This window comes from Diabrotica virgifera, chromosome 10 (assembly GCF_917563875.1).
Source record: "Diabrotica virgifera virgifera chromosome 10, PGI_DIABVI_V3a".
In the NCBI taxonomy this organism is placed as follows: domain Eukaryota; kingdom Metazoa; phylum Arthropoda; class Insecta; order Coleoptera; family Chrysomelidae; genus Diabrotica; species Diabrotica virgifera.
This window is the reverse complement of record NC_065452.1, coordinates 73,444,812-73,516,900: the sequence shown is the minus strand read 5'-3', so window position 1 is coordinate 73,516,900 and position 72,089 is coordinate 73,444,812. Positions and strand designations below refer to the sequence as shown.

Sequence of the window (72,089 nt, the reverse complement as noted above, 5' to 3'; positions counted from 1 at the left end):
TGGTTCGTATGGTTGGGAGGATGATTTTGATTCTGAAGTGAAAGAAAATCCTGATAATTTTCTGTGTCGAGTGTGTTATTGGTTTCGTAAAAGTTATCTGTTTGTGGATTATTTTCTGTATAATAATCTGTTTCATAGTTTTCGTAGTTATCGGTATTATAATAATTATTATCTGTATAGTAATCGTCTGTATAATAGTTAGTCGTCATTTCATCAGGGTATTCATTTAGAACATGTGCCCTTTGAAAATTTGGGTTTCTTTGAATAACGGATGGACGATTTTGATTTTGATTTTGAGATGAAAAGGAAGGTCTCTGTTGGTTGAAATTTGGATTGTTGGAGGAATATTGATTCCTATTAGGGTTTTGATTGTTTTGATAGTTGTTAGGTCCATTATTATATTGGTTTTGATAACCGTTAGGCCTAGAAAAAGATTGATTTGGTTGTACGAAACGGGAAGAACGGCATTCAAAATTTTGATGACCTATTCGGCCACAATTTGTGCATTTTGTAAATTGAGACGAGGGTCTTCTCATTGGCTGAGAGGGTTTAGGAATAGTTGTCTTAGAATTGGATTTTTGTTCTTCAAAATATGACAATTGAAGTTCGCGTCGGATACGATTGCTTGCTTCAATGAGATCTTTAGGGTTACTAGCCCTAATAATTTGTCCTAGACGAGGTTCTAAACCGGTTAAAAGTGTGTTTAGGGCCATGGTATCGATTAAGTCACATTGGGCGGTTTTTTGTTCTGCGGATAAATCTGAAATTTGGATCGAGGCGTACATTTTTGCATTCAAAACTTGTAAGCGATTAAAGAAAGTTAGAGGAGATTCATTAGATAGTTGTCTTAGTCTTTGTAAGTCTTGTATTAAGGAGGTCAGGTCTCTACTGTCTCCGAAATGTAGATTTAGTAATTGTTTTATTTCTTTATAAGAAAGTGGTTTTCTAGAATTAATAAGCTGTGCAGCTTTACCTTTGAGTTTATTTTTTATGTGAATCGTTAAAAGAACGCGCTGATCACCTGTGGCCATCTTAATAGCACAGTCGCACGCATCTAAAAATGTTGAAAGAGAAATCGGATCGCCTTCAAATTCTGGGATAATGGAAAAAATTTCCGAAAGCTTATATGGTTCAATATCTTGTTGAGTTTGGGAACATGTCTCGGGCATTTTGCGGGATATTTTTAAACGAATATGAAAAAAGAAGTATGGAGAAATATAAAATGTCTGTATGTAAGGGAGATAAAAAAAATGTGGTGGTATATAAAGGGCAAAAATGTATCAATAAAAATAAAAATGTTATATAGAGACAAAAAATGTATCAATAAAAATATCAAATAATATATCAATAAAAATGTATCAAATATATCAATAAAAATATCAAGAGAAAATATACCAAAAATATAGCAAGTAAAAATATGGCAATAAAATATCAGTATAAAATAGTATAAAGAAAAATGTCAATATTAATACTTTCAAATATTAGATAATCAAATTGTATTTTATTATTTTTTTTTATGTATCTTGATTAATAATTGACTTGCAGTATAGTCAATTTCGTAAATTATTAAAACAAAATTATTAACGAGATGATTCAAAATCCACTTACATAAAGAAGAACATCGGGACGCCTTGTTCTCTCTGCTCAGCTACCAGGGGCTTCACTAGGTGTTCCTTCCGTAGATCACAGGAGTGAGGTTGTTCGGAGATGCTTTCTTCTTTAAGGGTCGTCTTGTTCTCTCTGATCGGCTACCAGGGGCTTCACTGGGTGTTCCTTCCGTAGTTCACAGGAGTGAGGACTTCCGTAGATTCTTTGATCCGTTAAGGGATAAGAATCCGCCGCTGCCAGTGAGTATACACGTGTTCTAGCAACGTTAAACGGATCCTACTGACTGCGCCAATTGTTAGATCACTGATCACGTATTTGACTTTTTAAAAAAAGATTTTATTTGTTACACAATAAGTTTACATAATAGTACAAAGTTAAATTAATTTAAAATGACTACAATAACTGGACTGGTCGAAGTTGCAGCTAAGAGTGGTCCCGGCATCTGAAAATGGTAATTTATAGGTTTGGTATAAAGTGCTGAATCGCTGTTCCCATGAATGTTGGCCAACGGTTCGTACAAAGTTCCTCTGCTGCTTGCTCAGCGGTTTCTGTGGGAATGGTATGATGAAATATGAAGTCGGCGAACTTAGGCTAGTTCAAGGTTAATATTTTCTCATATAACATATATATATATATATATATATATATATATATATATATATATATATATATATATATATATATATATATATATATATATATATATATATTGTTGTGATCTGCTTTTTATTTATTTTATATTAATTATTATTTATTTGATTAATTATTTAATTGTCGCAAATCATACATCAAAATTGAATAAAAAATCTCAGGGCGCTTTTTTATACTATTAAAAAAAAATCCAAATTATCTCACGTTACACTTATCTTCTCTCGTGGGTTCAGTATCTCTGAGTTGATCCTAATCGGGATAAAATAAGGAACAGAAATAAAGCAAAATATTAAAATAAAAATACAGAATTGTCTTTTATTTATCAAATTAATACTCTGAAATCTATCGAATCTAAAAACCTGTGGACACAGATGTCCGAATGAAATTTATACCACTTCAATTTATTATCTTTACAAAAAAAAAACAATTTATCGGTTTGTTCCCGATGATTTTGGTAAAACAAACTAAACCAAACAAATTTATGTCTTCGCAAGATTACCTATATTTACTATTTATATTTTGAAATATTGGAATTTTAGTTCATATGCTTTTTACTCAAAAATTTATTTCCCGAACATAAAAATCTCTTTCACATAGATTGACTGACTTTCACATTCCAAGAATCAGAACATTGACTTTTCCATTTGACAAACAACAGTCACCCTCAAATTTGTTCCGACAATCCTAATTACTTTCGGAGAAACTCTCCCACATATACTCGTATTGAAATGAAGATATTAAAATTCCAACTTTCTTTTCAATTATCAATTTCAAGAAATTGATAATCACCTATACAGTAAACAATTCTTTTTCATTTTAAATCTAAATACATAGTTCTTTTCACTTTAATTATTCACAAAAGTCTTTAATGGTTCCTCGGAAAGCTCGTTAAAAGATAAATCTATTTACATTCACTAAATTCTAATAAATCTTAAAACAGCTCAATATACAGGGTGTATCAAATTTATGTGCCCGCGTTATTTAAAAAAATTTAATTTAATTTTCATTTTGCTTTTGATTGATAAATTGAAAACACAATAATATATATATATATATATATATATATATATATATATATATAAAACAAATGAAATAGAGAATGTGGAAAAATCCCCTTACGAATAATTCACAGATCCACCATTTCGGGCTGGGAAAAATTTTTTGAATAGAATCAAAGATCCAAACACCAGTTCTTAGAAATGTGTTTCGTCCTCTTAAACCTCTCTGGGCTCATCGGTAAAGATGAGAAGTTGAATATCTTTAGACACATTCCAATCAAAAAACAACATTCGAGTCCTAGACATAGCAGGAGCGTAAATCTACGCCCAACCTGAAAATGACAGTCTCAAGTTTTAATTCCCTAATTACTTTAGAGTAAGTAAGATAATGTTTATGAAAAAACAAAAGATGTAGATCTTTGAAACACACTCAGTGATCAAAAGATCCACAGGTACTGGTTTAACGACCACTCGTACGAAATCAAACAAATGAAATAGAGAATGTGGAAAAATCCCTATATATATATATATATATATATATATATATATATATATATATATACAGGGTGATCAACTTCTGTGACAAAGTCCAATATATCTGTTATTATACAATATACGAAAAAAAGTTGTTAATAAAAGTTATAGACACCTTTAATATACATATTTTAAAATTAGTGAGAAATATACAGGGTCCTCTATAACACGGTGCCAAACCAAAGTTATGTTTTTTTTTAAATGGAACACCCTAAATTTTATTCAAGATCTGGTTTCTCTACATTTTTCTGATTAAAAAGGTATAACACTTGCCTTGGGTTATACTGAGTGTTTCAAAGTTATGAGTACTTTTATCAAAAAATTATACTGATTTTAACAGTATAATATAAACTTATTTTTTTACTGCTGTTGACTGTCAATATTAAAGTAGTTTTGCAACAAAAATGCAAATAAAATATTTTCTTCATATTTTTAAACGGAACACCCTGTATTTTATATTACCATCGAAAAGTTATTTCATTATACTTGCATATCTTTTAAATATTCCCTATACTTAGAGTTATTATTTTTCGAGATATTTTAGTTTTATTGTTGATAACTCATAGATACGTTTATTACTGTAAATTAATTACCCTTAATATTAGAAACCTCCAATGAGTTTGTTAATGATAATTAAAATTAGACTGCAAAAGGAAAAAACAAAAATCATTATTACGGATGAAAATGAATTAAATGTTTTACTGGCTGTTACAGAAAATCCTCATAAAATTATTCAAAATATTACAAGAGAGCAAGATAATATAAGTTATAGATCTATACAAAACATAATCAAGACAAACAACATGCACCCATATCATATACAATTACATCAGGAACTTGTTGGGGATGATTTCGAACGAACAGTACAATTTTGTCAATGGTCACAACAACAAATAGTTATACAGAGAGATTTTTTTGAGTTTGTTCTTTTTTTTTGAGACGAGGCAACATTCCACAAAAATGGTAGTGTAAACAGACACAATTTTCATTAATATTCCACAACCAATCCGTACTGTGCTCAGACACATAGTCAAACGAGATGGTCCTTAAATTTTTGGGGTAGAATCATAGGCAATTACGTTATAGGTCCTTTTTTTCTTTGAGGAATCGGTAAATGGTGAGGTTTATTTAAATTTTCTAGTGAATAATTTACCTATTCTACTTAAAAATGTACCATTAAACATCCGCAAATATATGTGGTATCTTCACGACGGAGCTTCTGCTCACCACAACGCACTTGTCAACGGTGAACTCGATGAACTATTTCCTGAAAGATGGATTGGAAGATGGCCAGTTCACTGGCCACACAGATCACCAGAATTAAACTAAGTTGACTTTTTTTGGGGTTATTTAAAGACGTAGTGTATAGGACACCTCCAACAATAGTTGACTATATGAAAATAAGGATTCAAAACGCCTTTCAAAGTGTCACACAACAAATGCTCATCAGTGTCACACAACATCAGTAGGTCTTTCGAAACTCGTCTCCAAGCTTGTGTAGACGTTATGGGAGGCCATTTTGAACACCTTTTATAACATAAGAAGTATGTTGAATATGTTTTTATTTAATTTAGTTTTTTTAATAAATTTTAATAAGTTAAAGTATTGTTATTAATAACCAAGTAATACATGTTGTTATCAACAATAAAACTAAAATATCTCGAAAACTAATAACTTTAGGTATAGGGAATATTTAAAAAATTTGTAAGTATAGTGATAGAACTTTTCGATAATAATATAAAATACAGGGTGTTCCATTGAAAAGTATGAAGAAAATCTTGTATTTACATTTTGACTTACCCTGTATACAATTTGTGTAGTTATAAAAAAATTGTACATTGTTGCAAAACTACTCTAATATTAACAGTCAAAAGCATTAAAAAAATAAGTTTATATTACACCGTTCGAAACATACAGGGCGATCAAATCAGTATGATTTTTTATTAAAAGTGCTCGTAACTTTGAAACACTCAGTATAACCTTAGACAAGTGTTTACCCTTCTAATCAGAAAAAGGTAGAGAAACCAGATTTTGAATAAAATATAGGGTGTTCCGTTAAAAAAAAACTTTGGTTTGGCACCGTGCTATGGAGGACCCTGTATATTTCTCACTAATTTTAAAATATGTACATTAAAGGTATCTATAACTTTTATTAACAACTTTTTTTCGTATATTGTATAATAACAGATATATTGGACTTTGTCACAGAAGTTGATCACCCTGTATATTATATATATATATATATATATAGTAGTGGATGTGTGAATTGTTCGTAAGGGGATTTTTCCGCATTCTCTATTTCATTTATTTATATATATATATATATATATATATATATATATATATATATATATATATATATATATATATATATATATATATATATATATACAGACCTGGATTCGAAATCCGATGTATTTATCGACCGTGCAAGTATATTCTATAACACTATAAAACAGTGTTGAAATTATCGGGAATTGCGGTCTGTGGCTTAGATTGAAACTACATTTAATTCTGTTGAACAAGTAGATTAACCGAAATTTACTGCAATGTTTTAAAATTCGAAAAATAGCAGAATATTAAACAGATGGCTCGATATTGGAACTTTTGACCCTTAACACATGTGAGAAAAGATACCTGACTCAGTGCCGCCCTCGACGTTCTCGTGAAACGACATGCATAGCTTTAAGTTAAATTGCTTTATATAACATACCTACAACAATTCGTAAGTTATATCATTGTAATATTATGCTTGTACCTAATTGTTAGTTAATTTTGTAGTTTGTTCCTGATGAAGATGAAAAATTAATAAATACTCATCGAAATATCGCATTCAACAGAATTAAATGTAGTTTCAATCTAAGCCACAGACCGCAATTCCCGATAATTTCAACACTGTTTTATAGTGTTATAGAATATATATATATATATATATATATATATATATATATATATATATATATATATGTTTAAAAACATAAGATGTAGATCTTTGAAACACACTCAGTGAACCAAAGATCCAAGGTTATTGGTTTAACGACCACTCGTACGAAATCAAATAGATGAAATAGAGAATGTGGAAAAATCCCCTTACGAACAATTCACACATCCACCATTTCGGGCTGGGAAAAATTTTTCGAATAGAATCAAAGATCCAAACACCAGTTCTTAGAAATGTGTTTCGCCCTCTTCAACCTCTCTGGGCTCGTCGGTAAAGAAAATTTATTTATTTATTATATATTTATAAATAATGAAAACTTCAAAATTAAAAATTTACCGACGAGCCCAGAGAGGTTGAAGAGGGCGAAACACATTTCTAAGAACTGGTGTTTGGATCTTTGATTCTATTCGAAAAATTTTTCCCAGCCCGAAATGGTGGATGTGTGAATTGTTCGTAAGGGGATTTTTCCACATTCTCTATTTCATCTATTTAATTTATATATATATATATATATATATATATATATATATATATATATATACACGAATTTCTCTAGTTTTGTGTATAGAAGTCAAACTGAGCCCTTAACTGGGGGGTTAACATTTAATGCCAAATTATAAAGTGTAGATTAGAAAAAAAAATTATGATTTGATATAACTATGATTTTTTTTTTCATCCTTTCTTTTGAAAAATAATCAAAGTTATATCAAATCATAATTTTTTTTTCTAATCTACCCTTTATAATTTGGCATTAAATGTTAACAAAATTAATTAATATCACCAATATTTAAAATTAATTTTTTTTGCTTTTAAACATTTCCTTATTTTTATTATCAAAAAATGTTTTCAATTCCTTGTAGATGTAGACAACGATATGCTATGACCATAGTTACATTTAGTCTTTGTCAGCCATGTATTTAGAATTTATAAATAAATTTTAAAAAGTCAATCAAAATTAGATCAAAACTTCAAAATTAATCAATTTTTTAATCTTTTCTAAAATGTTTTCTGAAGAATTTTTATTGTTTCTATGTTTTTTGAAATGTTAAACAGCCGTTTTAGTAATAGTATTTTTAATTATGTATTGTAATCAACATTCTTTTATAATCTAAATTCTGGTAAGTTACTCATTAATATTTTTTATTCTTTCATACATATGTTCTAAATTTTATCTTATTGCATTGTAGAAATTCTTGAGAAAGGAAATAAACATTTCCGAAAGCTTGAATATAGGATAATAGTGTACTTTAAGGCCCCAGTTTGACTTCTATACCCAAAAATAGAGAAATTCGTATTTCCTAATAATAAGTCAATTAAGATACTATTTGTATATATATATATATATATATATATATATATATATATATATATATATATATATATATATATATATATATATATAACTGAAGGATGATCACAGCTGTCTAATTAATATCAATGTCAAAGGTAAAGTTCATTGGGTGTGCAGCTGGAAATGAAAGCCAAAGTGTACTCTTTTCAACGAGCTAGCAATATTTCGTTTAATTTCTTAAACATGATCAGGCCAGTTGCTACAAAGTTATTACAAACTGGTGAAATAGTGCAATTTACATAATAAGTTAAAACACTTACTTGGATGAGCTTGTTAGCCTCGATATAAAAAGTTCCATGAAGAACGCCAAGTGAAAAAACCAACATTGGATTTAGTGTACAGTGAAGGCATAATAACTCACACAACCAAGTGTATTATTTTCCGTGTGTGCCGGAGTAGTCAAAATTATTTAATTTTACGTAATTAAAGTAAATGGTTTTTTCACTTGGCGTTCTTCATGGAACTTTTTATATCGAGGCTAACAAGCTCATCCAAGTAAGTGTTTTAACTTATTATGTAAATTGCACTATTTCACCAGTTTGTAATAACTTTGTAGCAACTGGCCTGATGATGTTTAAGAAATTAAAACGAAATATTGCTAGCTCGTTGAAAAGAGTACACTTTGGCTTTCATTTCCAGCTGCACACCCAATGAACTTTACCTTTGACATTGATATATATATATATATATATATATATATATATATATATATAAAGAAAGTCAAAGACAGTAACGGGTTACAGGTAAAACAACAGACAGTTGAAGGTAACCGGGAACGACCCAATACTAAGGAAGCAATAAAAAACGGGTGCTTCTAAGTGAGTGTCTTTTATTAAAAGCTTTCGCCACATAATTTTGGGCTTCATCAGAACTTGCTGTAATGGAAAAACATTCTTTACAATCATCATAATTAAAGATGTTATTTTTAATCTTACCTAAATGTTGACACTATTTCTTAGTGCATAATAAAATTGATATGGAACCACACATTGTCACAAAAACAAACCAATCACATCTCCCAACTGGAGGAAAAATGGCAATCAAAGCCTTTATTAATTATTAAAATTTATTTTTAAATTAACCATGTGGCCGGCATTTTTGACAAGCAATTGCTAATTAAGTCATATGTCGTTTCGACTGTCAATTATCGAAACGCCACCTGTCTTAATCTCTTCTTCTTTTTGTCAGCATAGAACACTAACTTTATTAAGCCACATATTAGACACTTTTAAATTTCGCACAAAATAACATAGAAATAATAGGTCCCATTCTATATCAACATATCATGTTATAAATTATGTGGTTTGTATTTAGTGTTGGATATAGTAGTCAACACTCCGATGAGATGTATGTATTACATACCTTTTGTTAAAGAAACAAGTATATCAGTGATGTTGATAGATGAAAAGTTAAATCTTGTTTCCAAAAGGGAAATAACACATCCGTATAGGTGTTAGTAATGTAACAAGTAATTTCATTGTTGTCTTTTACATTTACATTCCTTTATGTTAGTGGTATAAACACAATATATCCAAGAAGGGTTTGATATTAACAGATTTTTTAAAAATTCAAAATTTGACAAAATTGTCTGGTTGAAAATATAAAAATATAAAAACATGGTCTGTACATGAAGTTAAGTTTTTTAAAATTGTTTTAACCCGGGAGTAGTCGCGCTCACTTCTGTAACGTCGATAGTCGCGTGTGAGATTCTATCTCAAAATACGAATTTAAAACAAATTTTTATTTTGTACTATTTTTATCTACTTTTTATATTGAAAATATATATTTCTAACAATTTTATTAAAAAACCTGTGTTAACGGCCACCTGTCCTAACGGCCAGTTGAAAAATTTCCCAAACCAATATGTAGACTAAAAAAACTGGCAATACTTCTTTCTATACATTTCTATATATATTTCCATTTTTCTATATCGGCCAATAGTTCTTTCATTTTTAGTGGCCGTTACTGACGAATTTTACTGTACAGTAAAACCTGTGTTAACGGCCACCTGCCAACATCGGCCACCTCTCCTAACGGCCAGTTTAAAAATTTCCCAAACCAATTATATGTAGACTACAGAAACTGGTAATAGCGGCCACCTTTCTATATCGGCCAATAGTTCTTTCATTTTAGTGGCCGTTACTGACAGGTTTTACTGTATTACGAAAAAGAATGAAATGTGAGATTCTATCTAACGGCGCGACTACTCGCGGGTTAAAGCTAATTGGCTCTCCCCAAAGACATAAATCCCACAAAAAGAAGAAGAAGAAGAAAAAAATTTTTTCAAAATTGCAAAATTTTTCATTAAGTTATCGCGAAAAAGATTAAAAATTGAGATTCTATCTCACCGCGCGACTACAGTCCATTCATTTTACATATTCCCAACTGTAAACAAACGCACATGGAAGCTAAACAGGGTCGTCCTGAAGTGTATCTTAAAAACCAACACGCTACCTACAATTTGAATTTGCAGACTGACCAGTTTGGACCTGTAAAATGAGAATACGCCTCGTTTAGGGCAATAAATTACATTTAACAGCCTCTTGACGAATGAGACGGCGAATAGTAACACGTGCGTTTGTTTATAGTTGGGAATTTGCTATGTGAATGTGGTGTACTCGCGGGTTAAATTATTAACAATTGACTTGTATATTGAATTACACATGTAGTGCAGGCAACAATCCGAGTCACAATAAGTAGAAAATAACAACAGTTCAATTCAGTGAAGCGTGGAGCACAGTATTATGTGGATCTAATATAAGAAGGTAGTAGTTTTTTATTTTTAGTAAATTTCTGTTGTAAAATGTAAGTATAGATGGAACTTAAGTTATCAACATCTTTTTTGTAGTTTAGTGAATTGGAACAATTATTAATGTAACACATCTCTAAGATTTTTCGGTGAGCATCTTTTTCAGCTCTATCTAGAATTATAGCCTCATCATATAAGACCCGATGGTCATTATCGTTGACATGAATACTTAAACTTGTTGCTAAGGGTTTGTGTTTGCAGTCACTTTTGTGAAGGGCTAGGCGCTTACTGAGTCGTTAACTTGTGTGGCCTATGTATATTTTGCCACATTCACAGGGTATACCGTAGATTACGTTACAGTTCTTATCTAGTGGAACTGGATCTTTTAGTTTAGAATAGAACAAATTGAGTTTTTTGTTGTTATAATTGGCTATTTTGATGTTAAATTTGCTGAAAAGTCTAGTGAAAGATTGTGTTAAACCTTCTATATACGGTAGTGATCCATACTTCACCTGCATGACGCTGTCAGATGCTGACCGATTATGACTAGATATATCGCCCCTTGTACTACGTTCTGTGTGTGAGTACAAAAGTTTATTGAGCAAATTTTTTGGATAATAATTACATAGTAATGTGTCAAACAACAGTTTCAAATTCTTTTCAGTAAAAGGATGTGAGATTTTTAATATTCTGTTTTTCATTGCTAGAACGGTGTTAACTTTCTGTTTCATGGGATGATATGAGTTAAAGGGTATATATCTACCTGAGTTAGTAGTTTTTCCATACAAATCTAAACAGATAGTGTTATCTGAGAGGTTAGCGCGAGTTGATAAATATCGGAATGGAAGCTACAGCTACCTGAGGAAAGTAATGTTAAACGTTTAAAACTTTTTCAAATCAAACAAGGAGAGGTTAACGCGAGTTGATAGATATCGGCATGGCTCGTAACAATGAAAATACAAAATATGCATAAGGTGGAATGCAACCACAGACACGTGTTTCTGACTTATTAGTCGTCATCAGTATGGTATAGCCAAATAGGAGCAACGCAACCAATTTGCAAGATAGGTTGAGTTGCTCCTGTTTGGCTATACCATACTGATGACGACTAATAAGTCGTCTCTGTTCTATAATAGAACTCTGTTCTATTATAATGTTCTATCATTAATGAATATCCTTGTTTTAGCGTTCAAGCCTCTGTTCCATATAAAATACAAAAAAATACGCACCTCAGTATTCATATTTCGAGTTACATACTCAGATCATAACTACAAAAATCTTGCTCCCATTATTGAAAGTTAAACATTAGTCAGATTTATTTCTTTCGTATATTATGTAACTTGATCTCCTGTATATTATCGTTTTGGTTTTACGACCACCATCCAAAACCGTTGTGAAGTGCTTTTACCATATGCCCAATGCCCACGCCTGGCATTCTCTCATAACATCTTAGAGAAACACGATGTGCATTTTTTTAAATTTTCAAAATATTACGTGTATTGTATATAAAACATGTTTGTTAACAGTGTAATGTTTAATAATTAAAAGTGCTTATTGAAAATGGCAAACAGCCGAAACGTCTAAGCAAAATCAAGTGTCTTATTAATAACAGACCGCAAACCCAGGAATTAAAAACCAACTATTTAAAAATTCACGGTCAGGAAATAAGCAATATATATATATATATATATATATATATATATATATATATATATATATAAACAAAAGATGTAGATCTTTGATATATATATATATATATATATATATATATATATATATATATATATATATATATATATATATATATATATAAAACAAATGAAATAGAGAATGTGGAAAAATCCCCTTACGAACAATTCACACATCCACCATTTCAGGTTGGGAAAAATTTCTTGAATAGAATCAAAGATCCAAACACCTGTTCTTAAAAATGTGTTTCGCCCTCTTCAACCTCTCTGGGCTTATCAATAAAGATGAGAGGTTGAATATCTTTAGACACATTCCATCAAAAAACAACATTCGAGACCCAGACATAGCAGGAGCGTATATCTACGCCGCATAATCTGACCATGACAGCCTCACGTTTTAATTCCCTAATTACTATAAGTAAAATATATGTTTGAAAAACAAAAAAAACAAAAGATGTAAATCTTTGAAACACACTCAGTGATCAAAAGATCTAAGTTATTGGTTTACCGACCAAACGTAACTAAATCAAACAAATGAAATAGAGAATGTGGAAAAATCCCCTTACGAACAATTCACACATCCACCATTTCAGGTTGGGAAAAATTTCTTGAATAGAATCAAAGATCCAAACACCTGTTCTTAAAAATGTGTTTCGACCTCTTCAACCTCTCTGGGCTTATCAATAAAGATGAGAGGTTGAATATCTTTAGACACATTCCATCAAAAAACAACATTCGAGACCCAGACATAGCAGGAGCGTATATCTACTATATATATATATATATATATATATATATATATATATATATTTCTTTGTAGTACCAATTGACTTCTGGACGAAAAGTATTCCCATTTGGCATCCGTGAATATTCACGGGCCACAATATACAGCGAATTCTGTTGCGGTACCAATTGGCATCAATCGCTGTTGCGGTTTCTTTGGCATCGATTGGCTTTGGACCTTTAGCATCCATTGGTTTATGACTCAAGTCGACAATAATACCTAAAGGTTTCGGTGGAATTCTACCTGAGTCAATTCATCTGTTCAGTCATTGTAATATTTTGTTGTCGAAACGGATGTTTAAAAATTTAACTTGTTAGAGTATATTACTCTTTATCTATAAATTGTAGGCAGGTAGTTATTGCTTTTTTCGAGATTGAATATTTTTCTTTTAAAATTATGACAGCTTCAAATTTGATTTAATTTGCTAAATACTTTTATTTTACATTTTTTAAGCTCAGTAATTTAAAAATGTTTTATCGTCTTTTAACAACTTCTAGTCTGATTATTCCCTGAGTAAAAGAGCTCTGTTGTAATGAATTATTTGGTATTACTAAAGAAATTCTGGTATAGTAGGATTAAATGTTAAAATTAAATGTTACAATGATTGTAACTTCATGTCTTGGGCTGTTACGTCGCATTATGGGCTATATGGGCTGTATTTTCTCGTTCTTGTTCGTATTTCTCTTCGATTTGCATTTTCGATGACACTTTCCAATATTTTAGCAAATTCAAAGTCCATGAAAAATACTTAGAAAGCAAACAAAAGTACTTATAAGAGTATACGACCATTTGATAACACTCACTGTGAAAATTTTTGCAAGTGAAGATGTTTAAGACAACAGGCACATTATTGCCGAACGCAAAGTGCACATAACTTTCTCCTTTATTTTTTGGTATCTGACTTCTTACAACTGTGTGTATTTTTCTTTCCTCTGCCCATACTTCTCGTACGTCACTGAATCTGGTTTGATGTGGTATTATATAATAATAGATGCACAATCAAAACGAACCAGATTCTTTTACATTAAAAAGAGATAAAATATTATGTCCATATACTATGAAAAGCAATAATTAAAAAAGAGTCGTATTTTAACACATATTTGTTTTTCTTTAACCGTTTGTTAATAAATAATATATCAAAATTTATTCGACATAATGTATGTTTTATTTTAAGGCTGTAACATAAAAATAAGAATTACCTGTTATGAAGGCACTACATAGGTAATTATTATCTGTACCTAACAAAAACCAATTTTATCAAAATCAACCTAGTTTGAAATATATGGAGTCTCGATTATATCTCATGGTTGTGTTTGCCCTACGTAGAAAAAAATAAAATAAAATTACTGAAATCTCTTGGGAATTGAAGTACTCAAGAATTGAAAAGATGTTGAAATTACTGTAACTTTGAAGAAGTTGAAAATCAAATGTTTAAAGGTAGACTTCTTTTAAACAAAATTCAGAATCAGTATTTTATCTCTTAACTTCATTAGAAGTGAATAATAAAGAAGTTATATACATACAAAAGGTTTTTGTAAGAAACACAGTTGCAAACATATAATTTACAAATTTTCTTGGTCTCTCTTTTTAAAATGGCGATACATAGCTTTCAACGTAAACAACGTTTTAGGAGTAGTGTCCACTTAATAGTTTCTAATGGTAATAGTGGGTTAGGGACAATTAAAACCTAGTTAATGTTTAAAATTTGCCAATGTTTTTACTTTATTTTAAGTCTTTATCAAGGCTATACATGGCACATACCTATAATGGTACATAAAATGATCCATTGTGATTTATATACAGTGAGGTCCTAAGGTAACGGATAAATTCAATATTTTTGTAACTAAAAATCTTTTGACGAAATCCTCATGTAGGTCGGTTTTTATTTTTTGTTGTGCATTTTTTTCAATAGAATCTTTTTATACAGGGCGTGTCGTGTAACAGTGGCCAATACCAACTTTCTTATTTTAGATACAACACCCTGTGTATTATTATATTTTTGAATTTCTTAGAATATTAGGTAAAATTTATATTTAATCTTCTATTCTTATCTTTAACCGTTTTTAAGTAATCGAGGTTGGAAAAGTGACATTTCGTGTATTTTTCCTCACAAAATCTAAACAGTTCGACCTAGAGTAAAATGGTTTTTACATTATTATCTTACTTTTTAATATGCTATCTAGTGGTATCAAACCCAGAGATGATAGGATTATATTCAAAATGACAAATTTTGAAATTTAGGGCCGACCACGACAATTTTCGTATTTTATTTTTATTTAATACCACTAGATAGCATATTAAAAACTAAGATAGTAATATAAAAACTAATTAAAATGGACCAAATCCAATAGTTGGCTGTATACCCTGAATCAATATAAAGACAAAAGCTTTTTGTAAATACAAAAAGCTTTTGTCTTAATATAAAAACCATTTTACTCTAGATCGAACTGTTTAGATTTTGTGAGCAATTGTCACTTTTCCAACCTCGATTACTCAAAAACAGTTAAAGATAGGAATAGAAGATTGAATATAAATTTTATCTAGAATATTCTTAGAAATCAAAAGATATAATAATATACAGGGTGTTGTATTTAAAATAAGAAAGTTGGTATTGGCCACTCTTACACGACACGCCCTGTATAAAAAGATTATATTGAAAAAATGCACAACAAAAAACAAAAATCGACCTGTACGAGGATTTCGTCAAAATATTTTTAGTTACAAAAATATTGAATTTATTCGTTACTTTAGGACTCACATGTCGTATGGAAATAATCAACATTGACCACACCGGGTTTATTTAAAAAAAAATAGCCTCGATAAAAACGTAAAATAGGTAAAGTCTATACGTTAGCAATTGTACAAAACCCACTATTACCATTAGAAACATAGACTAGTTAGAAACTTTATTTTAAAACTAGAACAGCTAAGAAAAAATGAATGTTTGTCCAACCTCAAATTCTATCTACAACATTTCATTGGATTTACAAAATCCAAGAGAAAATATTAATATGACGACGTTTTAAAACGTTAATAAAATTAGGTTTAATTCAATAAGAAAGTAATGAAGGATACATTAAAACTATAGGATTGTAATAGAATATTTTATTGAAAATCGTAATCACTTGAATGAATTATTGTGATTTATATTTATTTTGTACAAATACTTTTATTGTGTCCCATTTCCTGTTTTTAAAAACATTTGGATACTTTTCTACCAAATTTAAAACTTCCATTTTTTTTGGCGGAATTTTCTTCTTAATATGACGTGCAAAGAATTTTTGCGTAAGTTCTTTTTCCTCTTTTGTCCATGGAACTAAAATACGTTTACCTTTCTCCTTTATTCTATTTTGTGACGGGATGTTTACTTCATTTTGTTGAAGAATAGGTTGATTAGTATTTTCTTCGTCACTATCAGCTTCTTTTGCGTCTTCCAATATCTCGTTATCGACTTCAATCTCATTTAAATTTCGATTTTTATATTGGTCAATATTAGTGTTTTGAGCGAGCAATAATATTTTGGAAACTTTTGCGGTTTGGTAAATGTCTGACGGGAGACGATACCACTCATCATGAGTTTTTGAGGTATGCCCCATAAATTTTGCTAGTTGTTCTAGTTCACCCTTTTCCATTTTTAAAATTTGTATTATTGTTGCTAAGTGTTTTCTGAGGCGAGTTGACGTGAGGGTAGTGATTTTGTTTGCATCATTCAACACCTTAGAAGCATGCTTTCTGAGAACATGATATCCACTGATGCAGTTAATAGTATTCGGTATGCCAAATAGGTATTCGTTGTAAGAGGTAAAAAAATTATTCCTATATTTAATTAAAGTGTCAACTCCACTTTTGGTCAATTTGTCAAACAGAACAGGTACGCCTCTACCTCTCTTACCTCTTATTACTGTGCGTTTTAAAGAGTGAACTAAAATTTTCTCGGTTTCTGTTAGGACTTTCTCAAACTCTTTAGAAGATTGAGAATCATGATGTTTTAAATAAATATCTAAAGGTAATCTCTGCAGCTCCCCTACTCGTCTCTTATTAAAAAGTAGTAAGCTGCAATATGTACCCTCGAGCAGACATTTGTACGCTTGTGTGTTATTCACATTTTCATCCAGGTGAGTTATTGAAGATGTTATAAGCTCATCCAGATAAGTCTTCATTTTCTGAAAAAAATATGAAATGGATATTAGTATTAGTAATTTATATTCGTACATAAACTGTTATTAGTATTCTAGGTGCATTATCTACAGGGTGAGTTTTTAGTGTGAGATTGGTCGATAACTCCGTTAGAGTACAAGATATCCAAAAAAAGTTTTTAAGAAAAATTGTAGGCAATGATATGCTCCTTGCTTTGAAAATATGCCCAATTCTACAGGGTGGTTCATAACTGCGTGGTAAAGCAAAAATACATTTTTTTAAATGGGATACCCTGTATATATTCTCATATGTACATTTCTCTTATAATCCCTGTTCTTAAAATATAGGGTTCTATATTACTATACAGAGCATTTAACGAGTTATGACCATTTTAATTTCGAAATCTCTATGAACTAAAATGTCACAAATACACTAAAAAAAGATATGTAAAACGAAAGAAATATTTAGACATACTCACAATCGTTTATTTAACTATGGACGACCGGTTTCGACCACTAAAATTTACTGGTCATCATCAGGTCTCCGATATTGGAGAGTATATAACTGTATTATAGAACGATCAACTTAAGGGTAGGATCATGAGGAGTAGATATTTGGGAAATGTACTATCCCAAATATCTACTCCTCGAGATCTTACCCTAAAGTTGATCGTTCTATAATACAGTTATCACCCAATAGTTTGAACCAAGTAACACAAATGAAATTTTTACTACACGATAGTTTCCATAGCTTGTACCGGCATATAAGTATATTAGATAACCCTCAAACCATATTTAGGTTAGATTGGCATCTTACTTATTAGACCTCATAAAGCTTTTGTTGTCCTGATTTGTTGTTGATTTTTTAGCATTTTAATTAACTGTACCGGAGACCTGATGATGACCAGTAAAGTGTATTGGTCGAAACCGGTCGTCCATAGTTAAATAAACGATTGTGAGTAAGTCTAAACATTTCTTTCATTTTACGTACCTTTTGAAATGGACTCACAAGTGCAACCGATTCATAATTTGAATATACAATGAATTTATCAATTTTTAAATTAGTGTGCTAATGACAGTATTCTGACCAAAGAATTTTTCAGTAAAACATTCATAATGATATAGCAAAACAACAGGTAGGCTTTGAAAGAATGACAGTTGTTATACAGTCTACTTACAGCAATATCCTCAGCCATGGGAATCAGGGTCGATTTATTAAATCGATTGATTTGAATCCAGCTTCAGTCGATATTTCTAACGCCCATTGATCATCGATAAGTTTTTTCATGACGTCTAAGCTCTTAATATTAGCAGAATCGACATCCCTTTGAACCTCCATAGAATAAGCAGAACTGATTGCTTTTTTAATTAATGTACCCATCTGAAGAGCAAGTGATGGTGACTGGAAACATTTGCTCTCAGTATTATAATTCGCAATTGACCGAGTTGCGGACACAATTGTTTTAAACTTTGAGGGATGTAGGAGGAAAAATAACGTTAAATTGCTATTGTTTTCAATTTTCCTGGATTGTATTAGAAGACGTGCTAAACGCCGCATTTGTCGTTTGGCTACTTGAATCAGATGTCTGTCTTTATGACTTTTTACATATTTCCTTCCTACATCGCATATAAGTTTGTCTTTCTTTGCTACTACAGAGATGTCATCCGCAGCTAGTGAATTTAAAACACCCGCCCGAAGTCCTTAGTGGATCGGTTGATCCAAAATTAGTAGCCATTAGGTTTTGGGCTTCGGACTGATGTCGTACTTTTCCTGTTGCCTTTTTTTCATTAAAATAGCACCGTCTAATGTGGCGCCGAAGCGATTTTTTGGCATAATATCCTAAAAATAAACATTTAAAATAACAATTTATCTAAAAATTTGACAAATACCTTTACAGTGTATACATGGAAGCATGTTTGAATTAGTCGAAGATTCATCACTATTACTTAAAACATTTCTACGAAACACAGGTACGGATTTGCCAATGCAGAAGTCTCCCTCCTTTCGTATTTTATCAATGAAATATTTTCGTTTCGGATCCTTTTTGTCAAGAGATAAGTATTTTTGAACCTCAAGTTCATCACTATGAATTCTTTCAAGGTGTCTAGCAAAATTTAAAACAGGGATGTCGCAGTAAATACAATTGTGTTTTCTTCGTATCCTTCTTTTCTTCAAACATACACTGTCAATAAGTGAGGAATTAGTTTCATCCGCTGATTTTTCTATATTATCTGTAATGATAATAATAAGTATTATTATAAAATACTGAAAGCTGGTCTTTTCAATTACCGAGAGAAGATGATGCTATAAGTTCTTGATATATTGGATTAGGGGTAGAGTCATCTAAAATAGCATCATTTTCATACATCAAGTCACAATCTGTTTGTTGTTCTAAAATAATTATTAAAAATTAAGCCACCGATTAGTTCATAGACACATGTAAAATAAGGAAGATGGAGATAAGATAACTATTTTTTGTCAAGCGTGAGTACGTAATATGCTTATTAATTTGACCAAAATTTGTATTCAAAGAAACTTACTATTTGCCACACTGTCATCTGTTGTTTCAATAGAAATAGAGTGCATTTCATATGAGTCATCCAAATCATCTAAAATATATTACAGTTATAGTTAAAGTGTTTGAAATCAAAAATAAATATGTATTACCACTGAAACAGGTAGGAGTATATTCGCTACCGTTTGATGATCTTGATTGATCGAGAGGCTTAGAATGGCACTCTAAAAGAGAACATTAGTAGGTATAGAAAAATCTAAATAAAACTGACAAGGTTCAAAGTATATTGCCATTGTATAGCTTACGCAGATGGCCTAATCATAATAATATAACGCAAAATTAAGTATAAAATAAAATTATAATCAACGCTGCAAATAAAATTGTGTGAAAGATATATCGAAAACGACGGCTAATAAGGGTTTATTCTGAAACCAGTTTAAGATGGTTGCACATAGTGACAAAAATAAGTGACTATTAAAAAACAAAAATAGTAACTCAGGTTTTTAAGAATAGCAAAAATCAACAAGTTCTCCAGTGAGATATTATTAAGAAAATCGGTATCTAAACAACTAAGAGAAATAATAAAACAAAAATAGAGAATATATAGAAGAAATTAAAAAGCTATAAAAACCAAATCTGCCGATGAAAACAAATTTTAAAAAACCAAACAAAACTTTAAATATGTGGACTGATTGATACTGATTGGAATATCAAACATTGATACGAATGAGTAGTGAAAAATTAAAGAAGAGAGAACAATTTTATAACATTATACATATAAACGAGGTGGTAAACATAGAAAAGGAAACAAAATTATGCGTTAAAAAGTCTGGCTTTAACTTGTAAAAAAAGTAAAAAAATTAATGAGAAAAACAGACAACTGAGGAAAGATATTATACATAAATAATGTTAGGAATTCATGTAAAAATATAAAATAAATTGTAAACAGTGTACAGTGGATTTGGAAGAATGGGAATTGGAAAAGAAAGGAACATTTACAAGGACTGAAATACAAAAAAAAACGGAGAATAATGGTGAAAGAACAGTCGAATAGAAAACACGCGATAATTTGTGTAAGTTAATTAGGATAGATGCAAACAAAAAACAAGAAATGCCATATTAAAAGATTAGGACTTGGAATGCGACGATAATTAAGGAACAGTCAAGTTTTTATATTTAATTTACAGCTACAGAAAAATAAAATATTTTAGCAACCCTAGAAATAGAAAATAAAACAAGGGGAAGAAAAGGATGAATAGTATTCAAAGCTGGAAAACATTAATTGTTAATCTTCCAAAGATTGATGTAACAATTAGATAATGTTTTTTGGGAATAAAACCACATTTTTTCAGGTGTCCGGATTTTTTTGACCAGCAGTGCATTATTTTCACGAGTAAGTTTTAGATCTAGAAAATTTATTGAGAGTTTTGTTTAATTTATTGGAGTTATTTTATCAAAATGTCTGTTTAGTTACTACGGTATTTTTCGTTTTAGTTATTCCTTTTAAGATTTTTTAAATACACTACCTTTTTAACCAACCTATTAACTTAATTTTAAATAGTTTCCTTGGAATTAAGTTGTTTTGTGATTTATTCCTTGAAATTGATGCAGTAGCATTAAAACCCGTAGAAACCGTTTAATAGTTTTTTTAACTTCTTTTAAGTTTTTAACTTCTATTAAGTAACTTTAGTGAAATTTTAAAGAATATTTATTTACCGTTATAAGAGTCAGTGATTTATCCTATACTATAAAAAGAATATAGCACGAAATGTAATAATTACTATGGCACTACACCGAGAATTTTTTAGGGGATTACCAAACGGGTTTTATAAGAGAAAGATTAGTGATAGATGTAATACACAATAATGACAGACGTTCCAGAAGCAAGCAAACAACTTTTTGTAATTTTTATTTAATTTAGGAGAACATAAATATGATAAGACGAGGAGATGAATAAATGTGTAAGACATTGACCACATTTTTTATGAATTGGAAATTTGTAATGTTAATAAGGATGACAGTAAAAGGTACACAGTAAAAAGTAAAAATGGAAAATACCCAAATAGATAGCTTTGCAATAAGATATGGACTAAGATCTATTATAACTAACATGTAACTTACCTGTACTTAAGGCTTCATTCACTAATTTCACTGTACGTGAACGAAACTTATATTTATGTTTAATTTTGTTCATATTCATCGTACGTAGATCACTTCCACAAATATTAACAGGCCTCGAAATATTTCAGTACTACACTTAAAACTGATTTAAAATTTTAAGAGTAAGGTACCGTATTTATACTAAATTATCGGACAAAGATGTTTCATGATGTTATGAAAAATCCACTAAAAGAGGATTTACGATTTTACAAAAATTAAGGGCCTATCTTAGGATTACCAAAATACAATATAATATAATAATACACGTTCATGTCGTAAAACCTTTTGAAATCTTATTTAAATAATCTTTCCTAAAAGCAATGTTAAGAAAAGTGAGATAAAGAGTTGGCTGTTCTGCACATTTACATATTTTCCGAAAACTAAACAATGAATTAGGAAGATAATATAACTTAACAATGAAATGGGTAAATTATTGGGAGACAAGGAGATTAAACAGTAATATTGTTGTGTATTTTCAAAAGAAATAAACGTGACAAATCACAATATCCATAGTTACCTTTTTATAAAATGACGTATTATGTTATTCAGAAAGGGATTATATTTTTACAGGTAGGTACCTTGTAAGCTGTCGTTATCACTTTATTTTTCATCTGGAATATTTACTGTTTTAAATATATTTCATTACAGAATCTAATAAATCCTTAATCTGCATCCAATTCTATTTTTATTAACTAAAAAACATCATGTCGAAATTGGTGATCACGATTTTTATCTTCTCATGAAATAAATTATACCTAAGTATTAAATAAATATCATTTTTGCTCCATTTTTGTTCATATTTTTATACAGGGTGATCCGTAAGTAATTGTACAAAAAGAAACAGTAGACTCTAAACTTCAAAATATTCCCATTTAAGCCAGTTTGCTTAAAATGTAAATATGTATTAAGAAAGATACAGGGTGTTAAAGTTGAAATTTAAAATTTTATTTTTCGCTACAACTTTCATGTTTGTAGACATTTTTACGAATTAAAATTTATGACTGAGGGCTTTTGAGTACGAGGAATTATAATTTGATGCATACTTTGATGACTGATGTAGCTGATTGAGGACGCCACATACGCCACATAGGCGGCATACATTTGCGTTTAACTTTTTTGCTCTTTAAGTTAGCACTATTTGGGTAAAAAAATATTAGAGTTACATGATTTTAACAAAAAAAGGTATAATTGTTAATAACTTCAAAACTTAACAGTTTACGAAATAATCCCATTTTACAAATCAGCTGCACAACTCTGATTTAATGCAATTACTCATAGCCACGAAGGAGAAATAGGCTAAACCATGAATACTTCTTAATTTCGGTATGAAATACCTTTAACAAAAGTTAAGAATGTACTATAAAGTATGAATAATTAATAACATGCTACAGGTTTTGACATTGCATTATTTTATGTTTCATGAATTTGGCCAAATCTTATCATACGTTAATTCAATCCATAGTAATATTAAATTTACAAGAGAAATAAAACAAAACCAGTCAATAAATTTTCTAGACTTAAAAATTATAAGAATTGAAAACAAACACGAGTTCTCTGTATTTCATAAACCTATACATACTGACACAACCATACACAGTACTTCATCCCATCCTGCACAACATAAATTAGCAGCCTACTATAGTATGTTCCACAGATTGACAGAAATCCCAATGTCAAATAATAACTTCGAAGTAGAATTGAATATCATTAAACTTATAGCAATAAATATTGGATACAACGAACACATAATAAACAAAATGTTACAGCAAAAACTACTCAAGAAAGCCCTTAAATCAATCTTCCCACCACAAGAGAAAAAGCCCAATACAATATATTGCTCGATCACGTCATATACAGGTAATATATTAACTAAAATAGCCAGACAGATCAAAAGAAAAGAATAACACCAGCATTTAAATATATTAAGAACAACAAGAGCCAAACGAAAAACATGCACTTACACACTGGGGTTTATAAACTCACCTGTGGAGACTGTCCAAAAGCTTACATCGGTCAAACCGGTAGAGCCTTCAACAAACGTATAACAGAACATAAAAGGGCTTTCAATAATAGGAAAACAGAATCCACATATGCACTTCACCTTCTAGATCATAATCATTCTTTTAACGACCAATTTCAAATTCTTCACGTCCAAAATAAAAGCCTTAAGCTATCTTTATTAGAATCTATGAAAATTAAAAGACACCAATTCTGAATGACGAACTTGAGACTAACAACTCCCCCCTTCTCAACCTGTTCAGTGAAACTATATAACCTGAAAGCACAGTAGGTTAACCATCACTTAAGAAAGGCAAGTTGCCGAAACAGCTGTAGTGACAATTACTAAATAAATTTTGTGGAAGTACAGAAAACAAAAGTTTTCAGTTGTTTTATTTTAGAAATTTTACATTTCATCATAAATTGTTAAGTTTCACACTAGTTTTTCAAAATGAGAGATGACAGAATGATATACAAATAAGCAAGAAATCGTTCTTGTTGTTACTAATGAAAATGGTACCAGTATTCGACAGGTGGCAAGGAATTTTATCGTCAGTTCTTCCGTCATCCATCATGCTTGGAATCGATATGTAGAAACCGGTCGATATAAAAGACGCATTGGACAGGGTCGTAAAAGGAAATCAAACCCAAGAACTTCCTTCAGCAGCACGGGATTCAAACCATGGATTGGCCACCCCTGAGTCTCGATCTAAATCTAATTGAACATAGCTTAACTTTTTGGATCAATAGCAACAACTACTCCGATGGCTAATGCCTCTCCCGGTGTTGAATTACACTATTGATCCAAATGGTTGTAGAACAACACAACTCACCAAGTGTGAAACACTAGACAGCTGTTTCGGTCCACCCAGACTATCATTAGTGACGTTTGGGTTCACCATTGGAAAGTTGTCCGTTCTGCTTTGGGGACTGTGTCCTCTGACTATAAAATATAAGCGAAAAATTGCAATACACTCTTAACTGCTCAACATATCAAGGTGTTATAGCAGGTGTTCCGCGTGCAATGCTGCCATGTTCACATGTACAGCGTGGAAAACAAGAGTCATTTGCTGTCGGTTAAGGTTACCGAAAACCCAAGCAAAGCTTAACTTTTTGGATCAATAGCAACAACTACTCCAGTGACTTCAATAGTGAACATGGCAGCATTGCACGCGGAACACCTGCTATAACACCTTGATGTGTTGAGCAGTTAAGAGTGTATTGCATTTATTCGCTTATACTAATTGAACATCTTTGGGATATGTTAGATAGATGTGTCCCGAGGCGCCCACATCCACCTCAAATCCTTCAACAACTAAAAGAAACTCTAATCGAAGAATGGGAAAATATAGGTACCTCAACAAGATATCGACAGGCTTATACGCAGCATGCCACGTAGATTTCAAGCACTAATTCGCGCTGGTGAAAAATACACACGATATTAAGAATCAATTTTTCTTCATATCCGTACGTTAGAGATGTGGAACAACTGCTTATTCCATTTCATTTGTTGTAGTGTTTTCAAGTTGTTATGATTATCTTCAAAATGGTATGTAGAAATGGTTTTAATTTATTAAATTTATTTGAACAAAACATGATTCCTTTATTCAGGTAATAAGATTTCTATATTGTTAAAATTATTAAGACGCAAATATGTGTGAGGCAAAATTAATAACAAACTATGAACGAATAAATAAACGAAACACAAATATAGAGATATCAGCAGGAGTGGTGAGAAAAGCAAAGAATAGTAGAAGGCAGGAGAGTAATAATATCCCAGTTAAAGACAAAAAATGATCCAGAAATTGAAATTTCATAAGACACTTTAATAAAATATAGGTAGAAGAGCGAGCACTAAATCCTACATATCTGATCTACCCGAAAATGTATTACTTTGCTATAATATAAAATACTAGTTATGTTTGGATCAACAGAAACAACTACTCCGAGGGCTAATACCCCTACCGGCATTGAATTATACTATTGATCCAATGGTCGCAGCACAACACAACCCATCAAGTGTGAAACGCCAAACAGTTGTTGCGGTCCGCCAGACCTCATCAGTGACGCTTGGCTTCTCCATTGGAAAGTTGTCCGTTCTGCTTAAGGGGACAAGGTCCTCTGAATCTCAAATGTAAATGAGAATGCAATCCACTCTTAACTGATCAACATTTAATATGTCATCACAGGTGTTCCGTGTGCAATGCTGCTAGGTCACCTATGTGATCAGTTAAGAGTGGATTGCATTCTCATTTACATTTGAGATTCAGAGGACCTTGTCCCCTTAAGCAGAACGGACAACTTTCCAATGGAGAAGCCAAGCGTCACTGATGAGGTCTGGCGGACGGAAACTGCTGTTTGGCGTTTCACACTTGATGGGTTGTGTTGATCTGCGACCATTGGATCAATAGTATAATTCAATGCCAGTAGGTGTATTACCCCTCGGAGTAGTGGTTTTTGTTGATCCAAACATAATTGGTTGGGTTTCGGTGACCTAAACCGATCAGCAAAGGGCTCTTGTTGTTCCAAGTTGTACATGGGTGACCTGGCAGCATTGCACACGGAACACCGGTGATGACATATTAAATGTTGATCAGTTAAGAATGGATTGCATTCTCATTTACATTTGAGATGCAGAGGACCTTGTCCCCTTAAGCAGAACGGACAACTTTCCAATGGAGAAGCCAAGCGTCACTGATGAGGTCTGGCGGACCGCAACAACTGTTTGGCGTTTCACACTTGATGGGTTGTGTTGTGCTGCGACCATTGGATCAATAGTATAATTCAATGCCGGTAGGGGTATTAGCCCTCGGAGTAGTTGTTTCTGTTGATCTAAACATAATTAATTGGGTTTCGGCGGCCTAAACCGATCAGCAAATGGCTCTTGTTGTTCCAAGCTGTACATGGGTGACCTGGCAGCATTGCACACGGAACACCTGTGATGACATATTAAATGTTGATCAGTTAAGAGTGGATTGCATTCTCATTTACATTTGAGATTCAGAGGACCTTGTCCCCTTAAGCAGAACGGACAACTTTCCAATGGAGAAGCCAAGCGTCACTGATAAGGTCTGGCGGACCGAAACAGCTGTTTGGCGTTTCACACTTGATGGGTTGTGTTGTTCTGCGACCATTGGATCAATAGTATAATTCAATGCCGGTAGGGGTATTAGCCCACGGAGTAGTTGTTTCTGTTGATCCAATCATAATTGGTTGGGTTTCGGTGACCTAAACCGATCAGCAAATGGCTCTTGTTGTTCCAAGCTGTACATGGGTGACCTGGCAGCATTGCACACGGAACACCTGTGATGACATATTAAATGTTGATCAGTTAAGAGTGGATTGTATTCTCATTTACATATAAAATACTAGCTTTTATCCTCGATTCGATTGTGATGGCGTCTTCTGCCGAGAAGTATCCCTTGAAAATACAACTTTTTTTAATAAAATGTATCATCTGTGCTTATTTGTGTCCCTGTCAAAATTGCAAAAATAATCAATATGATCGGTTAAAAAGTTAAGCAGGGAATGCGAAAAAAACAAGCCGACAAACACCTTACACTCACATTTATAATATTAGTTAATATTTTCACAGAAAAAAAGACAAAGCATAACCAGAGATAGATAAAAACTAAGCATCTTAACGAAAGAATCTTATTAACACAGCGCCAAACCACATTTTCAAAATTCACAACATTTTTAATGCATTTACAACCCCTAACATTAAATGCTTTTTAATACACAACGTTTTAGCAATGTGCTTCAAAAAATTATACACATGGCGCTGAGAAATAAGGTTATAAAACCTTTCAAAAAGAATAAAAGACTGCAGATAACAAGAAAGTAAGATAAAACCAATAATATATTGTAAATCCAAAAACTAAACAAAAAATATCCATTCTAAGAATTAAACTCAAACGCGAATCGACCAGATGTTACTCGAACCTTTATAAACCTGGAATCTAAGACAATCTAAGTGACTAACTGGCTTCCAAAATCGTATCACATCCTGTAGATGCCAATTGAACCGCTAAGCTGTAACGACATGAATATCGCTTCAACTCAATATACACAAATCGATGGTGGCGCTGCTTATTTTTTGCCTCGAACTACGATTTATTTACGAATCAAAAAACGGTCCAATTGGATTCCGGGTTCATATCGCGTAGAGAGCCTTATAATATCATCCACTATGCGTTTCTGATATTATTTTGAAGAGGTCAATTGGCATCCGAATACCGGATGCCAATTGACCAGCGGAAGCCAATTGAACCTACAACTTTACATGTGGGAAGTCAATTGTTACCGTAAATAAATATATATATATATATATATATATATATATATATATATATATATATATATATATATTCCTATTTGGCTATACCATACTGATGACGACTAATAAGTCAGAAACACGTGTCTGTGGTTGCATTCCACCTTATGCATATTTTGTATTTTCATTGTTACGAGCTATGCCGATATCTATCAACTCGCGTTAACCTCTCCTTGTTTGATTTGAAAAAGTTTTAAACGTTTAACATTACTTTCCTCAGGTAGCTGTAGCTTCCTTCGTGGATGTGTTAGTTGTTGCTCCCGAATCCTGAGGGTCTTCTAACATTACAGCCACAAATTGGTTGCGTTGCTCCTTTTTGGCTATACCATATATATATATATATATATATATATATATATATATATATATATATATATATATATATATATATATATATATATATATATATATATATGGTATATATACATATATATATATATATATATATATATATGGTATATATATATATATATATATATATATATATATATGTATATATATACATATATATAATAGGTATTATATTAGATTTAATGTATCATACCTAGTGATCTACACTTGAATAACTCATTTTAGAACACCGATAAACCATAGGCTAGAAGGCACCGTTGCTAAGTCGGGGTAACTAATGGACGAAGTCGTTCTTAGAGTTGACAAACGTAAAAAAAATATTAAACTACCAAAAAGTAAGTAAAGAAGACAATACCTCTTCGAAAATAAAAAAGTCCCACTCTTTTTAGATATTTTAACCTTAAAAAAGCAGAAATGGGATAAAAATCAAAAAGAAAGAATGTAAATACCATTAAAATAAAAATGGTAAAATTTACGATATCAACTACACTGGGGTGCAAAATTAACCGGACACCTAAAAATGGGTCATTTTTGATGTCTCGGATTTCCTAAACCTGTTACCGATTTAACTAATTTTTTTAATACATTATAGCTTTATTCTTTAACAATATCGGTGTAATAGCATTATTGCTAAACCGTTAAATTTTCATTGTATACTGAGTATAACAATCAAACTGTGTTGTTTCTCAAAGTCCGCATCACCCTGTGGAAAATTTTCGCATTTCTAAAATACTGAAATTAAAATCCAACTGTAGCCTCATGTTTTCATGTTTCAACATGAGCCGTCATATTACCTTTATGCGCGCCAATGGTTAATATTAAATTCTTAAATGCATGTCAAAAAATGTGCAACAACTACGTCTTAAAATCCACCATATTTCGGTTGCATATCTCAATCGGTTTTAAAACAATAAATAAATCTTCAGTTTATAAGAAAAATTTCAACACCCCCTATCTTGGAAACGAAACATTTGCGGACATACCGTTTATAAAGCAAACTGTCATTATTTTTTCATGCAGAATTACCCCTTAAAGTTTGCCATGCTTATTTAAAAACACCCTGTATTGATGAAAAACATAGCTAGTTGTTAAAGTACCTAACTTTTTTATGATCTAATGTAAGCGAATGAATCAAAAAACAAAATGTTGAGAAAACATGAAGCTATAGTTGGATTTTAATTTCAGTATTTTAGATATCCTAGAATATTTCACAGGGTGATGCGAACTTTGAGAAAAAAACACAGTTTGATTGGTAAACGGTATACAATGAAAATTTAACTGTTTAGCAATAATGCTATTACAGCGATATTGCTAAAGAATAAGGCTATGATATATTAAAAAAAATCACTTAAATGGGACAACAAGTTTACGAAATTCGAGACATCAAAAATGACCCATTTTTACGGCGTCCGGTTAATTTTGCACCCCAGTGTATATTCAATAATATTAAAATTATAAATGTCACAAAATACCCAAAAATATTCAGTTAAAATATTCAAGTAAGATAAATAAATACCGTATTAAACACATACACACAACCAATCTTATATGGAATCATCTGATATTTCTTATTATTTCGTGCAAATTTAAAAAAACGAACACAATAAGTCAAACAATATTTATTTTAAAGCAATTTAATAACAAATACATATCAATTAAATAAAACAATAATGTATTATAAAAAAATGTGGAACTAGCTGTTTTAAAGTCAATAACATAAAGAAATTCAATGTAAAACGAATAATGTTTAAATTGTTTTCATTTACTTTTTTTTTGTTTTTTGGTAGTCAGTGTTATCATCTCTAGTCCTTATGCAAGTTTCAGTTTGCGTGGGCACGCTCCTAATCAAATTATCAACATTTTGTTGTGGTAGGTTGCTCCATTCTTCAAGAGCAGCTTGTACTAGCAGTGCGGTGCTTTTGTGGATTATCCCGGCGAGCTCTAGTTTTCCTTTTAAGCATATCCCACAAATACTCTATAGGGTGAAGCTCGGGTGAGCAAGCAAGCAGACCACTTCAAACAATGGATACCTTCTGCTTCAATGATGTCTCTAGTCACTCTAATGGTATGTGGAAGTCCATTACCATGCATGAAAATAAAATTTTCTCCTGTTGCACCTCTCTAGACCCTAACTACAGGTTATCGTTTTGAACATACCTGTGAGCAGTTAAAGTTGATTTGATGAACATTAAAGGAGTTTTTTTTACGGATCACAATTCCTCTCCAGAACATTACACTTCCCCTTTTATATTTGTGAACAGATCTGACAGTTTTCGTTCTAGCTTGTCTTTCTCGACCTCTAAGTACACGATTTCGGCCTAGATGACTCGGGAACCCATAACTGTCTGCTGCTGTATATTTCTTGGTTCGAACTCTTCTTCTTATCGTTTCAACGGAAACAGTTACACCTGTAGCTTCCAAAACCTGCCTTTGGAGTTGCAGGTGAGAAATGGTGGAGTGTGTTCCAACTAATTGGAAAATTAATGATCATGGCGAGCCGGTAATACTTTTTGGCGACTTTCCCTTGTAGCCTATGAGCTAGAGGCGAGAAATCATCGTCATAAGTAATATGGAGTTTGGCATGCGAAATGTGTTTATTGTATGTTGATAATTATGACCCCTTTCAGGCTGACACCTCAGTGGATACAGGGAGTAGCAATAAGGGATGAAAGGGGAAAGTTAACGCAGTCATTAAAGGTTTTCACCTCCTATTTTGTTAAACCTCCATCGATTTACATGAAAATTGGCGAGTAGTTAGAGCATATCTCAAGAAATAAAACTGATATGGTGCCAACGTGCGCTTTTACCCTGGAGGTGGATGCCACCCCTTCTTAGAGGTGAAAACTATTTTATTAAAAATAACCCCACTAATCGATAGAGGGACAAATTTTAAGCAACATTTATTACCTCTAATTATTAAAATAAATCAATACTTTTTGAGTTATTAAAGATCAAAGATTTGAATTTTTCGTGAAATAAATGCATGATGTAAAGCGGTTTTTCGTAATTAATTCAAAAACTGTAAGTTTTATCAAAATAGTTATGAATACCAAAATTGAAGATAATAAAAAAAAAAGAGATTTCTTATTCCAAAAACCTTTGAGAATTAATAAAAAGTGAGTTATAGGTGATGGAATGTATATTTTTTTCGGCTAGTACCCAAATCTATGTATTCAAGCTCAAATAACGGGAAAACGGTGCATTTTATAAAATATATTTATTGAACACTTGTCAAAGTACTTAGAAATATGTATCAAATGAGCTCCCGGAAAAGTTGATACCATTCAACATTACGCTACAAACATTTTTCAAAGATTAGGCTCCAAAAATTTGGAGCTTAATTATTATATTATTTATATATGTATAAGTTTTTAAAATTGTTTTAAGACATTTATATAAAATATATCAAAAATGTATTTAAATATTATGTCAAATGTGCCAATTATTGGACACCCTAAGTTTCTGTACATATTCAGTTTATACAGGGGCGGTTCTAGACCAAAACAAGTGGGGGGCAAGGGAACACAACCGGTGAATAAACAAGATAACGTGCCTTTTTAACGAAAATTATAGTACAAAAGTACTGTAAAAACTGAAGGGGGCAGCTGCCCCTCTGCCCCTGGCTAGAACCGCCACTAAGTTTATATCGATAGAAAAAATTCAATTAAATATCGAAATAATATAAAAATAATATTTTAGTAACATACATTTAATTAATAATAATATGTTCTTTTTATCATTCGTAACTTCACGCATGTGCTCTTAAATTGACGCTATTGTATAGGTACTTGCTACTGTCATTTCGGAGTCGGCGTTTGTATTGAATATATCCATCTCCATCTGAGCTATATCAACATCTTTTACGAGCACGATACATTACAAGTATTTGGTTGAACGCCTATAAAAAAATCCAACAGATCTGGTTATTGACAAAATGGTTGGGAACTTGCTGAAGATAACACATATAAATTCAAATGGTTTGAAGGGCCTCAAATGCCAGAGATTGTTAGAGATATTATTTTTGAGAATGAAACAGACGATGAGATGGATGATGAGCAAGCTGATGATGACATTCATAATAGCGAAAGTGATGAAAATAATTATGATAGCGATTTTAGTGAATGTGGCAGCGAAAGTGAAAAATAAATAGTATTTTCAACGAAAATTTTGATTTCGTTTATAAATTCGCAAAGTCCGTTCGTTCGTTCCTGCGTTGCCAACCCTGCAATATCTGGAGCTTATGTACCGATGTCAATGTAGTTTTGTCTCCTGAATCCAAATCTGAAAACGGCATTTCGATATCTCAAACCATCTTCGAGATAACCGACCTCAAAAACAAGTTGCATCTCGGGACAGCAATTTATGATTTTTTAGCAATTTAAGATAGCGAGATAATTCTACAATGGAGACACTGTACGTAAAAATGTTAATTAAAATTTCATATTATTTCAAAAATATATTACTTCATATAAACTGTAAAAGAATTGAAATATGAAATAAATAAATATTACTTATTAATTTTAATGTAAGTAATGTTAAATGGCAGGTTACAAATTTTTGGTGCTGTCTACCCAATGATTTATGTATTATGTATATTATATTGTATAACATACAGTGTGTCTACTTAAGTTGGACACATATATTACGGGACACTTTTTTATTTTTAATTTTACGAAATAAAGTTATAATTCATAAAAAGTTCTGCATCGTCGAAAACCTACGATTCAATCATCAGATAGCAAATTTTATTTATATTATAGGAGGTATTTTAAAAAATATGAATTTCGCTCAAGATTAAAGTACCTTTTTTTCACACTGTTGTAAATTATTGTTACTACGAAAAATTGTTTGAAATTAAAAACTGTGTTCTAATATATGCAATAGTTGTTTTTATTATAATTAAATAATTAATAATTATTATAATAATGTAACTATTATCTACATTCTTCTAATAAAAAGAAAATATTTAATTTTTTTCTCAAATTAGAACCTACCAATCATCATTTTCATTTATAACTCTTTTATTATTAATTTTACGAACAAAAATTATTCTTCATAAAAAGATCTCCACGGTCTAAAATCCAAGACGCAATCAAACATAAGATTATATAAAATTGTATCGATTTTAGTCGATGTGTAAAAAATATGAATTTCGCTCAAGAAATTCGCTCAGTAAGGTGCCTGTATAGCTCACAATATTTAAATAGTAGGATATAATTGCACATTAAACATAATTTTTAATTCTAAACAACTTTTCATAATAGCAATTTTCCATATTAGGAATTTAAATACATAAGAAACAAAGTTTTCGTTATAATAATGCTCGCATTTTTAACTTGTTAGATTTAAATTGTAATAAAACGAACTTGATAATAAATTATAATCCTAACTTCATTCCCGAAGTTCCTTTAAAAATTATTCTGTTAACAAATTTCAAATAGCGTATGTTTTAATTTTCACTTTTTCCTAAAAACTCGAAAAGGTTCTCTTATTTTCATCATCACTTGCTTAGCTTTGATGTTATAAACTTCTGGAGCTCACTTGATAGGTATTCTTGAGTACTTTGACAAGTGTTCAGTGAATATATTTTATAAAATGCACCGTTTTCTAGTTATTTGAGCTTGAATACTTAGATTTGGGAACTAGCCGAAAAAAATATACATTCCATCACCTATAACTCACTTTTTATTAATTCTAAAAGGTTTTTCGAATAATAAATCTCTTTTATTTTTTATTATCTTCAATTTTGGTAATCATAACTATTTTGATAAAATTTACAGTTTTTGAATTATTCACGAAAAACCGCTTTAATTTACCGCACGAAAAAAATTTAAATCTTTGATCTTTAATAACTCAAAAAGTATTGATTTATTTTAATAATTAGAAGTAACAAATTTTGCTTAAAATTTGTCCCTCTATCGAGTAGTGGGGTTATTTTTAATAAAATAGTTTTCATCCCCGAGAAGGAGTGGCATCCACCCCCAGGGTAAAAGCGCACGTTGGCACCATATCAGTTTTGTTTCTTGAGTTATGCTCTAACTACTCACCAATTTTCATGCAAATCGATGGAGGTTTAACAAAATAGAAGGTGAGAACATTTAATGACTGCACCAACTTTCCCCTTTCATCCTTATTGCTACTTCCTGTATCCACTGAGGTGTCAGCCTGAAAGGGGTCATAGTTATCAATATACAATAGACACATTTCACATGCCAAACTCCATATTACTTATGACGATGATTTCTCGCCTCTAGCTCTCCGTCTATTGCTTTATTTTTGAGCTTTCCTAGTTCTTGTTACCTAACATAGGTTTTGGACAGAACACCCTGTGTTACGTCTAGCTCTGCAGCTGTCCCCCTGAGAACGGTACTTGCTCCACAAGACCAATAATCTTTCCCCGTTGTAAGTTCTATAACCCCATATGAGGCATATTTTCGTTTTTGGACGCAAATGTTAGTTTATTTTAAACATTAAAAACAGAAAAATTATGTTTAAATTATTTTAAATGAAAAAAAAAAAACACAAAAATTTATTTGAAATTGTTAAGTGTTCAGTATAATGTATATTAATTTGTTTATTAACTGACTAACTCGTAACACATAACTTAAAAATATACATTTCAAAAACTAACCCCTGAAAAGAGATTTTTGAGTCTTCGAACTTCTGCGACCACAGATAACACAATTAAATGCCATTTTATTAAAATATTAAGTGAATGACAGTAAATAAAATTTAATACAATAATAAAAATTTGACAGTATATAATAACCATGGGACTTGGCATCGAGGCTAGAACTTGAACGATACTGTCAAAATACGTTCCGTATTAAAATATAAAAATTTAGTGTAACAAAGTGAAAAATAAACTAATACATACAAACAAACTATAGTGAAAAGACTAAGTTTTCACTCTAATGGCATATAAAACAACATAATGCTATTCTACATCCTACCAGAATGAAAACAATGGGAACCTTCTCTGGTTACACCTCCGAGGCTTCTACAATTTGCAAGCCATACGGATGCTGAGACTAAGGAAGATGAGGGAATTCTACAATTTACAATTCACGTCCCATCTGCTCAGCGCGGTAAAGTTCCAACGAGAATGGTTCCCTTCATACTCCACACAGAGTAAATGTAAATCAAAAATGAATAACCATTTTCAATTTCGTTGCTAAACGAAAACACAGCCGAACCATATTCTAGTCCAACCAGAGAGTGCTGCAAGCACCCCTACCGGTTTCGAAACTTATTAGTCTCTCATCAGGAGGCACATATGCTGCTCTCCCTGATCCAATTGTACATGGGACGTGAATTGTAAATTGTAGAATTCCCTCATCTTCCTTAGTCTCAGCATCCGTATGGCTTGCAAATTGTAGAAGCCTCGGAGGTGTAACCAGAGAAGGTTCCCATTGTTTTCATTCTGGTGGGATGTAGAATAGCATTATGTTGTTTTATATGCCATTAGAGTGAAAACTTAGTCTTTTTGCTAGCAGTTGCCGCTAGGGCATCTATGCCATTTCGTTCGTTGCAATCCGGGACTGCACGCTGGGGTTTGTTTTGGTTGGATCAGGGAGAGCAGCATATGTGCCTCATCAGGAGGCACTAATCTGCCTGACTAATAAGTTTCGAAACCGGTAGGGGTGCTTGCAGAACTCTCTGATTGGACTAGAATATTGTTCGGCTGTGTTTGCGTTTAGCAACGAAATTGAAAATGGTTATTCATTTTTGATTTACATTTACTCTGTGTGGAGTGTGAAGGGAACCATTCTCGTTGGAACTTTACCGCGCTGAGCAGATGGGACGTGAATTGTAAATTGTAGAATTCCCTCATCTTCCTTAGTCTCAGCATCCATATGGCTTGCAAATTGTAGAAGCCTCGAGGTGTAACCAGAGAAGGTCCCATTGTTTTCATTCTGGTGGGATGTAGAATAGCATTATGTTGTTTTATATGCCATTAGAGTGAAAACTTAGTCTTTTGCTAGAAGTTGCCGCTAGGGCATCTATGCCATTTCGTTCGTTGCAATCCGGGACTGCACGCTGGGGTTTGTTTTGGTTGGATCAGGGAGAGCAGCATATGTGCCTCCTGATGAGAGACTAATAAGTTTCGAAACCGGTAAGGGTGCTTGCAGCACTCTCTGATTGGACTAGAATATGGTTCGGCTGTGTTTTCGTTTAGCAACGAAATTGAAAATGGTTATTCATTTTTAAACTATAGTGAATTTAGACAGATGATAGTGCTCCGGATAAAAATAGTTCGTCAAAATTCAGCAGAAACTAGTGAGTAAGCATTGCAAAAAGCATAATAACCTCTCAAAAAATTAATAAACAGACAAAAACATTCCGATAAGAGGTGAAGTTCCGTCGAAAATAAAAGCGACGTTGCCGGCTACTGAAAAATTTCTACAATAAAGCCGAATCATTAATACGAAAATCTATATCTGAGTAAAACTCCAAAGTGCTGAGAAGGGTTGACGCTCCGCCAAGTCGATTGGACTGACCCCCTTACCGCGGTACAATGGAGCAGATATTAGAAAAATTAGAGAGAATGAATGAAAGAAATGTAAGAATCGAAAGCAAAATAGATAAAATGCAAGTAGACCTGGATAAATTAAATAAAGAAAACGAGCAGTTGAAAGCAGATAACCAACAATGAAAACTAAAATCACGGAACAAGAAGTTAGAATCGAATTACTGGAAAGACAAGCCAGAAGAAAAATCATAATAATACAGGGGGTCGAAGAAAACCAAACAAAAAGCGAACAAGAGATGATAAATAAGATAAAGGGGATAATGGAAAAAATCGACGTACAAACAAACCTAGATGAAGTACTGGTAGAGATAAGAAGAATAGGTAGACAAGGTGATCCCCAAAATTTACCCAGACCCATCTTATTAGAAATGAAAAAGGAAGCTACGAGAATGGAAATTCTGAAGGCTGCTAAAAACCTAAGAGGAACTACAATATATACCAATGAGGACTTCCCGAAAAAAATACTACAAGAAAGGAAGCATCTTCTCCAGCACATGAAAATGGTACGCCAGGAAGGACACACAGCCGCACTAAAATACAACAAATTATGGATAAATGGTGAACTGTTCTCACTGGAGCAACTAGTAGGCATGGCTGTAAATTACTGGAAGAAACCTGAAAAGAAGAAGAGTAACGCTAGGACAATAAACGACAGATCCGCCCTATCTGATGATATAGATCCACGCGGAAAATGATAAAAATGACGTCAAAAAACTAACAGAACATATAACAAAAGACGGCGACAGTATAACGGAGTTGGCAATGAATAACGACATGAAAATATTTTGTAAGAAAAGACGCAAAAACAAAACAAAAAAAAATAAAATAAAAGACAAAAACAGGAAAATAAGAATAGGAACGTGGAACATCAAAACACTTCTAAGACCAGGCAAAATGGAAGAGTTGGCAAAAGAAATGACAAAATACAGGATGAAAATACTAGCGCTACAAGAAATAAGGTGGGCAGGAGAAGGGATGATCGATAGAAGAAACCACACAATGTACTACGCAGGAGAAAGCAAACAGGGTAGCAATGGAACCGCCTTTCTAGTTAGTAATAGCGTAAGAGACAAGATTATTAACTTTAAAGCGGTTGATGGAAGAATATCATATATAAGAATGAAAAATAAACAAGCAAATTTAATATTTGGTATTATATATGCACCTACAGAGAATGCTCTCGAAAAAGAGAAGAATGAATTCTATGAGAAACTTGAAGAATTGTACGAAGAAATACCAAAGAACGACATACTAATCCTGTTAGGAGACTTTAACGCAAAGATAGGGAAAGAAGACACGAACAGAGAAATCGCAGGAAAAGAAATGATCCATCAAAATACGAACAACAATGGCAGGAGATTATGTAATCTAGCAGCAGCAACCAATACTTTTATTATTAGCACCCAATTCAAGCACAAAAAAGAGCACAAAGTAACGTGGCTAATACCTGGAACGACAGACGGAAACCAAATAGACCACATCCTAATTTCAAAAAAATGGAGAACAATTGTACAGAATGTGAGGTCCTACAGGGGAGCCAATGCTGATTCGGATCACATTTTGGTGATAGGCGACATGGAATTGAAGATACTTAAAGACAAAAACGACAGAAAGAAAAGAAAGAGGTGGAATAGGTCAAAACTAAACACAGATAACGCAAACAGAAAATTCTGCACTAAGTTGGAAGAAAAACTACTAGTCCTAAAACCATCGGACATAGATGAAACATGGGAAGACATAAAAGATAGTATTTTAACAGCAGCAGAGGAGAAGATAGGACTAATGAAAGACAATAAAAGAAAAGATTGGTACGATAAAGAATGCGAGCAAGCTAGTAAAGGTAAGGACCAAGCAAGACACAGGTGGTTGGCCACAGGAAAACAAGAAGATCTCCTACACTATAAAGAGAAAAAGAAATAGTCAGACAAATGTTGCAGAACTAAAAAGAAGAAATGGATTGAAGACTTACTGCTGGAACTCGAAGCTAATATTAATGATAAGGCAAGACTATATAGGCGACATGAAATTGAAGATACTTAAAGACAAAAACGACAGAAAGAAAAGAAAGAGGTGGATAGGTCAAAACTAAACACAGATAATGCAAACAGAAAATTCTGCACTAAGTTGGAAGAAAAACTACTAGTCCTAAAACTATCGGACATAGATGAAACATGGGAAGACATAAAAGATAGTATTTTAACAGCAGCAGAGGAGACGATAGGACTAATGAAAGACAATAAAAGAAAAGATTGGTACGATAAAGAATGCGAGCAAGCTAGTAAAGGTAAGGACCAAGCAAGACAGAGGTGGTTGGCCACAGGGAAACAAGAAGATCTCCTACACTATAAAGAGAAAAAGAAAGAGTCAGACAAATGTTGCAGAACTAAAAAGAAGAAATGGATTGAAGACTTACTGCTGGAACTCGAAGCTAATATTAAAATGATAAGGCAAGACTATAAAAACACATAAAAACACAGAATGAGAAAAAGATACTGGCAAATATTGGAAAAAAGGAATGGGAAACACACTACAGAGAATTGTTCAAAAAGAAAGGCGATGCTGAAAATGCAGAAAATGAAGAACAAACAGAAAGTAGGAATGAAGAACAATCAGAGCCTCCCTCATACAACGAAGCATTGACGACCATAAACAGATTAAAGACAAGGAAAGCAGCAGGACCAGACGACATTATAAATGAGTTTTTCAAGAAAGGGGGAGAGGAACTAGCCCACAGAATCCACAAGCTTATAGAACGAATATGGAAAGAAGAACGCATGCCGAACGACTGGAACTGCGGTCTGATAACACCAATCCCTAAAAAATGTGACAAGACGAAATGCACTAACTACAGGGGAATCACGCTATTAAATACAATGTACAAAATATTAACTAATTTGATCAGACAAAGAATAGAAAAAGAAACGAGAACAAAAATAGGTGAATACCAACATGGATTCAGTGAAGGTAAGTCAATAATAGATGCAATACACACTGTAACGCAAATCGTCGAAAAAAGTTACGAGCATGGAACAGATCTACATATACTGTTTATTGACTACAAGCAAGCCTTTGACAGTGTAATAAGGGAAGAGCTAATTAATGATATGAAGCAACTAGGCATTCAAGAAAAACTAGTAAGTCTCACGAAAATGACGACGAAGAAATCCAAAGCACGAGTCTTAACAAGGGAAGGCCCATCAGATGAAGTACAAATGGAGGTAGGTGTCAGACAGGGAGACTCCCTATCAACAACATTATTTAACATTGCCATAGAGGGTGCAGTAAGAGCAGCCAAAATTAGGGGAACAATTATCGAATCTTCAGCCCAACTGATAGCGTATGCAGACGATATTGCACTGGTTACTAGAGATTTAAAAACCATGCAGAATATAATATTAATACTAGATAAACAAGCAAAGAAAAGAGGGCTAGTAATAAACCAAAGCAAAACGAAATATCTCAAGTGCTCAAGAGAGAATACGAACATCGAGAAAGAAATTAAGCTTGGAGCATATACATTTGAAAGAGTACACCGTTTCAAATATTTGGGAGTGATGGTGAATGGCAGAAATGATAGAACGGATGAAATAAATGAACGCATCCTACTGGGTAATAAAACCTATTGGAACTACCAAAAATTCTTGAAAGAAAACCACATTAGTAAGACAACCAAATTAAAAATTTACAAGACTACAATCAGGCCAGTGATCACCTATGGTGCAGAGACGATGTGCCTAACACAAAAAGATGAAATGAGATTAGACATCTTAGAGAGAAAGATATATATATATATATATATATATATATATATATATATATATATATATATATATATATATATATATAAAAACAAATGAAATAGAGAATGCGGAAAAATCCCCTTACGAACAATTCACACATCCACTACTTCGGGCTGGGAAAAATTTTTTGAATAGAATCGAAGATCCAAACACCAGCTCTTAGAAATGTGTTTCGCCCTCTTCAACCTCTATGGGCTCATCGGTGAAGATGAGAGGTTGAATATCTTCAGACACATTCCAATCAAAAAACAACATTCGAGACCTAGACATAGCAGGAACGTAAATCTACGCCCAACCTGACAATGCCATTCTCAAGCTTTAATTCCCTAATTACTTTAGAGTAAGTAAGATAATGTTTATGAAAAAACAAAAGATGTAGATCTTTGAAACACACTCAGTGATCAAAAGATCCACAGGTACTGGTTTGGACGACCACTCGTACGAAAACAAACAAATGAAATAGAGAATGCGGAAAAATCCCCTTACGAACAATTCACACATCCACTACTTCGGGCTGGGAAAAATTTTTTGAATAGAATCGAAGATCCAAACACCAGCTCTTAGAAATGTGTTTCGCCCTCTTCAACCTCTATGGGCTCATCGGTGAAGATGAGAGGTTGAATATCTTCAGACACATTCCAATCAAAAAACAACATTCGAGACCTAGACATAGCAGGAACGTAAATCTACGCCCAACCTGACAATGCCATTCTCAAGCTTTAATTCCCTAATTACTTTAGAGTAAGTAAGATAATGTTTATGAAAAAACAAAAGATGTAGATCTTTGAAACACACTCAGTGATCAAAAGATCCACAGGTACTGGTTTGGACGACCACTCGTACGAAAACAAACAAATGAAATAGAGAATGCGGAAAAATCCCCTTACGAACAATTCACACATCCACTACTTCGGGCTGGGAAAAATTTTTTGAATAGAATCGAAGATCCAAACACCAGCTCTTAGAAATGTGTTTCGCCCTCTTCAACCTCTATGGGCTCATCGGTGAAGATGAGAGGTTGAATATCTTCAGACACATTCCAATCAAAAAACAACATTCGAGACCTAGACATAGCAGGAACGTAAATCTACGCCCAACCTGACAATGCCATTCTCAAGCTTTAATTCCCTAATTACTTTAGAGTAAGTAAGATAATGTTTATGAAAAAACAAAAGATGTAGATCTTTGAAACACACTCAGTGATCAAAAGATCCACAGGTACTGGTTTGGACGACCACTCGTACGAAAACAAACAAATGAAATAGAGAATGCGGAAAAATCCCCTTACGAACAATTCACACATCCACTACTTCGGGCTGGGAAAAATTTTTTGAATAGAATCGAAGATCCAAACACCAGCTCTTAGAAATGTGTTTCACCCTTTTCAACCTCTATGGGCTCATCGGTGAAGATGAGAGGTTGAATATCTTCAGACACATTCCAATCAAAAAACAACATTCGAGACCTAGACATAGCAGGAACGTAAATCTACGCCCAACCTGACAATGCCATCCTCAAGCTTTAACTCCCTAATTACTTTAGAGTAAGTAAGATAATGTTTATGAAAAAACAAAAGATGTAGATCTTTGAAACACACTCAGTGATCAAAAGATCCACAGGTACTGGTTTGGACGACCACTCGTACGAAAACAAACAAATGAAATAGAGAATGCGGAAAAATCCCCTTACGAACAATTCACACATCCACTACTTCGGGCTGGGAAAAATTTTTTGAATAGAATCGAAGATCCAAACACCAGCTCTTAGAAATGTGTTTCGCCCTCTTCAACCTCTATGGGCTCATCGGTGAAGATGAGAGGTTGAATATCTTCCGACACACTCTCCCGAAACACATTTCTAAGAGCTGGTGTTTGGATCTTCGATTCTATTCAAAAAATTTTTCCCAGCCCGAAGTAGTGGATGTGTGAATTGTTCGTAAGGGGATTTTTCCGCATTCTCTATTTCATTTGTTTGTTTTCGTACGAGTGGTCGTCCAAACCAGTACCTGTGGATCTTTTGATCACTGAGTGTGTTTCAAAGATCTACATCTTTTGTTTTTTCATAAACATTATCTTACTTACTCTAAAGTAATTAGGGAATTAAAGCTTGAGAATGGCATTGTCAGGTTGGGCGTAGATTTACGTTCCTGCTATGTCTAGGTCTCGAATGTTGTTTTTTGATTGGAATGTGTCTGAAGATATTCAACCTCTCATCTTCACCGATGAGCCCATAGAGGTTGAAGAGGGCGAAACACATTTCTAAGAGCTGGTGTTTGGATCTTCGATTCTATTCAAAAAATTTTTCCCAGCCCGAAGTAGTGGATGTGTGAATTGTTCGTAAGGGGATTTTTCCGCATTCTCTATTTCATTTGTTTGTTTTCGTACGAGTGGTCGTCCAAACCAGTACCTGTGGATCTTTTGATCACTGAGTGTGTTTCAAAGATCTACATCTTTTGTTTTTTCATAAACATTATCTTACTTACTCTAAAGTAATTAGGGAATTAAAGCTTGAGAATGGCATTGTCAGGTTGGGCGTAGATTTACGTTCCTGCTATGTCTAGGTCTCGAATGTTGTTTTTTGATTGGAATGTGTCTGAAGATATTCAACCTCTCATCTTCACCGATGAGCCCATAGAGGTTGAAGAGGGCGAAACACATTTCTAAGAGCTGGTGTTTGGATCTTCGATTCTATTCAAAAAATTTTTCCCAGCCCGAAGTAGTGTATGTGTGAATTGTTCGTAAGGGGATTTTTCCGCATTCTCTATTTCATTTGTTTGTTTTCGTACGAGTGGTCGTCCAAACCAGTACTTGTGGATCTTTTGATCACTGAGTGTGTTTCAAAGATCTACATCTTTTGTTTTTTCATATATATATATATATATAGATATATATATATATATATATATATATATATATATATATATATATATATATATATATATATATATATATATATATATATATATATATATATATATATATATATATATATATATATATATATATATATATATATATATATATATATATATATATATATATATAAATATATATATATATATATATATATATATATATATATATATATATATATATCTATATATATATATATATATATATATATTTGAAACAGGTATATAATCTTTGCTGAACAGTTAGGAAACAAGGTTGAAATATTGGGGTAGCAGCAATCTCAAAGAAAACTCTTTATAATAAGTCCAAGCTTTCGATAATGTTTATTATCATCTTCAGGGAAACTACAAATATAAATATATAGTATTTAACAATTAGTCTAACTAAAATCAATAAAAATTGTTATCTCTGTGCCATCAAAAATCCAAAACACCATAGTTTTCTCTCACTAAACCAGGTGTCTAGGATCCCCAGAAACACAAAAATAACAAAATATTGCTCTGAGAAATGCAGAGCTAATACTCTCACTATAAACACCGCATATCACAGAATATATTTTTAAATAATTTTCAACCTTGTTATATATATATGTATATATATATATATATATATATATATATATATATATATATATATATATATATAATATATATATATATATATATATATATATATATATTTCTTTGTAGTACCAATTGACTTCTGGACGAAAAGTATTCCCATTTGGCATCCGTGAATATTCACGGGCCACAATATACAGCGAATTCTGTTGCGGTACCAATTGGCATCAATCGCTGTTGCGGTTTCTTTGGCATCGATTGGCTTTGGACCTTTAGCATCCATTGGTTTATGACTCAAGTCGACAATAATACCTAAAGGTTTCGGTGGAATTCTACCTGAGTCAATTCATCTGTTCAGTCATTGTAATATTTTGTTGTCGAAACGGATGTTTAAAAATTTAACTTGTAAGAGTATATTACTCTTTATCTATAAATTGTAGGCAGGTAGTTATTGCTTTTTTCGAGACTGAATATTTTTCTTTTAAAATTATGACAGCTTCAAATTTGATTTAATTTGCTAAATACTTTTATTTTACATTTTTTAAGCTCAGTAATTTAAAAATGTTTTATCGTCTTTTAACAACTTCTAGTCTGATTATTCCCTGAGTAAAAGAGCTCTGTTGTAATGAATTATTTGGTATTACTAAAGAAATTCTGGTATAGTAGGATTAAATGTTAAAATTAAATGTTACAATGATTGTAACTTCATGTCTTGGGCTGTTACGTCGCATTATGGGCTATATGGGCTGTATTTTCTCGTTCTTGTTCGTATTTCTCTTCGATTTGCATTTTCGATGACACTTTCCAATATTTTAGCAAATTCAAAGTCCATGAAAAATACTTAGAAAGCAAACAAAAGTACTTATAAGAGTATACGACCATTTGATAACACTCACTGTGAAAATTTTTGCAAGTGAAGATGTTTAAGACAACAGGCACATTATTGCCGAACGCAAAGTGCACATAACTTTCTCCTTTATTTTTTGGTATCTGACTTCTTACAACTGTGTGTATTTTTCTTTCCTCTGCCCATACTTCTCGTACGTCACTGAATCTGGTTTGATGTGGTATTATATAATAATAGATGCACAATCAAAACGAACCAGATTCTTTTACATTAAAAAGAGATAAAATATTATGTCCATATACTATGAAAAGCAATAATTAAAAAAGAGTCGTATTTTAACACATATTTGTTTTTCTTTAACCGTTTGTTAATAAATAATATATCAAAATTTATTCGACATAATGTATGTTTTATTTTAAGGCTGTAACATAAAAATAAGAATTACCTGTTATGAAGGCACTACATAGGTAATTATTATCTGTACCTAACAAAAACCAATTTTATCAAAATCAACCTAGTTTGAAATATATGGAGTCTCGATTATATCTCATGGTTGTGTTTGCCCTACGTAGAAAAAAATAAAATAAAATTACTGAAATCTCTTGGGAATTGAAGTACTCAAGAATTGAAAAGATGTTGAAATTGCTGTAACTTTGAAGAAGTTGAAAATCAAATGTTTAAAGGTACACTTCTTTTAAACAAAATTCAGAATCAGTATTTTATCTCTTAACTTCATTAGAAGTGAATAATAAAGAAGTTATATACATACAAAAGGTTTTTGTAAGAAACACAGTTGCAAACATATAATTTACAAAATTTCTTGGTCTCTCTTTTTAAAATGGCGATACATAGCTTTCAACGTAAACAACGTTTTAGGAGTAGTGTCCACTTAATAGCTTCTAATGGTAATAGTGGGTTAGGGACAATTAAAACCTAGTTAATGTTTAAAATTTGCCAATGTTTTTACTTTATTTTAAGTCTTTATCAAGGCTATACATGGCACATACCTATAATGGTACATAAAATGATCCATTGTGATTTATATACAGTGAGGTCCTAAGGTAACGGATAAATTCAATATTTTTGTAACTAAAAATCTTTTGACGAAATCCTCATGTAGGTCGGTTTTTATTTTTTGTTGTGCATTTTTTTCAATAGAATCTTTTTATACAGGGCGTGTCGTGTAACAGTGGCCAATACCAACTTTCTTATTTTAGATACAACACCCTGTGTATTATTATATTTTTGAATTTCTTAGAATATTAGGTAAAATTTATATTTAATCTTCTATTCTTATCTTTAACCGTTTTTAAGTAATCGAGGTTGGAAAAGTGACATTTCGTGTATTTTTCCTCACAAAATCTAAACAGTTCGACCTAGAGTAAAATGGTTTTTACATTATTATCTTACTTTTTAATATGCTATCTAGTGGTATCAAACCCAGAGATGATAGGATTATATTCAAAATGACAAATTTTGAAATTTAGGACCGACCACGACAATTTTCGTATTTTATTTTTATTTAATACCACTAGATAGCATATTAAAAACTAAGATAGTAATATAAAAACTAATTAAAATGGACCAAATCCAATAGTTGGCTGTATACCCTGAATCAATATAAAGACAAAAGCTTTTTGTAAATACAAAAAGCTTTTGTCTTAATATAAAAACCATTTTACTCTAGATCGAACTGTTTAGATTTTGTGAGCAATTGTCACTTTTCCAACCTCGATTACTCAAAAACAGTTAAAGATAGGAATAAAAGATTGAATATAAATTTTATCTAGAATATTCTTAGAAATCAAAAGATATAATAATATACAGGGTGTTGTATTTAAAATAAGAAAGTTGGTATTGGCCACTCTTACACGACACGCCCTGTATAAAAAGATTATATTGAAAAAATGCACAACAAAAAACAAAAATCGACCTGTACGAGGATTTCGTCAAAATATTTTTAGTTACAAAAATATTGAATTTATCCGTTACTTTAGGACTCACATGTCGTATGGAAATAATCAACATTGACCACACCGGGTTTATTTAAAAAAAAAATAGCCTCGATAAAAACGTAAAATAGGTAAAGTCTATACGTTAGCAATTGTACAAAACCCACTATTACCATTAGAAACATAGACTAGTTAGAAACTTTATTTTAAAACTAGAACAGCTAAGAAAAAATGAATGTTTGTCCAACCTCAAATTCTATCTACAACATTTCATTGGATTTACAAAATCCAAGAGAAAATATTAATATGACGACGTTTTAAAACGTTAATAAAATTAGGTTTAATTCAATAAGAAAGTAATGAAGGATACATTAAAACTATAGGATTGTAATAGAATATTTTATTGAAAATCGTAATCACTTAAATGAATTATTGTGATTTATATTTATTTTGTACAAATACTTTTATTGTGTCCCATTTCCTGTTTTTAAAAACATTTGGATACTTTTCTACCAAATTTAAAACTTCCATTTTTTTGGCGGAATTTTCTTCTTAATATGACGTGCAAAGAATTTTTGCGTAAGTTCTTTTTCCTCTTTTGTCCATGGAACTAAAATACGTTTACCTTTCTCCTTTATTCTATTTTGTGACGGGATGTTTACTTCATTTTGTTGAAGAATAGGTTGATTAGTATTTTCTTCGTCACTATCAGCTTCTTCTGCGTCTTCCAATATCTCGTTATCGACTTCAATCTCATTTAAATTTCGATTTTTATATTGGTCAATATTAGTGTTTTGAGCGAGCAATAATATTTTGGAAACTTTTGCGGTTTGGTAAATGTCTGACGGGAGACGATACCACTCATCATGAGTTTTTGAGGTATGCCCCATAAATTTTGCTAGTTGTTCTAGTTCACCCTTTTCCATTTTTAAAATTTGTATTATTGTTGCTAAGTGTTTTCTGAGGCGAGTTGACGTGAGGGTAGTGATTTTGTTTGCATCATTCAACACCTTAGAAGCATGCTTTCTGAGAACATGATATCCACTGATGCAGTTAATAGTATTCGGTATGCCAAATAGGTATTCGTTGTAAGAGGTAAAAAAATTATTCCTATATTTAATTAAAGTGTCAACTCCACTTTTGGTCAATTTGTCAAACAGAACAGGTACGCCTCTACCTCTCTTACCTCTTATTACTATGCGTTTTAAAGAGTGAACTAAAATTTTCTCGGTTTCTGTTAGGACTTTCTCAAACTCTTTAGAAGATTGAGAATCATGATGTTTTAAATAAATATCTAAAGGTAATCTCTGCAGCTCCCCTACTCGTCTCTTATTAAAAAGTAGTAAGCTGCAATATGTACCTTCGAGCAGACATTTGTACGCTTGTGTGTTATTCACATTTTCATCCAGGTGAGTTATTGAAGATGTTATAAGCTCATCCAGATAAGTCTTCATTTTCTGAAAAAAATATGAAATGGATATTAGTATTAGTAATTTATATTCGTACATAAACTGTTATTAGTATTCTAGGTGCATTATCTACAGGGTGAGTTTTTAGTGTGAGATTGGTCGATAACTCCGTTAGAGTACAAGATATCCAAAAAAAGTTTTTAAGAAAAATTGTAGGCAATGATATGCTCCTTGCTTTGAAAATATGCCCAATTCTACAGGGTGGTTCATAACTGCGTGGTAAAGCAAAAATACATTTTTTTAAATGGGATACCCTGTATATATTCTCATATGTACATTTCTCTTATAATCCCTGTTCTTAAAATATAGGGTTCTATATTACTATACAGAGCATTTAACGAGTTATGACCATTTTAATTTCGAAATCTCTATGAACTAAAATGTCACAAATACACTAAAAAAAGATATGTAAAACGAAAGAAATATTTAGACATACTCACAATCGTTTATTTAACTATGGACGACCGGTTTCGACCACTAAAATTTACTGGTCATCATCAGGTCTCCGATATTGGAGAGTATATAACTGTATTATAGAACGATCAACTTAAGGGTAGGATCATGAGGAGTAGATATTTGGGAAATGTACTATCCCAAATATCTACTCCTCGAGATCTTACCCTAAAGTTGATCGTTCTATAATACAGTTATCACCCAATAGTTTGAACCAAGTAACACAAATGAAATTTTTACTACACGATAGTTTCCATAGCTTGTACCGGCATATAAGTATATTAGATAACCCTCAAACCATATTTAGGTTAGATTGGCATCTTACTTATTAGACCTCATAAAGCTTTTGTTGTCCTGATTTGTTGTTGATTTTTTAGCATTTTAATTAACTGTACCGGAGACCTGATGATGACCAGTAAAGTGTATTGGTCGAAACCGGTCGTCCATAGTTAAATAAACGATTGTGAGTAAGTCTAAACATTTCTTTCATTTTACGTACCTTTTGAAATGGACTCACAAGTGCAACCGATTCATAATTTGAATATACAATGAATTTATCAATTTTTAAATTAGTGTGCTAATGACAGTATTCTGACCAAAGAATTTTTCAGTAAAACATTCATAATGATATAGCAAAACAACAGGTAGGCTTTGAAAGAATGACAGTTGTTATACAGTCTACTTACAGCAATATCCTCAGCCATGGGAATCAGGGTCGGTTTATTAAATCGATTGATTTGAATATTCTGTCCAGCTTCAGTCGATATTTCTAACGCCCATTGATCATCGATAAGTTTTTTCATGACGTCTAAGCTCTTAATATTAGCAGAATCGACATCCCTTTGAACCTCCATAGAATAAGCAGAACTGATTGCTTTTTTAATTAATGTACCCATCTGAAGAGCAAGTGATGGTGACTGGAAACATTTGCTCTCGGTATTATAATTCGCAATTGACCGAGTTGCGGACACAATTGTTTTAAACTTTGAGGGATGTAGGAGGAAAAATAACGTTAAATTGCTATTGTTTTCAATTTTCCTGGATTGTATTAGAAGACGTGCTAAACGCCGCATTTGTCGTTTGGCTACTTGAATCAGATGTCTGTCTTTATGACTTTTTACATATTTCCTTCCTACATCGCATATAAGTTTGTCTTTCTTTGCTACTAAAGAGATGTCATCCGCAGCTAGTGAATTTAAAACACCCGAAGTCCTTAGTGGATCGGTTGATCCAAAATTAGTAGCCATTAGGTTTTGGGCTTCGGACTGATGTCGTACTTTTCCTGTTGCCTTTTTTTCATTAAAATAGCACCGTCTAATGTGGCGCCGAAGCGATTTTTTGGCATAATATCCTAAAAATAAACATTTAAAATAACAATTTATATAAAAATTTGACAAATACCTTTACAGTGTATACATGGAAGCATGTTTGAATTAGTCGAAGATTCATCACTATTACTTAAAACATTTCTACGAAACACAGGTACGGATTTGCCAATGCAGAAGTCTCCCTCCTTTCGTATTTTATCAATGAAATATTTTCGTTTCGGATCCTTTTTGTCAAGAGATAAGTATTTTTGAACCTCAAGTTCATCACTATGAATTCTTTCAAGGTGTCTAGCAAAATTTAAAACAGGGATGTCGCAGTAAATACAATTGTGTTTTCTTCGTATCCTTCTTTTCTTCAAACATACACTGTCAATAAGTGAGGAATTAGTTTCATCCGCTGATTTTTCTATATTATCTGTAATGATAATAATAAGTATTATTATAAAATACTGAAAGCTGGTCTTTTCAATTACCGAGAGAAGATGATGCTATAAGTTCTTGATATATTGGATTAGGGGTAGAGTCATCTAAAATAGCATCATTTTCATACATCAAGTCACAATCTGTTTGTTGTTCTAAAATAATTATTAAAAATTAAGCCACCGATTAGTTCATAGACACATGTAAAATAAGGAAGATGGAGATAAGATAACTATTTTTTGTCAAGCGTGAGTACGTAATATGCTTATTAATTTGACCAAAATTTGTATTCAAAGAAACTTACTATTTGCCACACTGTCATCTGTTGTTTCAATAGAAATAGAGTGCATTTCATATGAGTCATCCAAATCATCTAAAATATATTACAGTTATAGTTAAAGTGTTTGAAATCAAAAATAAATATGTATTACCACTGAAACAGGTAGGAGTATATTCGCTACCGTTTGATGATCTTGATTGATCGAGAGGCTTAGAATGGCACTCTAAAAGAGAACATTAGTAGGTATAGAAAAATCGAAATAAAACTGACAAGGTTCAAAGTATATTGCCATTGTATAGCTTACGCAGATGGCCTAATCATAATAATATAACGCAAAATTAAGTATAAAATAAAATTATAATCAACGCTGCAAATAAAATTGTGTGAAAGATATATCGAAAACGACGGCTAATAAGGGTTTATTCTGAAACCAGTTTAAGATGGTTGCACATAGTGACAAAAATAAGTGACTATTAAAAAACAAAAATAGTAACTCAGGTTTTTAAGAATAGCAAAAATCAACAAGTTCTCCAGTGAGATATTATTAAGAAAATCGGTATCTAAACAACTAAGAGAAATAATAAAACAAAAATAGAGAATATAGAGAAGAAATTAAAAAACTATAAAAACCAAATTTGCCGATGAAAACAAATTTTAAAAAACCAAACAAAACTTTAAATATGTGGACTGATTGATACTGATTGGAATATCAAACATTGATACGAATGAGTAGTGAAAAATTAAAGAAGAGAGAACAATTTTATAACATTATACATATAAACGAGGTGGTAAACATAGAAAAGGAAACAAAATTATGCGTTAAAAAGTCTGGCTTTAACTTGTAAAAAAAGTAAAAAAATTAATGAGAAAAACAGACACCTGAGGAAAGATATTATACATAAATAATGTTAGGAATTCATGTAAAAATATAAAATAAATTGTAAACAGTGTACAGTGGATTTGGAAGAATGGGAATTGGAAAAGAAAGGAACATTTACAAGGACTGAAATACAAAAAAAACGGAGAATAATGGTGAAAGAACAGTCGAATAGAAAACACGCGATAATTTGTGTAAGTTAATTAGGATAGATGCAAACAAAAAACAAGAAATGCCATATTAAAAGATTAGGACTTGGAATGCGACGATAATTAAGGAACAGTCAAGTTTTTATATTTAATTTACAGCTACAGAAAAATAAAATATTTTAGCAACCCTAGAAATAGAAAATAAAACAAGGGGAAGAAAAGGATGAATAGTATTCAAAGCTGGAAAACATTAATTGTTAATCTTCCAAAGATTGATGTAACAATTAGATAATGTTTTTTGGGAATAAAACCACATTTTTTCAGGTGTCCGGATTTTTTTGACCAGCAGTGCATTATTTTCACGAGTAAGTTTTAGATCTAGAAAATTTATTGAGAGTTTTGTTTAATTTATTGGAGTTATTTTATCAAAATGTCTGTTTAGTTACTACGGTATTTTTCGTTTTAGTTATTCCTTTTAAGATTTTTTAAATACACTACCTTTTTAACCAACCTATTAACTTAATTTTAAATAGTTTCCTTGGAATTAAGTTGTTTTGTGATTTATTCCTTGAAATTGATGCAGTAGCATTAAAACCCGTAGAAACCGTTTAATAGTTTTTTTAACTTCTTTTAAGTTTTTAACTTCTATTAAGTAACTTTAGTGAAATTTTAAAGAATATTTATTTACCGTTATAAGAGTCAGTGATTTATCCTATACTATAAAAAGAATATAGCACGAAATGTAATAATTACTATGGCACTACACCGAGAATTTTTTAGGGGATTACCAAACGGGTTTTATAAGAGAAAGATTAGTGATAGATGTAATACATAATAATGACAGACGTTCCAGAAGCAAGCAAACAACTTTTTGTAATTTTTATTTAATTTAGGAGAACATAAATATGATAAGACGAGGAGATGAATAAATGTGTAAGACATTGACCACATTTTTTATGAATTGGAAATTTGTAATGTTAATAAGGATGACAGTAAAAGGTACACAGTAAAAAGTAAAAATGGAAAATACCCAAATAGATAGCTTTGCAATAAGATATGGACTAAGATCTATTATAACTAACATGTAACTTACCTGTACTTAAGGCTTCATTCACTAATTTCACTGTACGTGAACGAAACTTATATTTATGTTTAATTTTGTTCATATTCATCGTACGTAGATCACTTCCACAAATATTAACAGGCCTCGAAATATTTCAGTACTACACTTAAAACTGATTTAAAATTTTAAGAGTAAGTTACCGTATTTATACTAAATTATCGGACAAAGATGTTTCATGATGTTATGAAAAATCCACTAAAAGAGGATTTACGATTTTACAAAAATTAAGGGCCTATCTTAGGATTACCAAAATACAATATAATATAATAATACACGTTCATGTCGTAAAACCTTTTGAAATCTTATTTAAATAATCTTTCCTAAAAGCAATGTTAAGAAAAGTGAGATAAAGAGTTGGCTGTTCTGCACATTTACATATTTTCCGAAAACTAAACAATGAATTAGGAAGATAATATAACTTAACAATGAAATGGGTAAATTATTGGGAGACAAGGAGATTAAACAGTAATATTGTTGTGTATTTTCAAAAGAAATAAACGTGACAAATCACAATATCCATAGTTACCTTTTTATAAAATGACGTTTTATGTTATTCAGAAAGGGATTATATTTTTACAGGTAGGTACCTTGTAAGCTGTCGTTATCACTTTATTTTTCATCTGGAATATTTACTGTTTTAAATATATTTCATTACAGAATCTAATAAATCCTTAATCTGCATCCAATTCTATTTTTATTAACTAAAAAACATCATGTCGAAATTGGTGATCACGATTTTTATCTTCTCATGAAATAAATTATACCTAAGTATTAAATAAATATCATTTTTGCTCCATTTTTGTTCATATTTTTATACAGGGTGATCCGTAAGTAATTGTACAAAAAGAAACAGTAGACTCTAAACTTCAAAATATTCCCATTTAAGCCAGTTTGCTTAAAATGTAAATATGTATTAAGAAAGATACAGGGTGTTAAAGTTGAAATTTAAAATTTTATTTTTCGCTACAACTTTCATGTTTGTAGACATTTTTACGAATTAAAATTTATGACTGAGGGCTTTTGAGTACGAGGAATTATAATTTGATGCATACTTTGATGACTGATGTAGCTGATTGAGGACGCCACATACGGTGCATACATTTGCGTTTAACTTTTTTGCTCTTTAAGTTAGCACTATTTGGGTAAAAAAATATTAGAGTTACATGATTTTAACAAAAAAAGGTATAATTGTTAATAACTTCAAAACTTAACAGTTTACGAAATAATCCCATTTTACAAATCAGCTGCACAACTCTGATTTAATGCAATTACTCATAGCCACGAAGGAGAAATAGGCTAAACCATGAATACTTCTTAATTTCGGTATGAAATACCTTTAACAAAAGTTAAGAATGTACTATAAAGTATGAATAATTAATAACATGCTACAGGTTTTGACATTGCATTATTTTATGTTTCATGAATTTGGCCAAATCTTATCATACGTTAATTCAATCCATAGTAATATTAAATTTACAAGAGAAATAAAACAAAACCAGTCAATAAATTTTCTAGACTTAAAAATTATAAGAATTGAAAACAAACACGAGTTCTCTGTATTTCATAAACCTATACATACTGACACAACCATACACAGTACTTCATCCCATCCTGCACAACATAAATTAGCAGCCTACTATAGTATGTTCCACAGATTGACAGAAATCCCAATGTCAAATAATAACTTCGAAGTAGAATTGAATATCATTAAACTTATAGCAATAAATATTGGATACAACGAACACATAATAAACAAAATGTTACAGCAAAAACTACTCAAGAAAGCCCTTAAATCAATCTTCCCACCACAAGAGAAAAAGCCCAATACAATATATTGCTCGATCACGTCATATACAGGTAATATATTAACTAAAATAGCCAGACAGATCAAAAGAAAAGAATAACACCAGCATTTAAATATATTAAGAACAACAAGAGCCAAACGAAAAACATGCACTTACACACTGGGGTTTATAAACTCACCTGTGGAGACTGTCCAAAAGCTTACATCGGTCAAACCGGTAGAGCCTTCAACAAACGTATAACAGAACATAAAAGGGCTTTCAATAATAGGAAAACAGAATCCACATATGCACTTCACCTTCTAGATCATAATCATTCTTTTAACGACCAATTTCAAATTCTTCACGTCCAAAATAAAAGCCTTAAGCTATCTTTATTAGAATCTATGAAAATTAAAAGACACCAATTCTGAATGACGAACTTGAGACTAACAACTCCCCCCCTCCTCAACCTGTTCAGTGAAACTATATAACCTGAACGCACAGTAGGTTAACCATCACTTAAGAAAGGCAAGTTGCCGAAACAGCTGTAGTGACAATTACTAAATAAATTTTGTGGAAGTACAGAAAACAAAAGTTTTCAGTTGTTTTATTCTAGAAATTTTACATTTCATCATAAATTGTTAAGTTTCACACTAGTTTTTCAAAATGAGAGATGACAGAATGATATACGAATAAGCAAGAAATCGTTCTTGTTGTTACTAATGAAAATGGTACCAGTATTCGACAGGTGGCAAGGAATTTTATCGTCAGTTCTTCCGTCATCCATCATGCTTGGAATCGATATGTAGAAACCGGTCGATATAAAAGACGCATTGGACAGGGTCGTAAAAGGAAATCAAACCCAAGAACTTCCTTCAGCAGCACGGGATTCAAACCATGGATTGGCCACCCCTGAGTCTCGATCTAAATCTAATTGAACATAGCCTAACTTTTTGGATCAATAGCAACAACTACTCCGATGGCTAATGCCTCTCCAGGTGTTGAATTACACTATTGATCCAAATGGTTGCAGAACAACACAACTCATCAAGTGTGAAACACTAGACAGCTGTTTCGGTCCACCCAGACTATCATTAGTGACGTTTGGGTTCACCATTGGAAAGTTGTCCGTTCTGTTTTGGGGACTGTGTCCTCTGACTATAAAATATAAGCGAAAAATTGCAATACACTCTTAACTGCTCAACATATCAAGGTGTTATAGCAGGTGTTCCGCGTGCAATGCTGCCATGTTCACATGTACAGCGTGGAAAACAAGAGTCATTTGCTGTCGGTTAAGGTTACCGAAAACCCAAGCAAAGCTTAACTTTTTGGATCAATAGCAACAACTACTCCAGTGACTCCAATAGTGAACATGGCAGCATTGCACGCGGAACACCTGCTATAACACCTTGATGTGTTGAGCAGTTAAGAGTGTATTGCATTTATTCGCTTATACTAATTGAACATCTTTGGGATATGTTAGATAGATGTGTCCCGAGGCGCCCACATCCACCTCAAATCCTTCAACAACTAAAAGAAACTCTAATCGAAGAATGGGAAAATATAGGTACCTCAACAAGATATCGACAGGCTTATACGCAGCATGCCACGTAGATTTCAAGCACTAATTCGCGCTGGTGAAAAATACACACGATATTAAGAATCAATTTTTCTTCATATCCTTACGTTAGAGATGTGGAACAACTGCTTATTCCATTTCATTTGTTGTAGTGTTTTCAAGTTGTTATGATTATCTTCAAAATGGTATGTAGAAATGGTTTTAATTTATTAAATTTATTTGAACAAAACATGATTCCTTTATACAGGTAATAAGATTTCTATATTGTTAAAATTATTAAGACGCAAATATGTGTGAGGCAAAATTAATAACAAACTATGAACGAATAAATAAACGAAACACAAATATAGAGATATCAGCAGGAGTGGTGAGAAAAGCAAAGAATAGTAGAAGGCAGGAGAGTAATAATATCCCAGTTAAAGACAAAAAATGATCCAGAAATTGAAATTTCATAAGACACTTTAATAAAATATAGGTAGAAGAGCGAGCACTAAATCCTACATATCTGATCTACCCGAAAATGTATTACTTTGCTATAATATAAAATACTAGTTATGTTTGGATCAACAGAAACAACTACTCCGAGGGCTAATACCCCTACCGGCATTGAATTATACTATTGATCCTATAGTCGCAGAACAACACAACCCATCAAGTGTGAAACGCCAAACAGCTGTTTCGGTCCGCCAGACCTCATCAGTGACGCTTGGCTTCTCCATTGGAAAGTTGTTCATTCTGCTTAAGGGTACAAGGTCCTCTGAATCTCAAATGTAAATGAGAATGCAATCCACTCTTAACTGATCAACATTTAATATGTCATCACAGGTGTTCCGTGTGCAATGCTGCCAGGTCACCCATGTACAGCTTGGAACAACAAGAGCCATTTGCTGATCGGTTTAGGTCACTGAAACCCAACCAATTATGTTTGGATCAACAGAAACAACTACTCCGAGGGCTAATACCCCTACCGGCATTGAATTATACTATTGATCCAATGGTCGCAGAACAACACAACCCATCAAGTGTGAAACGCCAAACAGCTGTTTCGGTCCGCCAGACCTTATCAGTGACGCTTGGCTTCTCCATTGGAAAGTTGTCCGTTCTGCTTAAGGGGACAAGGTCCTCTGAATCTCAAATGTAAATGAGAATGCAATCCACTCTTAACTGATCAACATTTAATATGTCATCACAGGTGTTCCGTGTGCAATGCTGCTAGGTCACCTATGTGATCAGTTAAGAGTGGATTGCATTCTCATTTACATTTGAGATTCAGAGGACCTTGTCCCCTTAAGCAGAACGGACAACTTTCCAATGGAGAAGCCAAGCGTCACTGATGAGGTCTGGCGGACCGCAACAACTGTTTGGCGTTTCACACTTGATGGGTTGTGTTGTGCTGCGACCATTGGATCAATAGTATAATTCAATGCCGGTAGGGGTATTAGCCCTCGGAGTAGTTGTTTCTGTTGATCTAAACATAATTAATTGGGTTTCGGCGGCCTAAACCGATCAGCAAATGGCTCTTGTTGTTCCAAGCTGTACATGGGTGACCTGGCAGCATTGCACACGGAACACCTGTGATGACATATTAAATGTTGATCAGTTAAGAGTGGATTGCATTCTCATTTACATTTGAGATTCAGAGGACCTTGTCCCCTTAAGCAGAACGGACAACTTTCCAATGGAGAAGCCAAGCGTCACTGATAAGGTCTGGCGGACCGAAACAGCTGTTTGGCGTTTCACACTTGATGGGTTGTGTTGTTCTGCGACCATTGGATCAATAGTATAATTCAATGCCGGTAGGGGTATTAGCCCACGGAGTAGTTGTTTCTGTTGATCCAATCATAATTGGTTGGGTTTCGGTGACCTAAACCGATCAGCAAATGGCTCTTGTTGTTCCAAGCTGTACATGGGTGACCTGGCAGCATTGCACACGGAACACCTGTGATGACATATTAAATGTTGATCAGTTAAGAGTGGATTGCATTCTCATTTACATATAAAATACTAGCTTTTATCCTCGATTCGATTGTGATGGCGTCTTCTGCCGAGAAGTATCCCTTGAAAATACAACTTTTTTTAATAAAATGTATCATCTGTGCTTATTTGTGTCCCTGTCAAAATTGCAAAAATAATCAATATGATCGGTTAAAAAGTTAAGCAGGGAATGCGAAAAAAACAAGCCGACAAACACCTTACACTCACATTTATAATATTAGTTAATATTTTCACAGAAAAAAAGACAAAGCATAACCAGAGATAGATAAAAACTAAGCATCTTAACGAAAGAATCTTATTAACACAGCGCCAAACCACATTTTCAAAATTCACAACATTTTTAATGCATTTACAACCCCTAACATTAAATGCTTAATAATACACAACGTTTTAGCAATGTGCTTCAAAAAATTATACACATGGCGCTGAGAAATAAGGTTATAAAACCTTTCAAAAAGAATAAAAGACTGCAGATAACAAGAAAGTAAGATAAAACCAATAATATATTGTAAATCCAAAAACTAAACAAAAAATATCCATTCTAAGAATTAAACTCAAACGCGAATCGACCAGATGTTACTCGAACCTTTATAAACCTGGAATCTAAGACAATCTAAGTGACTAACTGGTTTCCAAAATCGTATCACATCCTGTAGATGCCAATTGAACCGCTAAGCTGTAACGACATGAATATCGCTTCAACTCAATATACACAAATCGATGGTGGCGCTGCTTATTTTTTGCCTCGAACTACGATTTATTTACGAATCAAAAAACGGTCCAATTGGATTCCGGGTTCATATCGCGTAGAGAGCCTTATAATATCATCCACTATGCGTTTCTGATATTATTTTGAAGAGGTCAATTGGCATCCGAATACCGGATGCCAATTGACCAGCGGAAGCCAATTGAACCTACAACTTTACATGTGGGAAGTCAATTGTTACCGTAAATAAATATATATATATATATATATATATATATATATATAAATATATATATATATATATGTTGTTACTAGTTTTACTTTCCTCCTATATAAAGTGTATACACTTTACATATTTCATGACATATTTCAAACATGACAACATAACTTAAGTTTTTAAAAATAATTTTTCATACCTATGTGCATAATTGTCCTTTTGGTAAAGTTTCAAATTTTTTCAATCTAATCTCATGACTAGTAAGTAATTAAGAAAATTGTAAGTACCTACATAATTTTTATATTTGTATATTTTTGTCAACAGATGTCTTGAAAAAGAATTAAAATAAATTCGAAAGCTTGACAGTAAGTCAAAGAGTTTTCTTTGTCTTGTGGGCCAAAATAGACTGCATCCTCAAGAATCACTGCTTGATATTTGAATATACAGTCAAGAATACCATAATCTTATATATATATATATATATATATATATATATATATATATATATATATATATATATAATAGCACTAAAGGCCTTAGAGGCCCATGGCTTGAAAAGTTTGTTCGTTCTTCATTTTTACTTTTCTTTAGGTACCTAGATCTCCTCTGGCTTGGTATGTGATTTTTCTCCATTCCTTCCTGTTATTCATTTTTCTTCTCTGGCCTTCTAAACCCATTTTTTCCATATCTTTTTCGACCTCTTGCTTCCATCTATTTTTCGGTCTTCCTTTTCTCTTTTTTGAGGCTATGTTGTAGTTTAGTACCCATTTTGGAGTCCTCGCGTTCGGCATCCTTTCTATGTGACCTTGCCATCTAAGTCTCTGTGCCTTTATCACTCCTATTATACCGGGTGTTCACTTATATTTCCCCCCATTTTAACTGCCTATAACTTCTAAACGGCTTAAGATAGAAATATGCGGTTTTATGAAATGTTTTATTTTAGTAAAAGTTTTTTCTGAATGGATTTAATTTTTTATATCGCTTTCAAATACGAAACACAAAATGGCGTATTTTTGAAAAAACGTTGTTGACTTTTTTTAATGGAACACCCAGTATATTTTTTTGTAAATTGAAAGAAAGGTCATTCACCTATCATGCGATATAAAGTTTTTCAAAATCGGTTGTCAAATCACTGAGTAATTAATTTTTAAAATGAAGGGTGCAACGTGGATATCACATACCCAAATAACATAACTGTGCAAAATGATATTATGTTATGTGATTTCCACATTGCATCTCTCATTTTAAAAATTAGTTGCTCAGTCATTTAGCAACCGATTTTAAAAAAATTATATCGCTGGATAGGTAAATGATCGTTTTTTCAAGATACAAAAAAATATACTGGGCGTTTTACTAAAAAAAGTCAACAACGTTTTTTTTTTCAAAAATCCGCCATTTTTTATTTAAAAGCGATATAAAAAGTGATCACTTACCTAAAAACTTGAAAAAACGGTCATTTATCTATCCAGTGATATAAAAATTTTTAAAATCGGTTGTCAAATGACTGAGCAATTAATTTTTAAAATGAGAGATGCAATGTGGAAGTCACATAACTTAGTTAGTTATGTTATTTAGGTATGTAATATCCACGTTGCACCTTTCATTTTAAAAATTAATTACTCAGTGATTTTACAACCGATTTTGAAAAACTTTATATCGCTAGATAGGTGAATGACCTTTCTTTCAATTTATAAAAGAATATACTGGGTGTTCCTTTAAAAAAAAGTCAACAACGTTTTTTTCAAAAATCCGCCATATTTTATTTCGTATTTGAAAGCAATATAAAAAATTCAATCCATTCTGACAAAACTTTTACTAAAATAAAACATTTCTGTGAAAACCGCATATTTTTATCTTGAGCCGTTTAGAAGTTATAGGCAGTTAAAATGGGGGAAAATATAAGTGGACACCCGTTATTAGGTTGATTGTATAATTCCTTTAACTCATTATTTGATCTTCTTAACCATAAACCGTCCCTTATTATTCCTCCATATATCTTCCTCAGGATTTTCCTTTCCCAGATCTCCAGTAAACTTTGTTCATTTTTTGTCATTGTCCATGTCTCACTGCAGTATGTTACTATTGGTTGGACAGTTGTTTTGTATAATTGTATTTTTGCCTTTCTTGATAAAAACTTGCTTTTCAACATTCCATTAAGCGCATGTACACTTTTGTTGCCTGCCATTTTTCGAGCTTGTATTTCTTCTTTAATATTCGGTTTACGTGATATTATTGCTCCTAGGTATGTAAATCTTTCTACCATTTCGAATTCGTATGATGTTCCTTCTTCTACTTCTACTTTAAGCTTTTGTCCATTCCTGAACTGACAATCTCTCCATTCCATACATTTTGTTTTAGTTTCATCTATGTGGAGTCCCATTTTCTTCGCTGCTTTTACTATTCTCTGTACTATTTCCTGTAGCTCTTTTGTTCCTCTTGCAAGCAACACCACATCATCCGCAAATGCCAAATCTTGGTGTCGTTTCTGATATAGGAGTGCTTCTCTATTGACTTTTGCATCTCGCATTATTTTTTCTAGGCATAAGTTAAAGAGTAATGATGACAAAGGTCTTACTCCTTCGTTTACTATGAATGTGTCTGATGATTGGTTGTTTATTTTGACTCTATTTTCTGTATTTTCTAAAGTAAGATGTATCATGTTGCGTAACTTTCTGCTAACTCCCAATTCCTCAAGCGCCTCTTTTAAATTTATCCACTTTATTCTATCGTACGCTTGCTGGAAATCGATGAATAGCGCTATCGTTTGTAGGTTGTGTTCGTAGCTTTCTGCTTGTAATTCTCTGATTACGAATATTTGGTCCGTTGTGCTTCTTCCTCGTCTAAATCCGCACTAATATTCACCTATTATATTTTCAGCTTCTTTTTCAAGTTTATCTTTTATGAATTTTGATAGGATTTTATATATGGTATTTAGTAATGCTACTCCTCTGTAATTACTACATTCTGTTTTGTCTCTTTTTTTGTGTAATGGGCAAATAATTGTTTTCTTCCAATCTTTTGGTATTCGTTCTATTCTCCATATCTCTATTATGATCTTGTATATCCACTCATGTAGCAATTTTTCACCATATTTCATCATCTCTGCTGTTATATTATCGCTTCCAGGATATTTGTTATTCTTCAAATCTTTTATGATTTCCTCGATTTCTTCTTTGCTGGGTGAATTATCTTCTATGTTTCTAAGTGTTCATTTCCTGCTTCTGCTTCCATGTATTCTCTTTGGTTTGACTTATTCTTGCCATTTAGTAACTCGTCAAAATACTCTTTCCATCTCTCTACTATTTCTGCTTCACCGCTTATATTATTGCCCGCTTTGTTTTTAACGAATATTGGTTTTTGTTGGTATCTTCTTTTCTCATTTCTGGCACCGTGATAAAGGTTTTTTATTTCTTTATTTCTGTAGTTCTCTTCTATTTCTTTTAGCTTATTTTCTACGTGTTTTCTCTTCTTTCCTCTCAGCAATCTCTTTACTTTATTTCTTTGCTCTATATATTTATTCTTCGTCTCTGTCGTCTCTTTCATTATCATTTCCATCCTTAATGATTTTCTTAGTTATATTTCGCTTTGGCATTCTATGTCGAACCACTCCTTTCGCTTTTTATTCTCCTGTTTATTACACTCTTTTGCTGCTTTGTTCATTACTTGCATTTATGATGTCCCAGTTATTTTCTGTTCGTTGACGAACATGGTCGTATGAGAAATTGTCCGTTCTCATTAGTTTCATTGTATTTGCTATGCTTTCCTATTGTCAGTCTAAACACTCCTTTCTTCCCTATTTTGGCATTAGCGTCGCCTAAAATAATTTTCATATCATATCTGGGTATACTTTCGATTGTTCTGTTTAGTTCACTGTAGAAACATTCTTTAAAATCATTATCTTTTTCTTGTGATGGAGCGTGAATATTTATTGTGATTTTTTGGTATTTTCCCTTGATGCTGATAGTACATATGCGGTCTGATACCGGTTTAAACTCTACTATTGCTTCTTTTAGTTCTTTCCTTATCATAAAACATGTGCCTAATATTCGATTCTTTCCACCGCTGTTAAAAGACAATGTATCTTCTATTTCTAATATATCATTTCCCAGCTGCTTCGTCTCCTGCAAAGCTACTATGTCAAATTGGAACTTTTCGATTTCTCTCGCAAGATGTTTAAGTTTACCTTCGCCATGTGCCTCTTACATTCCATGTTCCTAAAAGTAAGTATTCTTTTCGACAAGTTTTCTTGTTTTTTGGTCTGGTATTTGTTTTTTTCCTCTTTTTCCTTTTTTTTGTATTATCACTATCCTTTTTCTGTGCTTGTTTCGTCAACGTTATTCCTACGGTACAGTTATTTGTTAGTTTCTTGATGCTGTTTTGATCATTGTGCCTTCTTTGTCGTTCCACTTCCATTCGATGTTATTTACCCATATTTTTTTACTCCAATTTTGACTTCATTTCCTTTATTTCTTTCTCCCTGGGCAATTTTTCTAAATGTTTTCTGTATATCTCGTTCTTTTATGGTTGTATCTTCATTGACATATACCTTGTGCTGTTGTGCTCTTTAATTTCTTTTAGCTTGTACTGTTTTCCATTATTTTTCTTTTATCCTCTTGGTTTTCTAATTCAATTAGGTATGTTTTTCGCCTAGCTTGTCAGCATTTCTTATTTTCACCTCTATCCCTAATTGGTGTTTGATGAAATTGTTGATTTTTCCTTTTAACCGTGTTTGCTAATATGTGTCTATTCTTAGGCCGCTTATAACTACGTTGTTTTTTCGTCGGTGTTTTTCCATAACTTCCATGTTTTTTGTTATTTCTCTGAGTCCCTGATTGATCTCTTTATTTTCTTCTTTCAGTTCTGTATTTTCTTTTCTCGGCTCTGTTTTCCATAATGAGCTTTTCTATTGTTTCCTTACTTTGTTTTTGATTTCTTTTTATTTCCCTAATGTCATCGGTGAGAAATCTCATCATTATTATTAATTGATAAATTTTTGACCCTCCTTCTGAATGTGTGTCATCACTCTCTAATTTTTTCAGATATTTTTTTATTTTCCGGCGCCAAACACTGTCTTCCACCTCAACAGTTCAGAGAAGACAGCGTTTACCGTATTTATTTTGTTTTTTTATTATCCGTTGTTATTTTCTGTGATTATCCCGAAAGTCCACTCACAACGGCAACGTCGCAATTTCAACGGTCAGAGTTTTGTTTACCCGTGTTGAGTTGCCCCCCCCCCTACTTGCAAAAATTAAAAAACAAATAGCCCTGATTTATGAGCTATTTATGAGCTTTCATATTCCGCAAATTAAAAATTTTGAGCTCGTTCCACTGAGCAGGAATTTAATATTTTAGGGCGGGGGGGGGGGGGGCTAACTCAGCCCCCACTACTGAAAAATAGGGATATTGAATCGATTTTTGCGACGAGCTATTTATGAGCTCTTGAAATTATATAGTTTCGATTTTTGAGCTCATCCCCTTCACCCCCAAACAACCTTTTAATTGATTTAACATAAGAGAAAAATGCTGAGAAAACTTAAAATATATCGTATCACGTATATTATTCCAATAGCTTATATATTCTAAGAATAAACTCTTAAATCATGCGCATTTCGATTATTGAGCTACAACCCCTTTGCAAGAAAACCACCCCATTTTCCAGGCTTAAGAGAGAGTTGTACTTAAAATGCATTAAATTAATTATTTGGCGACTAAATATCGTTGAATAATTTATCTTCTTCTTCTTCCTCTTTATAAGCAATTCTGCTTGTTCATTGGCGGATTGACACCTCTATGGAAGGTTGTCGCTCCATCTTTTGCGCGGTCGGCCGATACTTCTTCTGCCGATTGGTGATTTATCTCGTGCTATTTTGACCACACGTGTCTCCCCCATTCTGGTTATATGGTTGTTCGATTCACTTTTTCTATGTAGTGTCCATTCGTTTATACACTGTACGTTACATTGTCTTCTAATATTATCTTCGTTCCACTTTCGATCTCTCAGTGTATTTCCTGTAATTCTTCTCAGTACTCTCATCTCTGCCGTTTCCAGTAGTCTTTGTGTTGTGGCTGTATCGGGTCTTGTTTCTGATGCATATGTCATTATTGGTCTTACACTGGCTTTATAAATTCTTGACTTCATCTCAGTGTTAATATGTCGGTTTCGCCATATAGTGTTATTAAGGCATCCTGCCAATCTATTTGCTTTTTGTACTTGATTTCTCACTTCTTTGTCTAGGTCTCCGTAACTTGACAATGTAATTCCAAGGTATTTTACTTCCATTACTTGTTCAATACTGATACCATCAATTTCTATTTTGCATCTGATTGGTTCTTTACTGATTACTAAAGTTTTAGTTTTTTGAGATGAAATTGTCATATTGAATTCTTTTGCTCTTATGTTAAATCTGTGGACTAATCTTTGCAGACTATCTTCATCTTGGGCTATCAATATTGCGTCGTCTGCGTAGCAGAGTATTTTTACTTCTTTGTTTCCCATTCTATATCCTCTTCCTTTGTTGACGTTTTTGATGATTTCATCCATGATTAAATTAAAAAGCAGAGGACTCAATGAGTCTCCCTGTCTTATTCCGCTGCCTATATCTACAGGTTCTGTAAGTTGTCCATCTATTCTGACTTCCATCTTGTTATTTTGGTAGATGTTCTCAATAGTTTTTATGATATCTAGAGGGATTTCTCTATTATACAGAAGGTGGATTACATCCCTGAGTCTTACTCTGTCAAATGCTTTCTTTAAGTCAATCAGACATAGAAATGCTGGTCTATTATACTCTAGTGATTTCTCAGTAATTTGCTTTATGACGAATATTGCATCTGTACACGATCTTCCAGTACGAAAACCCTGTTGTTCATCTGCTAAACTTATCCTCTGATTCATTACGTCTTGTAAGATTTTAGTTGTAAGTTTTAGGGTAGTATTTAACAAGTTGATACCTCTGTAGTTCTCTGGCTGCTTTTTATCTCCTTTTTTGAATAGTAGGATTAGTTCGCTCGTTCTCCATTCTTCCGGTATTTTACCGTGTTTTATGATTTTGTTAATTAATGTTGTTAATTGTTCTGTCATTGCTGCTCCACAATATTTCAGTAGTTCGTTTGGTATTCCATCCTTACCTGCAGCTTTTCTGTTCTTCAGCTTTTCGAGTGTTTTTCGTACTTGAATAATTTATGAGCTCCCAAAATACGCGCCATTAGGTCATTAAATTGCAATTTCTTTTGTATAGTGCAGTCACTGAAGGTAAAAATTAACTATTACCTTCAATTTCGGTGAACCTTCATCGATTTTCACGAAAATTGGTGGGTGGTTAGAGAATACCCCAACAAACAAAGGTAACATGGTGCCACCTTGCGCCTTTACCCTGAGGGTGGTTACCACCCCTTCTCGTGGGTGAAAATTATTTTTTTAAAAATAACTCCACAAATCGATAGAAGGACAAATTATAAGCAGAATTTGTTATATAAAGTTATTAAAATAAATCAATACTTTTTGAATTATTAAAGATCAACAATTTTAATTTTTCGAGAAAAAATGCAAGCGCAGGCTTTAAAGCGGTTTTTCGCAAATCACTTAAAAATTGTGAGTTTTTATTAAAAATTTATCATTACCAAAATTAAAGTTTTGAAAAACCATTTATTATTAACACGTTCAGTGCTGATTACGCACCGGTGCGTCAAACTAGTTCTTGTATAGGGGCGGATGACGCACCGGTGCGTCATATACCATATCGAATATAATGTTTATTTATTTGCTAGCACTTGTAATGTGTGTATCGTAGGAGTGATAGCACTTGTGGTAATGTGTGTACTTATTTTGTCTTGTTTTTAACTCTTATAATAACACACATATTAACAATAATAGAGAGCCAAAAATTTCAAAAATATGTATCAGGTCGGCAGCAATGTTACTAATATATGAGTAGCACTGAACGTGTTAAATTATAGTGACCTATGGGTATCTAATTAAATGTATTTTTTGTTTCGGCGAGTACTCAAATATAATTATTCAAGCCTAATTAACAGGAAAACTATGCATTTAATAAAATATACTGAATATATATTTGTCAAAGTACTCAGAAATACCTATTAAATGAGCACCGAAAGAAGTTGATATCATCAAAATTAAGCAAGTGAACATGAAAATAATAGGACCCTTTCAAATTTCTAGTAAAAAGTGAAAAATAAAACGAACGCCATTTCCACAAAAATTAAAATCTTTAGTAATTCCTAGAAGACTTTCTTTACTTTAACTTAAGTAATGACCTTAAACATTTTTACCGATTTAGAATGCATATTTTTAAAATATATATATATATATATATATATATATATATATATATATATATATATATATATATATATATATATATATATATATATGTATGATTTAAAAAAATCAAATTTTTTCAACTCTTCGTAAATTATTTGCTTTTGATAATAACTCCAACAATACTCGATACACGTAAAAAATGATAGATAACGAAATTTTTTGAGTTTTTTTTTTTATTAGCAAAGATTTTACTTGTTTTTGATTTCTGTATGCATCAAAATAACCAAGATAGAAACGTTTAAGCCTAAATTTTTCTGCGAGAAAAATGCAACTGGAACCTTTTAACCTATTATCCTAAACAAATAAAGTATTTAAAAGATTAAAAATGTAATACAGTTTTATACCTCTTGAAATTAACTTTGGTTATGGTAATGGTTTTTTAAGTGAGGAATTTATTATATTTTTTATTAGGTTCACTTTTAGTAATGAAAACTTTTTGTAAAAACTTAAAATTTTTAAGTTATTTATGAAAAATCGCTTTAAAACTTGCATTTTTTTTTCACAAAAATTAAAATATTTGATCTTTAATAACTCAGAAAGTATTGATTTATTTTAACAACATGATATAACAAATTTTGCTTAGAATTTGTCCCTCTATAGATTTGTGGGGTTATTTCTAATAAAGTAATTTTCACCTCCGAGAAGGGGTGATATCTACCCCAGGCTAAAACCGCAAGTTGGTACCATGTTACTTTTGTTTGTTGAGGTATCCTCTATACACTCACCAATTTTCGTGAAAATGAATGGAGGTTTACCGAAATCGAAGGTCATAGTTGATTTTTACCTTCAGTGACTGCACTATAGAAAGAAAATTGCAATTAAATAATTGAAATGCGTTTGTTTTGCGAGCTCATAAATTATTAAACGATATGTAGTCGCCAAATAATTAATTTAATTCATTTTAAGTAAAATTCTCTCTTAAGCCGGGAAGATAGGGTGGTTTTCTTGCGAGAGGGCTGTAGCTCAATAATCAAAATGCGCGTGATTTAAGAGCTTATTCTTAGAATAGAAGCTATATGAATTAAACTTCTATTAACTCTTTTGTATAAACTTACAATTTTTCAGTGATTTACGAAAATCCGCTTTTAAATATGCATTTTTTTCACGAATAGTTAAAATCTTTGATCTTTAATAACTCAAAGATTATTGCTTCATTTTAATAGCTTTATATAACAAATTCTGCTTATACTTTGTCCTTATATCGATTTGTGGAGTTATTTTTAATATAATAATTTTCACCCCCGAGAAGAAGTGGTATCCACCCCCCAGGATAAAGGCACAAGGTGGCTCCATGTCATTTTTGTTTCTTGGGGTATCCTCTAACCACTCACTAATTTTCGTGAAAATCGATAAAGGTTCACCGAAATTGAAGGTAATAGTTTATTTTTACTTTCAGTGACTGCACTATACAAAAGAAATTGCAATTTAATGACGTAATGGCGCGTATTTTGGGAGCTCATAAATTATTAAACGATATTTAGTCGGCAAATAATTAATTTAATGCATTTTAAGTACAACTCTCTCTGAGGCCTGGAAATGGGGTGGTTTTAAGAATTTATTCTTAGAATATATACGGTATTGAAATAATATCCGTGATACGATATATTTTAATTTTTTTCAGCATGTTTCTCTTAAGTAAAATCAATTAAAGGGTTGTTTATATCATTTCAAGAGCTCATAAATAGCTCGTAATTCTGCCGCAAAAATCGATTCAATATCTCTAGTTTTCAGTATTGGGGGTCTGAGTCAGCCCCCCCACTAAAATATTAAATTCCTGTTCAGTAGAACGAGCTCAAAGTTTTTAATTTGCGGAATATGAAAGCTCATAAATAGCTCATAAATCAAGGCTATTTGTTTTTTAATTTTTGCAAGTGGGGGTCCAGCTCAACACGGGTGTTTCGTATCTACGCTTTGATGTTAGACAAGCTTATCAATTGTAGCGATCTTACTTTTTATAGGTCCTTGGTATTATTTCGATGCTATTTCACCGATTTTAAATTTTTTTCTTATCACTGTCCTTAACCTTTAACTACACGCGCTGGCGTACTTTGTACGCCAGATATAAGAATTCTACTGGAAATATATTTAAAAATTTAATTTTTGACCTTGCTTATTTTTCTAACCTATCACTGGAATGTGCTTTACAATTTGGTTTTAGTTTCATTATAATCGGCGTTCTGGAAAGATCGTAATTTACATTTTATTATTTGTTGTTTCCGGTGGTGGACAATATACCCCAGGATTATATTACTATAAGTCGTAATATAAGTACATATTTTAATTGTTTTTTAGTCAATATGGCAAAAAATATATTTTTCTTTGTAAACAATACTTTTTCTCCTGTAAAAAATCACATTTAAAAAAATTTTTTATTAGTAATTTTATTTATCATGGAATCCAGTTATTCCATGATTCCAGTTATAAATCCCAATTGGCTTACTGAAAAGGAACTCCAAGTATTCACTGATGCCGAATAAGGTTTATAACAAACAACTAAGTGTATTTTTTCAAAAAAAAAATTAAACAAATCCGCTGTTTTTGAGTGTATTTTCTTGTGGTGTACAACGTACGCGACGCGTGTAGTTATGTTATAACTTGATGCGCGGGTAGTTAAAGGTTAACTTAATGTCTTATATTATTCACTAGATACTTTCAATAATTTATTTTCCTGGCGAATTAAAGCAGATGAAATTAAATCATTCCATATCACCTACAAGCTACGAAGAGGTGTTGCCTATATTTGCTAAGAGAAAGCAACCGGACTTAAAACTTAGCAAATTGAACTTGATGTTAGGTCATAAATCCCCATTAACAGTTAGCGATAAATTGCTAATTTACAAAGTAGTCCTAAAACCGATATAGAGCTACAGAATTCAATTGTAGGGGACATTATCCCACGCAAATACCTAAATCCTACCCAGATTATAGTATATTTAGTATTCTCGTAAACGTTTTATGGTACGTAACTAACAGTGTTATTGTTCGTGATCTCTCATGAAAATTAAATGAAATTTCTCAAAGAAGAAATATCCCACTTAGTGTTAAAAAGGCATCTTCCATGTGATCTGCCTGTCAGATTTTCGAGCCTTAGTAGTATTCCATAGTGTAGTGTTGTGTAGTAATTAGGTTTCCTAAACTCATGCTTAGATAAGTAAGAGGAACAATAATTGGACAATTGGATAATTGGAGAAAAAAGAGGAACAAAATGGGCAATCTCCCTAAATGTTTTGTAATTATCTTTTGTGCACCACAGTAACAATCAGCAGTAAGGACTTTTCTACATCTATGTAAGCTGTCAGGACATCTACCGCTGATTGTTATTATTCTGTTTAGCGTTGGCCATGCATTGCGGAGCATTTCAAAGCCTGCCGGTTTCTGATCGATACACACCATTTGGTGTGCTTCCTGTGATGGGTCGCTCTCCCATTGTATTCTCCAAACGTTTTTAAGGTCGAAATGTTCATGATATAAGGAGGTGGCCCTTAACAATGGAGGATACCTGGAGCGCAGTCTTTTCAGTTCGATAGCAAGCTTATCATGATAGATGGGTACATGATGGTTAGTCTGGATTTTTCGACATTCTCTGAAAAAAGAATGACTTCTTCGTAGTTTCGGTGGTGGAATGTGACTAAGAATATGTAGCCAATAGTTCGGTGTTGGTTCAATTTCACCTGAGATCATACTCAGTGTCTGATTTAATTGGGTGTCAATAATCCTCGTGTGTTTGCTATTGAGCCATACTGGGTAAGCATACTCAGCTGCCGAGTATACAAATCCGAGAGCGGATGATCTGAATACGAAGGCTGAGGACCCCCATGTAGTGCCACATAGCTTTTGTATTATATTGTTTCGCATTTTCAGTTTTGCTGCCGTTTTTTGTAAGTGTTATTTAAAACTTAAAGTTCTGTCAAGAGTCACTCCAAGATATTTTGGTGTTGAGTTATGTCAGTAGTGTGTTTTCAA

At 32.3% G+C, this 72,089-nt stretch overlaps 1 protein-coding gene across 2 annotated transcripts; it reads right to left on the bottom strand.

Annotated features, from left to right (window-relative positions):
- Nucleotides 1-16,394: 16,394 nt before the first annotated feature.
- Nucleotides 16,395-54,594, bottom strand: LOC126893457 (uncharacterized). Of its 2 annotated transcripts, none has more exons than XM_050663665.1 (7): nucleotides 53,475-54,594; nucleotides 51,507-51,578; nucleotides 51,380-51,448; nucleotides 51,129-51,230; nucleotides 50,729-51,070; nucleotides 50,014-50,678; nucleotides 16,395-17,467 (listed from the first exon to the last, which is right to left on the bottom strand). In XM_050663665.1, the coding sequence occupies exons 1-7, from the start codon at nucleotides 53,551-53,553 to the stop codon at nucleotides 16,439-16,441; spliced, it is 2,358 nt and encodes a 785-aa protein (XP_050519622.1). In that variant the 5' UTR covers nucleotides 53,554-54,594; the 3' UTR covers nucleotides 16,395-16,438. The 2 variants fall into 2 exon arrangements, with proteins under 2 accessions (XP_050519622.1, XP_050519623.1); XM_050663666.1 differs by lacking the exon at nucleotides 16,395-17,467 and adding an exon at nucleotides 47,863-48,862 and having other exon boundaries at nucleotides 53,475-54,589.
- Nucleotides 54,595-72,089: the final 17,495 nt, after the last annotated feature.

What these genes read in the sequence shown, in the direction of transcription:
- LOC126893457 (XM_050663665.1), bottom strand. Translation starts at nt 53,553, where the DNA reads ATGAATATGAACAAAATTAAACATAAATATAAGTTTCGTTCACGTACA. An exon ending in TATAGCATCATCTTCTCTCG is followed by an intron (nt 51,071 to 51,128) that starts GTAATTGAAAAG and finishes TTATCATTACAG; the next exon opens with ATAATATAGAAAAATCAGCG. An exon ending in CCATGGCTGAGGATATTGCT is followed by an intron (nt 17,468 to 50,013) that starts GTAAGTAGACTG and finishes TATTTTTTTCAG; the next exon opens with AAAATGAAGACTTATCTGGA.